At 47.2% G+C, this 71,905-nt stretch overlaps 1 protein-coding gene and 1 long non-coding RNA gene across 2 annotated transcripts; one reads left to right on the top strand and one right to left on the bottom strand.

Moving 5' to 3' along the window:
- Positions 1-23,948: 23,948 nt before the first annotated feature.
- Positions 23,949-28,929, bottom strand: LOC123616727 (uncharacterized). Its single transcript, XR_006724749.2, has 3 exons — positions 24,887-28,929; positions 24,595-24,772; positions 23,949-24,233 (listed from the first exon to the last, which is right to left on the bottom strand). It is a non-coding gene; the product is annotated as an uncharacterized LOC123616727 (long non-coding RNA).
- Positions 28,930-29,160: 231 nt separating this feature from the next.
- GYPC (glycophorin C (Gerbich blood group)) lies at positions 29,161-62,797 on the top strand. The gene is made up of 3 exons (XM_074363466.1): positions 29,161-29,566; positions 60,481-60,552; positions 62,098-62,797. Exons 1-3 carry the CDS (start codon positions 29,530-29,532, stop codon positions 62,292-62,294), a joined length of 306 nt encoding a protein of 101 aa, XP_074219567.1. The 5' UTR covers positions 29,161-29,529; the 3' UTR covers positions 62,295-62,797.
- The last annotated feature ends 9,108 nt before the right edge of the window (positions 62,798-71,905 follow it).

The following is a 71,905-nucleotide window of genomic DNA, read 5'->3' as shown; positions in this document are numbered from 1 at the left end:
CAGTGGAACCTGAGTTGGGGAACACAATCAGCCATGTATATATGTGATCTTACATAATCCTCGCAATGCCTGTAACAGACAGTGTTTATATCCTAACCTGTGGATTAGGGGTCTGACTCTCGAAGATTAAGGAATCACCTGAGATCACTCTCTTTATGTGTAGGGAGCTTAGAATTTGAATCCAATTCTTGTTCTGTTCCCAAATGCATGCTTTTTTCCCCCAGGATGGAACTAAAGGTCCTTGACTTTGTTTAATGTCTAAACTATTAAATTTTGTTTTGCTTGACTATTCCCCTTCATTCCTGCATTTTATTATTTCTCTGATTAAACTTATTCTTTGTGCTTCCACAGACATTGCTGTGATCTGAGCTGTGCACGGCTGCCGTGGATCAGATCTCATGCGCAGCAGTTTCTGAAAATTCCAGCTAAGTTTGAGGAGTTCACAGGATTGAAATCTAAGCTGGGATCCCCCAAAGCCAGGAAGCGCAATGGGGATCCAGGGCAGCCAGTCCCACAGCAAGATTTCACTGCCCCGTAGGAGGAGAGAGGCGGCTCTCTCACCTTCTCTGCCATGAACGCCAACAGGGATGTCCTTTACGGTCAGCTCCCCACACGCTGGTCCCATCAGTCTGGGGCAGCTTGTGAGAACAGCACCAGAGTTGCTATTTCTTGAAAGAAAAATAAAAACCTTGTTTCAGCAACCCCGTCAGGAAATCATTGGGCACACTCACAAACAGAATGCCTACTGCCATTAAACGAAGTTAGATCAAGCAGTTCCTGGCCCAAAGTGAGGACCCAAATCACTAGCTTCTCTGTGCTGAGAACTATTTTAGAAGCCCCGTAAAATTTAAGTCCCCAGTGACCTTCAGTGTAAGCACCGTCATCCCCATTTCACATACGATGAGACTGAAGCTCAAACCCATGTTCAGCACGATGACTCACAATGGATCCATCTACTTTGTGCACCTAAATAAAGGGTGTGTGGACCCGAGTCATGCACTGCTGGAGACCCAAAGTAGTACAAGGAAAGGTCTTCTCTACTCTTCAAGACCTGGCAGTCACACCAAGGAGAGAAGCAACACACTTCCAAAGAAAAGCTGCAGTTCAAGGTCATGAGCCATGCATGTCGCACCATGCTGGAACACTCTCCTGATCAGACAACACCTCCTCCAGGAAGCACCATGGATTGCGGCAGTTAACAACTATTCTAATGTGCATTTCTGTCCACCTCCCCCCATCCCAGTTCCAGACACATTTCTGTCTTTGCATACAGCATCCAATCAGGAGATAATTCGCTTATTTGCCTGTCTTCCAAAAAACTCTGAACTCACGGAGGGCAGGCACTGTGCCTATGTTTTCTGTGTTCTCCTAAGATCCAGCAAAAAGTAGATGCCAGAAGAAAAGGCATTTATTGGTTTGGGGTTTAGAGAGTAAGAGGTTTTCCAGATCAGATGCAGGCTGGGAGTTCCTTGCAGAGGGAAAGAGTGTGACATAGTTAAAACAAAAACAAATTAACAAACAAAAATCTCATTGGGGTCATTGGGATCCTGTTGTCTCCTTGTCCCTCACATCTGTCACTCAGCTTTGTCTGTATTTAAATACTAATTCACAGTGGTGTGTGGATACAATTTCTTTAATATTAAAAAGGGTTCAGAAATTACAGGAAAAGGTGCAGTAGCCTCTGAGCCAAGGGATCTGAGTTGAATATTGGTTCCTTCACTAACACATTCCAGGAGAGCAAGGAGGCCCTGGCACCTCTCCTGAGCCTCGACTTCTCCATCCATAACATGACAGGATTGAGCTAGCTGAAACTGGGACCCTTCTACCGTTCAAATTCAGTTGACCTGAGAACAGCATGGAGGCCAGCAAGCCCTCCACAGCTGGCAAAGGATGCTGTGAAGCCTGGACCTCACAGAAAACAAGAGCCTTTTAAATAATGCCTGCAGAGAGAAATGGAGGCATCAGCAACCTCCCTCACCCGCCTCCAAGTTGTAATTCCTCCTCATTGTCACCAAAATCCTAAGTTCTGCAGGGATTTCATTTAACTTTATGGCCTGGCTCCTCCAGCCTTCCGAGTCCGATAAGCAGGTTTGACAGCACTGGGGACAACACAGCGATGATTTGCAGGTGGGAGCAGTGTATAAACCAGCCAGTTCCACAGTGCAGGTGGGTGGAGGGAATCAATTTACCTCTAGAGATGAGGGCCAGACCTCCTTCCAAGTGACATGAGCAGGTGGGTGTGGTTGAGGCCCGCCAGATGGGGATGGATGCTGCGTTCATATGGACAGGCATATGGACAGGCTCCAGGTTCTCACCAGGCACAGAGAAGGACAGCAGCATCCAGGAAGAACCATGGACCAGTTCCTCCATGGGAGGGCCCCACGGTGCCCGAGCCCAAGAGCAGAGAAGGGTAGGGCAGTTAGGGTGGCGTGGGGGGTGGTCAGTGATGACCATCATGTGTGGAAAGAGGCTTCCACTTCCTTGGGCAAGTTACTTGACTTCCTGGAGCCCAGTTTCCCACCAAGTAGGAGGGGACAGTAGTAGCAATCACCAGGGCTGTCATCAGTGTGATATTGTTACCAAGTCCAAACTCGTTCTGCTTGCTGCACAGCAGGCCAATGAATCAGTAGACAAGGTGTTAGGACAAGGAATGATGACTTTATTCAAAAAGCAAGAAGACTGAGAAGATGGGGGACTAATGTCCTGGAGAACCATCTTCCTCAAGTCAGAATTCAGGCTCCTTTTAAACTAAAAAGGGGAGAGGGTGTGGTTGGTTGTTGCAAACTTCTTGGTGTAGGAATTCTTTCTTCTTGGAATCCTTTGTTCTTGTAGCTGTCCACGTGGGTCAGGTCATGATGTTCCTGTAAACCTTCAGCAAGACAAATGTTACTCTGTGTTCTGCAACTCTTTATGTCTCTGTGACTGGAAATATGTTATACACTTAAAGATCGGAGCCTTGAGAATGCTCTCTCCTGTATATTTCAGGGTCTAGGCAACATACTTTTACAAAAGATGTAGAACCAACATGACTGAGCACAGGAAACAAAGCACAGGGTCAGATGCTGTGCTGGAACAGATCTCATATGCAGTCAGATGCATCCCTCTCTTTTACACTATTCATGTGGAAGGGCAGTGCTACACCCAACACAGTAGCAGTGCACATGAGACAGCATCCTCAGCCCAGCCAGGCCTTGGGCCCCAGTTTCAGGCCCAGATCCCAGACATTTGACCAGCAGAGGAGGCCTCCTGGTTGAGCTGTGTGTTCATCTTGCCTGTGAGTTTCCTGTGGGCAAACATCATGTATGTCTTATTTTGCCTTGTACCTCCAGTGTAGAGCAAAGGGCCTGACCGGGAAGGCCCAGGGCACATTTGAAGGGGCTGGGGGTGCCCATGGCACCAGGGGTTCCCAGAAGCACTGCAGACCGGGAGTGGGAAGGAGGCGCCCAGATCCCCTAAGTGACCCAGCCCACAGAGGCTCTCAAGTGATTCAGTGCCGACCTGCCCTGCACCCATCAAGCAGGATTCTAGAGGGGAGTTAATCAGTGGGTCAAGGTTAAACTCATAGAAGGCCAACTCCAACTGGCCAGGTGGGTTTGAAATGCAAATTGTGGGACAGAGGAAAGAGGATATTCTGAGGGTGTTACAGACGCAGGCAGCATGACTGGAGTGCAGCGGAGTGGCTGTTGTGTGGAGAATGGTCAGAGGGACTTGAAGACCCTAAATTCCACCTGGGGCTGCACTCTGGGTCAAGCAAATAGTCACTGACCCCCTGCCCACCAGGCATTGTTCTAAGCACTTTGCACGCATTAACTCATTTCATCCCCACAGCAGCCAGGAGGTAGATGCTCTTGAGAACCATGTCACAGACAAAGATGTCAGCACAGAGAAGGTGAGAAACCTGCTTGGGGTGCATAGCTCGTAAACAGAGAGGAGCGATTTGATCACAGAGCTCCTCCACTGCTGCACTACTGGCATTTGGGGCCAGATCGTTCCTGGTTGCAGGGCTGTGTTTCGTGTTACAGGATGTTCAGCAGCATCCCTGGCCTCCACCTACTGGATGCCAGTAGCACCCCTTTCCCAGCTGCGACAGCCAAAATGTCACCAGACACCATCAGATGTCCCATGAGGTGCAGAATGGCCCCCAGTGGAGAACCACTGTCCTAGAAAGTGGCCGAGATCAGCAAAGCAACAGGTGATTTCAATGTCCACTTTATCACATGCTGAGATGGAAACTGGAATATGAGGTGGGGGAGGACCTCACTGAGAGAGCACAGGGTGAGGACACAGAACTCAATCCAGCAGTCAGCTGGAGCAGGGAGCCAACCTGGGGCTGAGGAGGAACCAGCGGGGGTAAGGGAGAGTTTGGAGGTGTCCTGGACAGAAGGGAAAGGTTGGGAGGGTGGTATTTGAGAGCATCTCATAGATACAGTTATCCAGAGATGCCCAGACCCCATGCCCATTGGGTCAGATGCCTCAGGGTGGGGTCCTGGAATTTCCATGTTAAGGGGCATCCCAGGTAATCTGTGTGCATCCAGCCAGTCCTGAGGTTTGGGAATCGCACACATTTGTTACGGCTGATGCTTAAAGTGTGAGCAGGGGCTTTGGGGAGCCTCAGAGGACTCTGCGAGTGGACACTCAGTAGGATCAGGATGGAGGGGCCCTGCGCTGTGGATGGGGCCCTGACCTACTCCTGTTACCCCTGTGCAACAGGCTGCTCCTTACCTGAAACCTAGCTAAACCTGGGCTCACTCCTCTGACCAGGCAGCTTTATCACAGCCTTTGCATGGTGTAGGAAAAAAAGCATAGATTTTGGAGTGAGACAGAACTGAGTTGGAATCCACTATTTAAAGTTTATCACCGTTGGCCTTTTCGAGACTCAGTTTTCTCATCTGTAATATAAAGCATAATACATGCTGCTTTTTTGGTGATTCTGCAATTTGAGATAGAGCCCATTGAAAATGTGAAAGAAAAGGCAGTATTTGAGGCAGCTTTGAAAATGACACCAGCAGGTTTACTTTCCAATGTAAACCCATTTGGGAGATGAAGAAGCAGAATCGAGGAGTTGATGGGAGACAGAACTGATCTTGAAGATGAAGGATGTGGAGGTCGGGAAGGTAGCGACACTGACACCATTGAACAGGTGCCCAGACAGGGCGCTGCTGGAAGACCTGGAGCACATGCTAGTCGATGCCTGCTGCAGCCTCTCTCAACAGAGATGACTTTACACCCCAGGGGACAGCTGCCAATCCCTGGAGATAGTTTAGTTGTCACAATTCAGGGCAAGAGGGGTGTGCTCCTGGCATTTAGTGAGTAGACACCAGAGACACTGCTAAACATTCTACAGAGGAACCCGCCCCCACACACACACTGCCCCACTGCCCACAAGAAAGAATTATGCAGTCCAAATGTCAATAATGTCAAGATGGAGAAAATCTGGCTTGCAAAGTATCCTTGTTTTCTAGATGGGGAAACTGAGGCTCAGAGATTAGTAGGTGTAGGAAGCAGGATTAAATCTGAGGTCAATGTGACCTCACAGCTTCATAGGCACTGTTTTAGCACAGGGGATTCCCTGCATGCAACAAAAAGATGTTTACATGTCCTTTTCCAGCACTTTCTCAAGCTGTGAAATTAACCACACACTGAAGGAAAACACAAATGAACAAATGGGCACATGGACACACACAGTATTTAAAGTTAAGAAGCACTGGTTACACAGCTCTGTTATCAAATGGCCAAGTGGCATTAGTCAAATCACTTAGCTTCTCTAAACTGCACTTTCCTCATTTAAAGAAAACGAATCACAGTGAGGTTATAATTACTGAGAACTACTTAGTGTTGCCACGCTTGTCTGCAATTTCTCCAGCCAGTTAATCAATGTGAAAATGTATGAGTCCAATCTAAATTTTTGATCTGCATTCTGAGAAGGAACCACACCTTAACCCAAAGCAATGAAAGGTAAATGATGGCATTTCAGGAAATACAGCAAAATGGCAATAGAGATATTGTTGAGTGGAAGATATCCTGTATATTTTTCCTGAAACCACTTCATCCATCCCTGGGTCAACTGGAAACCAGCCAGAGGACAACGCTGATGCAGTTGAAGAAAGCAGAGTTTCCCAAGACAGAGGTAAACCTCAGGACCTAGACCTTGGTCAGTAGTCAGCTTCACTTCTGCACCTGCTCCAGAGGCAACACACTGTAACAGGGCATCTTACTCTGTGGATTCTTCTCTTTCTGATATGGAGGCCAATGCTACCAGGCCAAAGAATTCGGGCTTACTTAGATAGGCAACAGAAGTCTCTTGAGGTCTTGTGTGTGGAGGGCTGACATCATCACTTTGTTTTAGAATGAAATTATTTAGAACCTATTTGAGGCACATAACACAAACCCCCTTCTATCTGTGGTGGGACATTTAGAAGAATTGGGGAAGGCTATAAGCAGACAGATGGGGGCCTACCCAAAGAGCAAACTTCATTTTCAGAATTGTGTGAAGAGGAAGTTGGCTTCTTCAGTCATTTGTAAGTTTCCCATCACCAGCGAGGTTCAAACAGAAGGTAGAGGGTTTTTCACCTTGTATCTACTAGCTCCTGCCCTCCCTTCTTGTGCACTAACTGAATTGTAGCTGTAGATATGGCCATCTGGCCAGTGACCACTTTTCTCAGGCCCCCTTGTAGCTGGATGTGGGCATATGATTGGGACCCACCAACAGAAGGTGGGTGTTTGCCACTTGATGGCAAGTGCCCTCTCCTGACTTTGCCCCCCTTCCTGTGAGCAGGAACCTGAAGGCACCAAGACCCAGATCACCATGAGGATAATAGTGGTGGAATAAAGAGGGAAGACCTAAACGGTTGTTTCAATAGATGCAGAAAAAATTGACCAAATTCAACTTCCATTCCTGAGAAAAACTCAAAAACTATGAAGAGAACTTCTAACTTTAATCAAGAACTTCTAAAAACCAATAGCCAACATCATACTCAGTTGTGAAGGGCTCCATGCTTTCTGTCTAATGTCAGGATGAAGCAAAGATATTAGTTCCCATCTTAACACTTTAACACTTTGCTGGAGCTCCTAGCCAGTGCAATAAGGCAATAAAAAGAAATAAGAGCCATATAACTGGAAAGAAAAAAGTTAAACTGCCCTTATTTACAGACAACATAACTGTTTATGTAGAAAACCCCAATGAAACCACAAAATAAAAGCTATAACACATTTGCATCTGTCAGAAATGAATTTGAGAGTGATGCAAGATAAAAGCTCATATGCAAAAAGAATTTTCTATAATTAACAATAAACAAAGAAAAAATTTAAACTTCATTTACAACAGCATCAAAATTATTTAAATACTTAAAGATAAAAGATGTTTAAGACCTCTCCACTCAAAACTGCAGAACAATCTTGAGAGATATTAAATACTCACTAAATAAATGGAGAGATGTACCATGTTAATGGATGAAAAGTTTCAATATTTTAATTTAATTCCTCTCAAATCAATCTACAGATTTAAAACCACCCCCCAAAAATTCTAACAAACGCTTTGAAGAGATTGGTTGGCTGATTCTAAAACATATGAAAATGCAAAGAACCTAGAATATCCAAAGCAATATTGTAAAAGAAGAAAAGATTCAGAGCATTAGCATTTCTTGATGTCAAGACTTTCTATTAAAAAAAAAAAAAACCAACAACAACAATGTTCAAGAAAGCATGGTGTCTCCATAGGGACTGAGGGCTAAGTGAATTAAACAGAATAAAGGACCAGGAATAAACCCCTATTTATAAGGACATCTGATTTTCTAAAACACTGTGAAAAAACTAGTACTGTAATACGTTATTAGTAGAAGTGTAAAATGTTCAACCAATTTGGGAAAACTTTCAACAATTTCTTACAAAACTAAATATATTCCTACACTACAACCCACCAATGTCAATTTTAGTTATACCAATTCCTATGATTTGGGTAAGATAGTTCAGAGCAGCTTTATTCATATTTACAAAAACTGGAAAACACATATCCATTGATAGAAGAATAGAAACATAAAATGTGGCATATTCATATAGTGTATTATTATTCATGTGTAAAAATGAATGAGCTACTGCTATACAAAATGACACAGGTAAATCTCATGGCATTATACTGTGTGAAAGAATTTTTACACAAAAAAGGACATGTATTATTTTAGTCATAAGAATTCTAGAATAGAAAAATCTAATCTATATGAGAGAAAGTCAGAGCAGTGGTTTCCTCTGGAAGGCTGGAGATGAGGGTAAATGTGAAAGGATCACAGGAAATTTTCATGATAATGGTCTATGTCTCAGTAGGTGTTTGAGCTACACAGACTATATGGGTAGACATTTATCAAAGCTCAGAGAATATACCATACACTGAAATTATGTGCAGCTCATTGTATATACATTGTCTATCAAAAGAAAAATAAGTTTGGGATTAGCAGATACACAATACTATATATAAAATAGACAAACAATAAGTACCTACTGTACAGCACAGGGAACTATATTCAGTTTCTTGTAATAAGCTATAGTAGAAAAGAATCTGACTATACATATATATACGTGTGTGTGTGTGTATATATATGTATATATGGATTGCTTTGCTGTACAACTTAAACTAACATTGTAAATCAACTACACATCAATAAAAAATAAGAATTTAAAAATAAAATAAAAATATCAGATAAAATATTTAACTCTAATGATATGCATGCTGAAGTATTTAGGATGAAGTGTATTCTTGTCTGCAATTTACTTTGAAGTGTATCAAAAAACTAAAACAGAATGATGAATGGATCAAAGAATGGATACATGATTACATTTTGATAAAGCAAGTATAGTAAAATATTAAGGGTAGCTCCGTTCTATATGGTAGATGTACAGGTGTTTACTGTAAAGTATTTCAATATTTGTTTCAATATTGTCATTAAAACTTTTGTTACAAAATCATGCCTGTGCAACTTCAATGCCCCTCCTTCTCAATATTTCCTAGAATAAGGAAAGTTTTCTATGGTGGATTGCTATTATTATTATTATTATTATTATTATTATTATTATTATTATTATTATTATTACTTTGCCTAACCCTCTGCTTATTCCTTTTACTAACAGGTGGTCATATACTTCAAGGAAAATGAGGTCCCTTTCCAGAGACAGAGAGTGACATTTTATTAATCTGGTCCAGTCTATAAGGTTCCATTCTTCTTATCACTAATTAGGTAAGAGCTTCTAGACAAAGGTATACAAAGAAAAGCCTTTTTTAGGGGTTCTAGGAAAATGTTCCATATTCCAAAAGGGGAACTGGGGAAGGAGCATTGTTTTTTCTGGTCTGTGAACATTGATGCTTGACCTGAGAGTCTTGGAGCTGCTGCCATCTTTCAACCATGAGGGGACAAGCTTAAGGTCAAAGGCCAACACCCTGAAAAGGTAGAGTAGATAGAAGAACACAAGCTGGGTTTATGATGACATCAACCAGCCCAGACCCACCTTTCCTTGGGATTGCTAATAAGGAATGCACGGGGATTGACAGGAGCTGCATGACTTGTCTTGCCATGAGGCGATAAGCAAGAAAACAAAAAGCAAATATGCAAAGGATAGTGGAGCAAAGAGATAAAAGAGCTTGGCTTTTCCATATCACTATCGAGATGCTTACACTCCCACCTGACTACCACCAGACCTCTTGTTAAATAAACAATAAACCTCTGTATGACTTAATTGTGTATTATGTTACTTGCAGCTGAGAGCATTTTGAGTATATCCAGACTTGAGAACACAAAAACACGCTTAAAGCCATGAGAAAATGGTGTACAAGTTTATCAGTTGAAGCTATCTTGTCTGCTGTAATTCTGCAGTGACTTCATAACAGTTTGTAGTCACCTGGAGTCATAAGGAAAAATTTTACAAGGTGAGGAATCTGACTGAGGATCTGAGGAAGGAGTAGAATCTCACAGTTGGGAGAAGTCAGCAATGAGGAAAGGCCCAAATAGAGGTCAAGATATCAGGATTCAGGTCAAGTGACCAGTTGAAATCCCTGCCTCACCTTCTCTTCAGAGACAACTCAAAGTGGTTTCTCAGGGTAGAGGAAATCTCCCCACTAAGTATCTGAAGGAAGAAAATGCTCTTACTAAACAAAATGACCACATAGAATGATAACAACTCACTTTGAATAGTGTCAGGGAGGTTGCTATAGTCTCTAAGTAATTGGGAAAACCCAACAAAAATACCTTACTGAATAAAGAAACTTACTAGCTTATAAAACAGGAAGTCCATTGATAGGATAAGTTTCAGGATGAATTGGCCATCTCAGGTGTCTGCAAGAAGTCAAAAATTTTCCCATTTTTCTATTCTCTATTCTTGGTGTATTGATTTTCTCATCAGGCAGGATCCCCCTCATGATTTCAAGGTGGCTGCAGGGTGGCCCTGGTGTTCAGTCATTTCTCTTCCCCTCCCTCCTCTTGAGTCATCACAACTGTGTCAGTCTCCCTTTCAGCATGCAAGTTCCGCCTGCTGCCCAATTTTCCCGGTGAAATGTGGCAGAACAGCATTTCTAGGTTCCCTATTGCCAGTTCTGCATTGCTCATTCTCTCATGGTCCCAACAGATTTCCTGAAGAGGAGCTCCAACTGGGAGACATTGGATGTTGTGGCCAGTAGACTGCTCAGGGCTGAGGAAAGAATCGGTGAACTTGAAGATATGTTAGAGGAACTTCTCAAACTGATATGCAAATAGAATGGGAAAAAAAGGAAGCAGAATATCAAGAACTGTGAGACAATCACAAAAGGTAGGGATACCAGAAGCAGAAGGAAGAGAGAGGAGCAGAAGAAATGTTTGCATTAATCCTGGCACAGAATCTTCTAAAATTAATGACAGGCAGCAAACCACAGATTTGGGAATCTCAGAGAACATAAAGCAGAAAAAAATTCACAAAACCCAAACATAAAACATACCTAGGCCATCATGTTCCAACTGGAGAAAACCAAGACAAAGAGAAAAATTTTAAATAAGCCAGGGTGGGAGAGTTGGAAGGAAACATATTGCCTTCAGAGGGTCAAGAATAAGAATTACATCAGAATCCTCTTCAGAAACCAGGCAAGCAAGAGGATGGAGTGAAATGTTTAAAGCACTGAAAGAAAAAAACCTATCAACCTAGACTTCTGAATCCAGTGAAATTATCCTTCAAACATGAAGAAGAAATGAACATTATTTTAGAAAAACAAAAACTGAGACAGTATGTCACCATACTGTATGGCATACCAAGGCAGTATGTCACTGCCTTGCAAAAAACGTTAAAAGAAGTCCTTTGGAAAGAAGGAAAATTGCAAAGATCTTAAGTGTGGGATCTATATATAGGAAGGAAGAGTTTCAGAGAAGGAGTAAAGGAGGTAAATAAAAATAAAATATTTTATTTTTCTGATTCTTAATTGACTTAATAGAAAGCTGTTTGTTTAAAGTAATAGCAACAATGTATTGGGTTATATAGCTTATAGATAAGTGAAATAAATGGCAGAAATATAGAGGAAAGGAGAGAAGAACTGGGAATATTCTGTCATAAGTTACCTGTACTAACCAGGAAACAGATTAGTATTATTTGAAAAATGGACCTGAACTAGTTGTAAATCTAATTACAAACCTTAGGGGAACCACTTTAAAAGTTTTTGAGAAGTTTAATTGATACTGTAAGAGAAGAAAATGATGGAACAATATAAAATGTTCAATTAAAACCAGAGAAGGCAGAAAAAAAGTACAAGGCAAAAATAAGAACAGAGAACAAGGGCAACAAATAGAAAACAGTCACAAATATAGTAGGTATTTATTGAACTGGATCAGTAATCACCTTAAATATGAATGGCCTAAATATACAAATTAAAAAACACAGACTTTCAGAGAGGATTCTTTTTAAAAACTCAATTATATGTCATCTATACAAAACATACTTTAAATATAAAGACATAGATAGATTAAAAGTAAAGGGATAGAGACAGACATACTAATCTAACGCTAATCAAATGAATGCTACAGTAGCTATATTAGTTTCAGATAAAGCAGACTTCAGGACAGAAAGTTATTATGGATAAAGAGAAGCATCACAGAATGATTAAAAGCTTAATTCTCCAAGAATACATAAAAATCTTTAACAGATATACACCTGATTACAGAGCATCAAACTACGGAGGCAAAAACTGATAAAACTGCAAAGAGAAAATTCACTATTATAGTTTAAGATCTCAATATCTCTCCAACACTGACAAATCTAACAGGCAGAAAATCAATAAGCACATAGTTGAATTGAACAGCACCATGAATCTACCGTATCTAATAGACATTCATACAATACTTCATCCAACAACAGCAAAATATACATGCTTCTAAAGCTCAAGTGGAATATTCATCAAGGTAGATCACATTTGGGGACATAAAACATAGACTTTAACAAATTTAAAAGAATAAGAAATCATACGATGTCTGCTCTCAGACCATAATGGAGTTAAACTAGAAACTGATCATAATAGCTGGAAAATCTCACAGTACTTGGAGTTTAAAGAACATACTTCTAAATAACACATGGGTTAAAAAAGAAGTCCCAAGAGACTGAATATTGTTAAATATTTTGAAATAAATGAAAATGAAAATATAGCTTATCAAAATTTGTGGAAAGCAATGCTTAGAAGGAAATTTATAGTATTCGATGTATATATTGGAAAAGAAGCTATACCTCAAATCAAAAAGCTAACCTTTCACATTAGAAAAATAGATTTTAAAAAAGAGCAACGTAAACCTAAAGCAAGGAAAAGAAAGTAAATACTAAAATTAGGGCAGAAACCAATAGAATGGAAAATAGGAAATACTAGAGAAAAACCAAAGAAATCAAAATCTGTTTTTTCAATAAAACTGATAAAACTTTAACCAGGATAACTAATTAAAAAAAAGAGAGAATACCTAAATTGGTCATATTTAGCATATTTAATATTTATGAAAGAGGGACTATCACTACTGATCCCATGGATATTAAAAGGATAATAAAGAAAATTGTGAACATCTGTGTTCCCACAAATTTGACAGCTTGTACGAAATGAACCAATTCCTTGAAAGATATAACCTACCCATACTCAGGAAAGAAAATATATATAATCTTAATTACCCTATATCTATCAAATAAATTGAATAAATAATTAATAAACTTCCAAAAAAGGAAGTATCAGGCCCAGGTGGTTTCCCTGGTGAGTTCTACCAAACATTTAAAGATTATCTTCCAGAAAATATCTTCTACAATATATTCCAGGAAATAGAAGATATGGGGTCATCATTACTCTAATGTTGAAACCAGATACAGACCTTGCAAGAAATGAAAAATTCAGGCCAATATCTCTCATGAACAAAGAAATCCTCAACAGAATATTAACAAATCAAATTTAACAATGTATAAACAAAATTATACACCACAGCTAAGTAGGTTTTATTTTAAGTATGGAAAAATGGTTCAACATTCAAAAAAATATCAAATATAATCCATCATATTAATAGGATAAAGTAGAAAAATCATGATTATATCAATAGAAGCAGGAAAAGATTTTTTAAAAATCCAACACCCTTTCATGATGGGGAAAAATAATCTCTCAGCATACTTAGAGGGACCTTCTTCAACTTCATAAAGAACATCTACCAAAAAACTACTCATAACATTATTTTTAATGTTGAGAAGCTAGAGGCTTTCCCCTTGAGAATGGGAAAAAGATAGAAAAGAGGGAAAAAGATTTCCCTCTCCCTACTTGTATTAAATAATGTACTGGTAGCTAATGCAATAAGACAAGAAAATTAAATGAAAGGTATACAGATTGAGAAGAAATAAAACTGTCTTTGCAGATGACATGATTATTTACGTAGAAAATCTCAAAAATCAACCAAAAACTCTCGAAACTAAGTGAAGATAGTAAGTTTTCAGATACAGAGTTAATATACAAGTCAATTATTTTCCTGTATATCAGCATTGAACAATTGGAATTTGAAATAAAAAACACAATACTATTTATATTCGCCTCTGAAATTGAAATGTTTAGATATAAATGTTACACACACACAGACACACACACACAGAATCTATATGAGGAAACCTACAAAACTCCGATGAGACAAATTAAAGAAAATCTACATGGAGAGGCTTAGTATTATTAGGATATTACTTCTTCCCAACTTGATCCATAAATTCAGTGCAATCCCAATAAAAATCCCAGCAAGTTATTTTGTAGATATTGACCAACTGATCCTAAAGTTTCTTTGGAGAGACAGAAGACCCAGAATAGCCAACACAATACTGAAGGAAAAGAGCAAAGCTGGAGAACTGATATTACCCAACTTCAAATAGTGTCTATTGGTGAAAAGTAGACAAACTGATCAATGGAACAGAATAAGGAGCCCAGAAATAGAGCCACATAAATATGGTCATTGATCTTTGATGAAAAACAAAAGACAATTAGTTGGAGAAAAGAGAGTCTATTCAACAAGTAGTGCTGAAACTACTGGACATCCAAATACAAAAAAAAAAAAAAAAAAATCTAGGTTCAGACCTTACCTCTTTCATTTAAAAAGTAAAAATGGATCATAAGCCTATTTAAAATATACCAAATGTATTTAAAATATACAAAATGTATTTAAAACAGAAAACCATTAAACTTCTAGATGATAAGATAGAAGAAATTCATAGTTTCCTTGTTTTGGCAATGAGATTTTAGATACAACACTAGTCATGACTCATGAAAGAAAAAACTGCTAAGTTGGACTTCACTAAAATGAAAAACTTATGCTCTGGGGCACTTATTAAAAAATAATAAAATAATACCATTTGCAGCAACATGGATGGAACTGGAGATTGTCATTCTAAGTGAAGTAAGCCAGAAAGAGAAAGAAAAATACCATATGATATGACTCATATATGGAATCTAAAAAAAAAAAAAAGACAGACAAACTTACTTATGAAACAGAAACAGACTCAGAGACATAGAAAACAAACTTGTGATTACTGGCAGAGTAGGTAAAGGGGGTCGGAAGGGATAAATTGGGAGTTCAAGATTTGTGGATACTAACTAGTATATATACAATAGCTAAACAAGTTCATACTGTATAGCACAGGGAACTATATTAAATATCTTCTAGTAACTTATGGTGAAAAAGAATATGAAAATGAATATATGTGTGTTCATGTATGACTGAAGTATTGTGCTGTGCACTAGAAATTGACACAACATTGTAAACTGACTATACTTCAATAAAAAAATACATATAGATGCTAAAAAATAAAACTTACAGTCTGTGAAACACACTGTGAAAATAGCAAAAAGATAAACCACAGATTGGGAGAAAATCTTTGCAAAACATGTCTGATAAAGGACTTGTATCCAAAATACAAAGAACTCTTAAAACTCAACAATCATAAAACAAACAACCCAATTAAAAAATGAGCAAAGCATGTGACGATATCTCATCAATGAAACTCTGCAGGTATCACATTTGTATATGAAAATATGCTCAACATCCTATATTATTAATGAATTGTAACTTAAAACAATGATGAAATACCACTACACAACCTTTTAAGACATTGTTTTGAAACAACAATGAAATATCACTTTTAGTGAAATAATCAAACAATCTTTTAAGATTGCTAAAATTAAAAAAAAAAAACTTGACAGTAACAAATGCTGGTAAAAAAAATAATGGAGCAAAGGAATTCTCATCCTCTTCTGCTGGAAATGTAAAATCCTATAGCCAGTTTAGAAGACAGTTTAGCCAGTTTAGCAGTTTCTTACAGAACTAAACATAGCCTTACCATATAATCTCACTCTCCTAGTACTGACCATTTGAGTTTGAAAACTCATACCCACACAAACTCTGCACACAAGTGTTTATAGCATCGTATTCTTAACTGCCAAAATCAAGAAGTAACTAAGATACTCTTCAATAGGTGCATGGATACCCAGGTACATCCATACAATGGAGTATTACTCAACAAGAAAAAGGAATGCGCTCTCAAGCCACAAAAAGACATGGTGGGGGCTTAAGTGCATTTTGCCAAGAGAAGGAAGCCAATTGGAAAAGGCTACCTGCTGTATGATTCCAACCATATGACATCCTGGAAAAGAGAAAACTACAGAGACAAAAAATTACCAATAGTTGCCAGGAATTCATGGGTGATGATTAGGTGGACAACAGGATTTTTAGGGCAGTGAAACTATTCTGTATGATAATGTAATGGTGGGCAGAACATTATTCATTTGTCAAAACCCATAGAACTGTAAAACACAGAGTGAAACTTTATGTAAACTATGGACTTCATTAATTAAAATGCATCAATATTGGTTCACTGAGTGTATCAAACGTACCACACTAATGCAAGAGGTGAATAATAGGGGAGACTGTGTGTGTAGGGGAAGTGTTTCCAGAACTCCCTCTACTATCTGTTTAACTTCTCTGTAAATCTGTAACTGCTTTAAAAAATAAAGTCTATTAATTTTTAAATGACTTTTTAAAATTGAAGTACAGTCAGTTAAAATATGTCAATCTTTGATGTACAGCACAATGTCCCAGTCATACACATACATGCATATATTCGAAAAATCACTTTTTCTTATCTCACATTATAAAATTTATGTCCAAATAAGCGAATTTTTTTCCTTTAAAAGAGTTGCCTGTGAAGCTCGACACTTATACTCATGTTCCCATGAGCTGCTGTCAGACTAAATGGGGCATCTTGTCACTTCTGGTGTTTACACGTCTCCTGGGAGGCTTTTTCTTTACAGAGCAGCAGCCAGTTTTTCTGAATCAATACTAACAAATAGCATGGATAATCACATACATTTGCTTTTTTAATAAAGAAAAAGAGGCTTGATTTTCTTAGGTGACTTAGATATAAATTAAATCTACAGAAAATCTGCGAAGTTGAGATGACATGGAAAATCATTTCCAAGAAGAGCCTGGAATACATGTCACTGGAATGTGGTTCTAGCCTCTACACTTGGATTTTCCCCTAAATAGTAGCTTTATATTAACTTCTGCTAATCATTTCAAATGTACGCAGACAAAAAGAAAATCTAGTTTAACCCCACTGCCAATGAAAAAAAAAAAGGCAGTTTTCAGTCTACTCATTGCTCAGTTGAAGGTAACATGTTCTTTTTCTCTAGTGGCCTTTAGGATTATCTTTTGTTCTTACTAGTCTTCCTGTGATGTATGTAGAAATAGGTTTATTTAGTGCATTTATTTTGTTTAAGATTTATAGCACTTCTTGAAATTGTGACTTGCTGTCTTTTGTTATCTGGGGAAAATTATCAGCCATGATTTTTAAAGTACATCTTCTATACTATTTAATTTTCTTATCTCTCTAGGACTCCAGTTATAATTCTGTTATATATTTTCACCATGCTCCATATCTCATATTCTTTTTGTGGTTTTGCATCTTTTTTTTCTGTCCATGCCTCAGACTATTCATTTTCTACTGGCCTAATTTCCAGCTTACTAACTCTATTGTAATTTTATCCAATTGGCTGTGAAACCCATCTGTTGAGTTCTTTAATATAGGTTACTATATTTTTATTTGTAATGTTCATTTAGTCTTTTTTTATGGTTTCCTGATAAAAATCGCCATTTCAGCTGATTCCTTGAACATTGTTATTGATTTCATGTCTAACAAACCCAATACCTGAATTTTCTGTGGGTCTATTTCTGTCTGACTTTCTATCTTAAAAATGTTTAAGTGGATTATGACTAACATACAGTAAAGTGCAAAAATCTTAAGTGTACATCTCTTTGGGTGCTTACATATGTAAACTTTCCTGTAACCCCCACCATATCAAGATATAATAGTTGTTAACAATATATAAAGAGTTCTAACAAATCAATAAGACTAGAATCACCACAAAGGAAAAATAGACAAAGGATCTAAACAGACAATTCATAAAGAGAACACAAATAGGCTACACAAGAGTAGATCTGAAAGACGTGCAGCCTTGCTTTTAATCAAGAAAATGCAAATTAAAACAGCAATAGGATGCTATGTTACAAATTAATACACCATTGATCTATGGTGGTGAAACTGGGACTTTCATATTCTAAGGACATGGGGATGAAAAATGTTAACTGGTAGGTATCTCTCTGGATTCCAAATTTATTCTTTGCTTCAGCAATTCCATTCTTAAGACTGTGTCATTCAGAATGTTTTGTAAAGGCACACAAAAAAATTAGCTAATAATAACATCAACATTTTTGAGAGCTATTTGCCAGATTCCCTTAGTGCTTTCCATGTATTAACTCATATAGTTCTCAAAATAACACAGAGGCAATAGATCTATCTCAGTCTGGATGGGAGTTGAAGTAGGAAACTAAAGCTAAAAAAAGGAATACACTGCTTGCTTTTGCCTCAAACAGTAGGTAAAAGAGGCAAATATTTTTAAAAGAATGGCTAAAGGGAGGAGACCAGGCATAGATCAGAAAGCTTTGCCCTGGGGGAGGGTATAGCTCAGTGATAGAATGCATGCTTAGTATGCACAAGGTGCTGGATTCAAGCCCCAGTACCGCCACTGAAAAACCAAATAAATAAACCTAATTACCTCCCTGTGCAAAAAAATATTTTTTTAATTCAAAAAAAGAAAAAAAAAAAAAAAAGAAAGCATTGCCCAGGTGAGTCAAGGGTCATTAACATGGAACCAGGTAGATAAAACCAGGTGGGCTGTGCTCATCGATCTAATATTTGATAACTGTGGGAGAGGATTTCACCATGTTCATGCCAAAGGTCTTCAGTCACTTGCCATTTTGAGTGCTCCAATGTGCCAGCTGCCCTGGGGCTGAGGGAAGGACAACAAGGCTTCGTTTCTAGGGGTCTGGACATGGTGTGGAAACTCTGTCCATCCTGCTCTGGCCTCGCAAAGATGGAGCCCTGCTCAGTTGTCTAGGCAGCCTCTACACCACGTTGTGGGAACTTCCTGTCTAGTGTTTCTCTCTGCTCTTATCCCTGCTTTTCTCAACAACTCCTCAGAGTCATCTCTGTAGCCTCCACCCCCAGTATGGTGTCTGACACACCATGGACAACCAGGGGATGGCTGCAGAATAAATGAAGTGTTGACTCCGTAGATGAACAGGAGACTGGGTGGGGAGATGCGTGAATGGCAGGCTCTGGTATTAACCCTTTCCTCATTATACGCAGAGGAGAGGGTTGCACTAGCTGATGTCTAGAGCTCGCTGTTCTGCAAGTGCTCCTATGCTCTCATCTAGCTTATTTCCATCCTTTAAGAGTCTAGTTTTGTGGAACTTACTTCTACTCCATCAGCTTCACCAGGACTGAGAAAACGATCACTAAAATGGTGCTGTTTACTTCAGCTGTGCTTTTTCTCAGTTCTAAGCAGACAGATCATTTGTACTCATTGTTTTGTGTTTCTGAGAAAACTAGCATGACCAGCTTCAGAGGTAAACGTCAGAGTAGCTGTCCATTGTCATATTAATTTCTATCTGTAAAGAGAATCTCATTTGTGTTCATTATTTTTTATTATTGCCAAATACAATGAAGTCCTGGTATGTTTCTGACTGCCATCATTGCCAGCAATTCCAAGTAATCCTACACAGCTACATCAAGGCATTGAGGTGGCATAGTAAGAGCTAGTTAGATTTCTAGAAGCATGGCTCAGAGCAAAGAAAAGGCAGCTGCCCGAAGCATTCCAGCCTCTGCTGGGATGTGACTGAGGTCATGTTCACTCACACACCATTGGCCAAAAAACCTCACAGCCATGCCCAGTATGCATAGGTCAGGGCAACACCCTGCTTGTGCTGGGGAAGGGATAACAGTGCAGGCTATCCTGGGGTCATTCAGAAGTTAACTCTCAAGGCCCCTGCGCCTCCTCACAGCCCCTTCCCTGGGTGCTGCCTGCTTTTTATGTGTCAGTGGCTTTTATCACCCAATGAGTAATGACAATTAAAAAAAGGAGTCATCATTTACTGAAAACCTAAAGTCCCTGCCACTTTATATAGATGGATTGTTTTCAGTTCTCACCACAGGTCTGTCAGGTAGGAGTTGTTAGGCCCACAGGACAGACAAGAAAGCTACAGATCAAAGGAGAAAATATCTAGTCCAGTGTCATGAAGTCCGTGACAGAGATGGAGGTCAAGTCCTGTTCCAGCATCTCATTTATGTCCACGAGTCCCTTCCAGCTTCTAAGGATACTCAGCTTCACTGGTCATCTTATCTGAGTGACTGATTGATTGATTGATTGATGCCAATTGAGACCACAATGGAACACTCCTACCCACCAAACTGAATAGCTAAATTTGAAAGACTCAAAATACAAGTGTTTAGAAGATGTAGACTGTCAAGAACTCTACATAGTGATGGTGGCAATAGAAATTGGCACTTTGGAAAGCAATCCTCTTAAGTAGAGGTGACACATGGAGATGGAGATGGAGATGATGTAGATACAGATATAGGTACAATCCTGACTTGAGAGGAAAGCCAGGCTCCTGAAAGACCAAGAACATAAAGGTAGCATTTAACAAAACGTTACACAATACAGGGAATTTTGCTGGTGGAATTGTGAGGCTTGAGAGAATCTGGAAGAATGGACAATAGAGCCCATTAAAGATTAAGAGCTGGGATTCCTTAAAAAGCTAAAAATGATCCAGCACTCCCACTCCTGGACATCTATTCAGAGAAAACTATAATTTGAAGAGACACATGCACCCCAATGCTCACAGCAGCCCTATTTACAATAGCCAAGACATGGAAGCAACCTAAATGTCCATCGACAGATGACTGGATAAGGGAGATGTGGTAGATACATACAATGGAATACTACTCAGCCATAAAAAAGAATGAAATAATGCCATTTGCAGCAACATGGATGGACCTAGTGATTATCACAGTAAGTGAAGTAAGTCAGAAAGAGAAAGACAAATATCATAGGATATCACTTACATGTGGAATCTTAAAAAAAAAAAAAGGACACAAATAAACTTAGTTAGAAAATACACCCACAGACATAGAAAACAAACTTATGGTTATCAAAGGGGAAAGAGGTTGGGGGGATAAATTGGGAGTTTGGAATTAGCAGATATAAACTACTATATACAAAACAGATAAACAACAAAGCTCTGCTGTAGAGCACAGGGAACTACATTCAATACCTTGTAGTAACCCAAAATGGAAAAGAATATGAAAAAGAATATATGTATATGTATAACTAAATCACTTTGTTGTACACCAGAAACTAACAGAACGTTGTAAATCGACTACACTTCAATTAAATAAATAAATAAATAAATAAATAAATAAATAAATAAATAAATAAATAAAAATAACATACTCAAATATTATTACAAAAAAAAAGCTGGATGGGATGAAGAGCCCGGGAAGCTTGACCCCTGGGTGGACTCAGGTAAGCAGGCGTGACAGTGGTATTAGTCTGGATGGTACACTGGGAGAAGGTGGGTTACCATTTCTACTCAGAGCCTCAGTTGGAATTGCTCAGGGGGCAGGGAGACTCAGGACCAGTCCTTCAAGGAGATCACAGAGACTGAGACCCCTCCCTTGTCACACACTCCTTAAATCATGCAGCATGGAGGCTGGAGGCTGAGCTAAGCCTTGCCTCCTTGGTCTCCGTGTGCATTCTCTAGCAACAAGTTCAGGGCTTCGAACTGCTGCAAAGTTTCATCTGGCTAAATCAAGCCCATCCTCTCAGCCCGCTGAAGTATTTTTATGATATTCTAGATTTTCCCAAGTGCTCTTCAAAAAGCAAAAGGAAAAGGAAAACATAGTTCAGATGGTAAGAGGGCTCTTGTTTTAAAAGGGGCAACCCTCTCCCACCACACGCGCCCCCACCCACAGGCCTGCTCTCAAGAGACTCTTTTTGCCAGCTCTGGTGGGAGGTCTGCAGGGGGTTCTTCATTTTCCTAGAGAATACGCTAATTATCTGAGTTTTTGACTTGCCAACTTCAGACAATGTGAATTGATACCTCACGCCAGGTTCTTTTCATGCACCCCTGTCCCAGATCCATTCTCCCCTGCTCGTGCCCAGAGGAAGGAGACGGCTGGTAAGGCGCCACAAGTGGGGTGTCCACATAGGTCAGGCCAAGGAAGGCCCCCATATGGGGCAGGTGGAGAGAGACGTGGGGTGACCACATAGGGCTGGATACCTCTGAAGCAACCAGGGATGGCTGGCCCCCCACACGAGGCCCCTGTCCAGGCCCCTCTCCCACAATGTTGCAGAAACTCAGCCTCTGTTCCCCACTTGCCGAATTGAGACTCGAGGACAGAGTTTTGGATGAAGTGGAAAAGGCAGCTTTGTTTCTTTGCCAGGCCAAGGAGGTCACAGTGGGCTAAGCCTCTAAGACTGTGAGCCTGCTGGGGAGGGAAGGCAGAGAGTTTAATAGTAAAAGTTCAAGAATTCAAGGGGTGGAGCTAGTGTCCATAGAGGTCACACACAAGGTAACAAACTGTTGCAAAGTTGTTCCTGTTTTTGCAGATGCAGTGGTCCCCTTCTCTCTGCTGGGTATGAAGTTCACCTCTGGCTTCGGGACTCTCTTAATATTCTTGTACCTGGAACAAAGGATGCCTAGGCAGGGGCCCCATGGAAAAGAGCTGTAAAGAAGAACTTGTGCAGTTTAAAGTTGGGTGGATGAATGCTTTTTCCCCACCACCCACTGTCTCTGAAGCTTTTAAGAATCTTCTCTTCATCACTGGTGCTCTGAAATGATATAATGTAGAGATATGTGCATTTTTTTTGAAATTCAGCCCTTCCAGCTGAAAGACCTATATTTTTTAGCTCTGAACTACTTCCCCCTCCTCCTTTGTCTCCTTCATGTAATTGATGTGTAACCTTCCTCCCTTCCATGTTCTATGTTCTCTCTTTGAGAAATTCATACTAGTTGGACCTCCGACATCATCTCTCATCTTTTCTCTTTTGTTCTGCTCTGAGTCCTTAGCTTGAACTCTCAACCCGTATACTGAATTTTTACTTCGGCCATTGTGCTGTCAATTTTGGAGAATTCTTTGTGATGATTTGCTTTCCCTTTTTCAGAGCACACTGCTCTTACTGAGTGGTTTTAATTTTTTCCCAAATCTCTGAGTATATTAACATTCTGCCTCGTTCCTTCATTTTAAGTTCTTTCCTTATTTGTATCTGTTTCTTTAACTGAGATTAGTTGTGTTTTTTTTTCTTTTTGTTCAACTTGGACTTCTTCTTCCATGTTCTGGTTGTTGTATACAACCTGGCTGTCATATGTAATTGTCTACCAACATTTCAAAATGAACGACCAGGCTGATTCTTCCAAAAGTTATTAAGAACTTCCTCTTCTGTTGTCTGAATCCATCTGTTTCCTGATCACCCTTTTTTGAGGGGAGGAAAAATCTGGCCGGAAAGCCTATGTTTCTGAATTATATGCTCTCTGCTTTAGGGGGTGTGGAGGAGGAGCTATGGGCCCCCAAATCCCCCAAAAAGGAGGGTTTTACTGAAAAAAGCTCCTTCCCACACTAGCAGCCTTGGTTCACTTACACCTTAAGTTTCTTAATTTTCTTAAATACATCCACACATTTTTAGCCCAGGCGCAGACTTTTGTGGAGGAACTGACAGTTTGCACCCAAAGGTCAGGAGGAGGGAGGAGTTGCCTCCACCCGAAACAGACCTTCAACAAACCTCTTTGTCTCTATCCCCACTTCCAACCTGCCAGCTCTGAGCCCAGCCCCTGTGTCTCTGAAGGCTAATGTACCCCCATTGCCCACCCCGCCACGGCCACCCTGAAGTCCATCTCCCTCCTTCCTCCCCTCAACATGCTTCACACCCCATCCACCTTCCCAGAATTCTTGAAATCTCATACACCCTGAAGGGTCCCCTGAAAAGCCCTTCACTTTGGAAGAAAACCTCTTTGATTATCCCTTTAATATGATTGTGATGGGCCATTGCAAGTGAGAGGTACAAGATACGATGTTCCTTGTCATGAGCCATCTGCCTGGAGAAACTTACAAAGGGGAGAAAGTGATGAGCAGGTGCCCACGTCCCCGCGGCCTCGCTGTGACCGTTCCCATCCGGAGGTGGACGGGTTACATCTCGCTGCGATCCTGGGCCACTGACGTCAGTGTGTGTGCATTTCCCAGGATATGTTCAAATGTTTTCTGCTGTGCTGTGAAGCCTCTGTCTTACTCATCTGGAGCCAGCGCCAGCCCCTTCGGAGCACATCAGTGGAGGCATCGACCGCATTTTGCACCTGAGAAGATTTGGAGACAGAGTCACTTAGCAAAGTGGCCAGTGGTAAGCCATAAATGAGAATCCATGTCTGCCACCTTCCCAGTCCTGTATTTTCCTTACTTATGACACTGCCCTGGGGATCAAATGAGATGAAATATGGAGGGTTCCCAGCAAAAGTTCGGCAAATATAATTACCATTCCAGTTCCCCCTTTCCAGACACAGACCTACACGCCCAGAATTCCTCCCTCTTCTTGGCCCAGGACAAGCCTCAACAGAAGGTCAAAAGAGGAAGCTGCCTCCTCCCTTTGGGGGCCTGAGAGCTTAGCTGGGAGCAGATGGAGAAGCAATGTTTTAGCTGAGTTTCATACCAACAACTTACACCCAGAGGGAAAGGGCTGTGACCCAAACAGGGCTCCTTGCAAGCTGGTAATTCACTCTTGAATTGCTGGAGGATTCTCATTTCCCTGTGTTCTGATGGAAACCACTGGAAACTCAGCCAGCAACTTCCTGCCTCTCTCCTTGCATCTCAGGGTCTCCAGGATGAATAGTCTGTGAGGCTGAGCAGCAACACCAGGGAATCATCAGGGACACCGGGTGGAGCAGGAAGGGTGCTGGGGAGAGTGAGCTTACAGCACATTCCCCCAGCAGCAGAGCTTTGGGGTTGGACAGACCTGGTTCCAGGTCCAGCCATCACTGAGTGGCTGTGTGAGCATGAGTGGTTTCTTCACGTCTCTGGTCCCCAGTTTCCTCTTCTGTCAAAAGAAGAAGATGGAAAAGGGAAAACAAACAAAAACAAAGCACCACCTGCTTGGCGAGGACACTTGTGACATTAGCAATAACCACATGTGGGAAGTCAGGCTCGGAACATCCTAGGTCCAATCCTGTGTCTGTTAGGAAGTATTTTCCTGGAAAATCACACCTCCCCTAAAGTGTGGGGATCACGCAGACTGACCTACAGGCTGGGTTCTTTTCCCTGACTCCTCTGTTCTGAGATTCAAGCCAGCTTCCCCCAACACACATACTTCTCTGTGCTCTTTCTCTTTCTTTCTTTCTTTTTCCTTCTTTCTTTCTTTCCTTTTCTTTTATTTTTTTGTTTTTGTTTTTGTTGCCAGCCAGAAGCTCCAAGCTTCCCTCAACCCTAACAGCCCATGACAGGTTGGCTTTAGAGCTGTTACCAAGGCATAAGATTGTGCCCAAAGTCACTTCCTGCTGGGCTTCTGTGCTGTTCCTCTTCTCTTAGAGGTATGGTTTGGAAGCTTCCAGAGGCAGGCCACATGGATGCTTAGAGATCTATCCTTGAAGGAGGTGAGTCAGGGCCATGGGCTGTAGCTCGGAGTCTCACAACCTCACCAACCTGAGGCATCCTCTTCTCTGCCTGGCAAGCTGAGAACCAGCCTTTGCCAAAGTCTAGAGCAAAGGGGGATGGCAGCTCAGTGAAAGCAAGCCTTAAAATCTGCTCACCTAAGGGTTCTCCCCTGAAAGACCTGTGTGCTGCTGGGGGAGCAGAGAGTTTCCTGGCGGGAGCTGCAGACTCTGCCATGTTAGTTTCTCTGCTTCTCCCCACGCTCATCACTCCTCACTCGTGACAGTGTCAATGAACCAAACCCCTGTTTCTCCTCTCCACTCCTCTTAAATTATGCAGAGCCACAGTTTGGATTTCCTAAAAGCCACCAGGCTGCCCATCAGATAAGTTGAACTGTTTCTCTGCCAATGGGAAAGAACCAAGAAAAAAAAAAAAAAAAGCCCCAGGAGAAAATGTTTGCAATCTACACGAAAAGGTATTGTTGCCTTTTGTGGGTAAAGAGTTCAAATACATCAGTAAGAAAAACATGAACCTCTTCCCTGAACAGCATGAGCAAAATTTTCACCTACAAAAACCATGTAATTTATAAATACTCATAGGGTGTCATACTCAACCTCACTAGTAATCAAGAGAATGCAAACTCCAATAACTCCATGTTTCTCAGCTACAGAACCTACAGAATGAATTAAAATCTCATGCTTAATTCTGGGATGAGCACTGGCACTCTTGATTGAGGAGAATACAAACCGTTACAGTGACAAATCATGAATGTATCAAAAGCCTTAAACACACCCCTAACCTTTGATCCAGTAATGCCATTTGTTGGAATATAAGCTAAGGGAAGAAAATATATGAAATGCAGGTATTTGTGTTCACACGGTTTAGCACAGCAGTGTTCAGCAAAGAAAAGAACAACAGTAATTAAAACAAATTAAAATGCTTTTATAGGAAAAAATGGTTGTGACATAAAGTTTGGTAATGACAACTCAGCACTCAAAATCACATATTCAGGAAAATCTCAGTAGTATAAAACAAAGGTCCACAAGTGCGTTAAAAAGACTAGAAATAAATATGCCTTCATGTGCTAGAGATTATGAGCCATTGTTGGTTTTTTTTTTCTCCATTTAAATTTTTTTTGCACAAAGAGCATCTATTTCTTTAATGAAGGACAAACTTTTAATTAGAAATTTTAAAGGACTCTAGTAAAACCTGTCCACCACTGCCTGTAAGAACTCACAGCCTGAAGACAGTGACCCCAGCAGGGGACCTCCAAGCCCCTTCCCAAGAAGGTGGCCAGCACTGAGTGTTAGTTTGGGGAGGTGAGAAAGCCAGCAGGGACACACCTCCTGTGGGCAGATCCTGCCCTAAATAGTGCCAGGAGGGAAGGGAAAACTCTCATCCATCACACCCTATCACCCCCTGGAGGGCTTAGCGCTGATACGAGCCATGTCCTACATGCATTACAGAGCATTGAAGAGCTTTCTTAACCCTGGTTCCACTGCCTTGAACTAGTTCTTGTCACTGCTCCCAGCCTCAGTTTTCTCGCCTTTAAAATGGGCCCTTGGCAATATCCTCTTTGAGGGTATTTATGGGAATGAAGTGGGATAAGAGCTGTTTTATTGTTACAAGACATAGCTCAGTTCTTTCTGCTTCAATAATAAACATTCAACACGTGAAAACATGTTAATAATGCATTTCTGTGATTCAGTGTCAGACTCTTGCCATGTCATTTAATTTTTCACATAAGTATTTTTAAAAATTTTAAAACAGCTTTCATTTCTTTAAAATTAAACACTTCTGTGGTTAAATCTCCTAACATATATCAAATGTTTCCCTGCTAGCTAAACTATTCACTATTAAATACTATTCACCTTCTTTTCAGAATAGCCTGGGGTCATTACTATAAACCCAGCGTGTGTGTGAGGGGACAAGGGACCAATATCTTTAACTCCTATGTGCTGAGTAAGACACTGCATTATCCCATGAGTGATTAACAGGCTAATGTATTACTCACAACAACCAGACTCTGCAGATCGCTTCAATTTCATAGATGAGAAAAAGTGAAGCTCAGAGACATTGAGCACAATGCTGGAAGTTCCCTAACAGAAGGCAGTAAAGACTCAAATTCAGATGGAGTCCCAAAGCCTTAGCTCGGTCAGACCACAGTGCAGACACATCCTCTACTTGATGGACCTGAGATGTTTTGGTTCCATAACAAACACTGCTTTGCTCTTGTACCTGAACTTCATAGTTTGTCGGGCTTTCTACCTTTGTTGTTTAGCTGTTGAGTTAGTTCATTTTTGGCTTCTTCTCTATGAGGAATTCTTGTTACTCTTTGGTGCTTTTAATCTGTCCTACCCAGAGAAATCAGTTAAGGAAGACTCTTATACTTACGTGTAACGGCCAGTTGGCTATAAGTGAGCCTCTGAGAAGTCCTCCCCTAAGTGAGGAGCAGTGACCTAGGGACTTGTTCTTCCGCTCTTCCTGCCAGGCCCTCAGCTGCATTTCAGGTCACTGGCATTGTTTATTTATGATCTCTGAACCCAGGAGATACTATTATCCAACATGGACCTACCTGTATGACCAAACAAAATGTTAAACTGTTACACTCATCATTGCTAGCTTCTTTAAGTACCTTTCCTCTGCCACTTATTTTATAAACATTGTCTTTCTAAAACTCCGGGAAGAAAGTGGGTTTGTCTCTGTTTCGAAGATGAGGAAATGAGACACAGAAGTTTCCACAACTGACCAGAGACATTTCCTTCACATTAGCGTGTACATGTTGAGCATGGAAATGTGGCTAAAGATCTAGCAGCATTATCTAACAAAAGAGAACGAGGAATATTTTCACACTATGTCAAGCAGGCAGCTCTAACAAAGATACCTGGAGTGGTCCAGCCTGGGCGGGGCTTCCCCATCGCACACCTCCAGGGGGCAGCCTCCCTGGTGTGTTCAACCTGGATGGTACCCTCAAATGCACACAGCTGGAATGGTGCCCTGGGACTGCGGCAGAGTGACCTTACTGAGAAAAGGTGGGGCCGGGAGCAGGATAGGGCAGGGCGGGGCTGGGGTGTCACAGGGCAGTGCATGGAGGACCACAGGCAAACAGCACCGGAAAGTCCCACAGAAAGGTTCAGACATCAGACGTTAGAAGTACAGGTGTTTCCTGAGGCTGGGATTTAAAACCAGAGTGACATGATCTCAAGCTCTCTACGGTAAATGGGGGATTTAATGCTACGTATAACGTGACATTCTTCAGGGATGTGGAGAAAGAGCATTTAACTAACCAGAGTGTCTAAATCCATACTGAGTCTTTAAATTGCCTAAGTAAAGTAACTTCTCCACGAACTCCCTTATGTCTGGAAGCCCCAAGCAAAGGGATCCAAGTAAATTCCATGACCTTCGTCCAGCAATTTTTTTCTAAGACCCTTTCCCCAGCGCGAGCCCACAGATTGGGACAGCGCCCCTAAAAAGAGAGGCAAGCTGGGAACACTTTGCAGGTCACAAAAGCCCCGCAGCTCTGAGAGGCCTCGCAACTATCAGCCAAGACGCAGACGCAGGGCTGGCCCTGTTTGGTCACCGTCCCTGAGGGTCCCCGGAAGGCCATGATGTCACATCGGGGAGTTTTTCAGTCCGCAAACAGGGTAATTCTCAGCCTCTGTATCTGGCAGCTGCAGATGGAAACAGAAACCTAGTTAGAAAAATGTGACGCTCGCGCAGAAAGTTGGAGCGCAGCTGAGTTCAGAGAGTTCAGAAGTGGGCGGGTGTGTGTGTTGAAAAAAAAAAAAAAAACAGAGGGTGGAAACCCCACCAGCCGAGTCTGCAGGAAAAACTAAATGAAGTCTGCCTATCTCCGGGCCGGAGCCCCTCCCCTCGGGCCCGCCGCACGAGAGTGACACAGGTGCCACTTCCTCCCGGCTGTGGAGGGTCGGAGCGGGCGACCGCGACCCTCGCCACCGTCCCGCCGGTTCCCGCGGCCTCTCTCCGGGCCGCGCCCCGCACCGGCCGGCGATGAGCAGCCACCAGGTCACGCCGCCGCCCCACCACGGTGAGTACCCGCGGGGGGACGGGGCGCGGGGGCCGAGCTGCCGCCAAGAAGCCCTGGGGTCCCGACCGGCGCCCGGACACCAGCCGCGTCCCCGGGCATCGTGGGGTCCCGGGACATCGCCGGGTCGCGGGCATCGCGGGGTCCCGCTCCGGGGCCCCGATCTTGTCGCGCAGGCTCTGCGCGCCCGGGGCCTGGAGAGGCCGCCGGCCACCTCCGCCCCCGCGGCCCAGCACTCGCCCGCCTCGGCTTCTTTGTGTGGTGGTCTGGTCGGGAAGCGCCTGGGGCCAGAACTCTGCCCCTGAGGGAATAAACAGGCCTCCGGGGAGCGAGGGCAAGAGCGCTAAGCCGCAGCCCTAGGGAGCCTCCCAGGTTGTTTTCCGAACTCCCCGGGCGGGACGATTCTGAGAAACTCGGAGTTAACTCTGCCAGCTCCCAAGGCAGCCAGCCACCGCAGATGCTGGTGTAATTCTTCAGCGCCTGCTTGCTTGCTTTCTCAAACAGGCACATGCTTTCTTGCTGACGGGAAATGGCCCTGAGAGTTTTGGTGAGGATGTTGGGAAACTGCGCTGGGCCTCCCCCGCCATGGGGCGTTTGCAATTAACAAACTAAAATTTTATTTAAAAAAAAAAAAAAAAAGGAATGTTGTTCCCTCCTGTCCCCAGCCTGGCCTGGTCTGATCATTACGAAGTGTCAGAGAGGAGGCATTCCGAGTCTCCAGCATAATCAGGCTAAGTAATTAATGCAGGATGATGGTGTGGGTATGGGAGAGGCCAGGTGGTTGTGTGGCCTTCCGTCGCAAACTTGAGCATGGGTGACTGTGGCTGGGTCTGTGCTTGTGTACCGTGTGCCTCGGGGTGTCCCTGGCCACGTGTGTGCTGGTGAGGCCGCCCAGTGCCGTCTGGGTGTACACAGACAAGGGACGGGGGAGTGAAGGCCTCGCGGCCTGCGTTGGGACCTATGTGTCACTTGTTAGCCAAGGACCTGGGGCAAGCCAACCTCTCAGCTCCAGTTTCATCGTCCGCAAAATGGGAACAGTGCGGCAGTTTTTCTCTTGGGATTGTGAGAACTCAGTGCATGTAAATGGCTCAGCATGGAGAGGAACACACATCGAGCACTCAATACGTGTCTAGCATCCTTATTTTCATCTTAAACGAGGTGGTGGATGCGTGAGGTCCTGTGCATTAGTGTTTAGGTGTGCATATGTGTCTGTGAGTGTGCGTCAGATGCTAGTGAGCGTGCCTGCGTGTGTGTGTGTGTGTGTGTGTGTTTGATGTGTCAGGGCCAGGGTGGAGGGGACTGAGCCACTGTCATCATTCCAAGTCAGACACAGAGGAAGTGCAGCTTTCTAACCCTGCCTCCGCTCCCCACCCACCTCACACACATATCCTCCCACAGCAGTTCCCTAGGATTCAAGTTTCAGGCCTTGACCGATGGCTGCAAATATTTCCCATCCGGAACTGATGGCGATGCAGCCTTGACTCGCATGCCGGTCCAGATTACGCCTGGATTTACTTTATGGAGGGATCTCTGCTGTGGGAGAACCAGGGGCACTGTTTCTCATTGCGAACTCAGGCAGGATGTGTCTGTATCCTGTCTCGGTTTACACCACTGCTTCTCAGAACCAGAGGTTAGAGTGGAGAGGACCCGCTGCTCCCACCTGCCCAGGCTGGGCTCAGCCAACTCTCATAAGCCCAAAGGCTTCATGGGACGAAGGAGTCATGTGCAGAAATCCACTGCTGGTCCTTCTCTGGAAGGGGTCAGTGCTCAGTAGGGAGATAGCCAGGTTTGGCAGCTTTATATAGAATTTGCCGCCTCTGGCAAAAGCAGAAAGGATGGCATTAAGTGCCAAATGAAATTCCATCTCGGTCATTGCTCAAGCCCTCCCGATATCCGATATCCGTAGCTGCGGGAGTCACATGGCGCTGGCTCAGCCAGCGGCTGGACCTTTCCAAGGGTGCCCATAGTTGGGCGGTTATTTCTGGGAACTCGCAGGGCCCCCTGGGAAACAGAGAGGTGTGGGGTCAGAGGCATTTTGTGTTTGCAGGGGGAGCAGACCCGCCCATCCCAGTGAGGAGGGAGAGACCCTTCACCAGCAGTGAGAGGCTGGCAAGTCCACTCGGTGTGCCTCTCTGGGTGGCAGGCCTATAGCATATCAGACGCCCCTCAGAGCCCCTGACCGAAAGGCTGCCCGGGGACTGAGCCAGCACAATCTGCACACAGATCACAAGCTGGAAACAAAACAAATTTGAACAATGAATGAAGAGTTAACAATAAAAAAGAAAAGGGCACTTTCTTCCCACCTCAAGGGCAGTAACCTTATTGATTTATGAGGATCCTTCCAGGGGTATTACATGTATATATACTATATATAATATTATAATACATATGTATGTTATATATACTATATATAATATATATAACATAATATATGTATGGTATGTATAATATATAACATAATATGTATTATATGTTATATGCATAATATGTACAATTATTTTTTATTTTACAAAATGAAACATTCTACTTCATCTTTTTTTATAAGAATGTTTATTACAGCTTATACGTTATTACCATATATAGGTTCGCCTTTCTTGGGGGCCGCATAGTCTAAACTGTATGAATATATGAATGAATTGGTTATTTTATTTAACCGATTCGTCCATGAATGGACATGTAGGTTGTGTACAGTCTGATTTTTTTTTTTTTGACCAGACACAGTGCTGCAGTAGCAGCCCTTGTCAACAGGGTTTTCATGCATATGTTTGTCTACTTTTAGGATAAACTCCCCCCAGAATTCAATTTCTGGGACAAAGGGTATGTACCTTTAAAATGTTGGTAGGTCCTGAAGACTTGCCTTGTGAAAGGTCACATGAATGCCTGCCGCTCACCAGTAGCCCCTGAAAGCTGCTGTTTTCCCACATCCTCATTCACACTGTGTAGTTTTTATCTTGACCAGTCTGGTGAGTAAAACACGTCGTCACTTTTGAGTGTGCCTCCATCACTGGCTTTGGGGAGCCTCAGTCTTCTCGTCTGTAAGTGGGAGTAGTAACAGCTACTTCACAGGAGTCATGTGATGAAGAGGAGCAGGCGGGCCTGGCCCGGTGCCCAGGGTAGCGGTGTCTGTGGCCCTGGCTGTTAACAGAACTTATCAAAGCCAGCCTGGCCTGCAGGTGCTGGGAATCCCCGCAGTCTCCCTTGCAGACGGCTGCTGATTTTGCTGTTGATAATGCACCGATGAGAGCGGCGGTACCTACACACCAAGCTCACTCCCCACAACCTCATCTCACACCCACACTCTTACCTGTTTGCAGATGAAACGCTGGAGGCTGGGGGATGACCAACCCCAGGGCCCCCAGCTTCTGAGGACACAGCTGGGCTGTGGACACAGGCTTTCAGGCCCCAGAGCCAACAGAGGCCACCCTGAGGGGGACATTAGGGCCCAGGTGTGCAGGGCGGGGCCTTGTGCAGCCTGCACACCCACCATGAGAACCATGCTCAGGAAGTCACAGCTGTGGCTTTGCATTCAGAGCGACTGCGTGCAACACAGACCCTCAGAACCTGCCAGCCAGCCCTCAGCTTCTCAGCCAAGCCTGTGGTCCAGCCTCAGTCCACAGCTGTCCACATCACCCCCTGCTCTTGGTCAGGCCTGGGCCGCCCTGGGCAAGCTGCTGGCCCCGCCCTGCCCCCCACAGCCAGCTCGGCTGACCGCCAGGGCCCCCGTCGTGCCTGGGCGCCCCTGCCTCACCAGCTTTGCCTCACAGCTGCCCACTTCAGACCCCTGGGGTCTCTGGGCACCCCCACCCCAAACACACACCTCCCTGGGCCCACCCGACACTAATGCGCTGCCCACCAAGGCCCTGCGGACACCTCGCAACCCCAACAGATTTCTGGGTCTGTCACCTCTGGGAAATCGGACTCCCAGGAAGCTCTGTGACCCCCTACCTGCCCCCCACCACTCGGGGCCCAGCACAGAGAGGTGCTCTGCCAGCCACTTGGACATGAACGGGTGACTGCGCTGACCACCCAGCCCCAGCGTGCTCAGGCCTGGGTCACTCCAGAGGCCGAAAGCACCTTTTAAAAGTCACCCGCCCCAGAGCTCGTAGTCCAGAACTGGGAGGTCAGTAAATAATAAATTGAAATGGACAGAAAGTCAAACCAAAATAAATTCTAAGAACATGCTGACAAGCCGCAGCCGTCACCACCTCGCTCTCCGTGATGCGTGCTTCATCCTCCCCCTGCCTTCCCCCACCCTCCCTACCTGATCTTTGCTTAAGGTTTCCTTCAGATCATCGTGTCATCTGAAATTCTATGGGAACACTGGCTCCTGCCCTTAGAAATATTATAAATTTTCATTTTTGTACATTTTTCCAGAACAAATGTTAGAGTGCAGAATCTTAGCCGATGGCAGATACTGACAAGGGCCAATTTTCTCCTGTCCAGTGAGAGCCGGATTCCATGACATGAGGCTCTGTCCCAGGTGGGGCCTTACACGACTCCGCCCATCCTGGTTCGAGCCACCTCAGAGCCTGTGCCCTGTGCCTGCCAGTCACAGACAGCAGCCGACTCTGCCACTGGCCTGCCCTACCCGGGGAACGGTGTCCCAACAGCACTGGCTGCCCACCTGCCTGGCTCTGAGGCCCTGCCCCTCCTCCAGGCCCCACATCATCTCCACCTCTCGTGACTGACTCCTCAAGGTTGACAAACTGCTGGAGATTTGGTGTGGACAACTCTGGGAGTTCAAAGCTCCCAGGGGGACCTAGTTGTCCTGGGGGATCCCCCCACAATCTTGTGAGATCCACCTCCCGGTGTTTGACCAGGTTCCCACAGGTTTGATATCCTTTCCAGCAGGAACTGTTTTGAAAGACACCAGTGCACCTTAACAAGGCTGGGCCTCAGGGGTACTAGTTAACCAGAGCCTGACACACTGCAATTCTATCAGAGTCTGACTGACCCAGGGGAAGGGAAACACCCAACTCCGCCCCCCTCTAGCCATCCTGTCCCACCCCGGAGGAGAGAAAAACCCTGAGGACCACAGTCCAGGGGGATGGCCTCGGACAGACATCGCAGGACCAGAGGGCACATCCCCACCCCTCCCCCGCTCCCCCACATCACGACCTGTGATTCAGCCTTACAGCTTCTATGCCAAGAAGAATTACAAGACACACCAGAAGGCAAGAAATACAACTGGAAGAGACAGAACGAGCATCAGACATGGCAGAGATGTTGGAATTATCAGACTGGGAATTTAAAATAACTGTGATTAATAGCTCTTTGTGACACTTTTATTATATTCTCCGCTGTATCTGTTCCCCTTGCGGACTCATCCTATAAGTTAAAGGCACACGTCTCTTCTATTATTGCCAAAACCTTGTGGCCAGCATACTCTTCGGGGTTCAGTGGACACCCTCATGACCCCTGCCAGGCCCCGAGGGAAGGAGGCTGGAGCTTGGGGGGCATTTGTGAGGGACAAGCCCCGGGCAGGGATGCCCCATTATCCCAGTGTACCCACCACACCCTGATGGAGGCGTCTTGTCCCCACTTTGAGTATCACAGACGGACGGGCCCATCACTTGCAGGGGCACAGCTGGGACCCCCTGCCCCTTCTCCTTCACACGCCACACACTTCTATGACAGTCCAAGTATGCAGCTGGCCCTGGGCCCCAGGACAGCTGGTCCTCCCCCGGGACCCTAGAGGGAGCGTGTTCACATTTCACCAGCAGCTTTGGGCAGTGCATTCCCATCAGTGTCAGAAAGTGAAGGAAAGGGTAGTTTGCCAGGTCAAAACCAGGTAAAGCCACGTTTCCTGCCTGCCTTTTGTGTTGGGTCCCAGTCTGGGACCTCTGTGTCCGCAGGGCAGCAAAGTCCACTTCCCTTGAGATGCTGGCCAAGTGCCCTCAGTAGAACCACATGCACAGCCTGCAGTGAGTAGGGGCCTCGAACTCAGGTTCCTCTGCTATACTCTTTTTTTTTTTTGCTGTACTTTTTTTAATCCATTTTTTTTAACTGAAGCATAGTGAATTTATAGTGTTGTGTGAGTTTCAGGCGTATAGCATAGTGATTACATGTATATATATTTCACATATTATGTATACTTATATATATTTATTATATATAAATATATTTTTATACATTTTGGGTTATTTTCATATATATTTCAGATTATTATATATGTAATATATTTTCTATATATTATTTATATTATTTTTATTTACTTATTTATTTAAATATATTTTAAATATATTTTATGTATTTATTTATATTTTATATATATTGTATATTCAGATTATTTATATATATATTTCAGATTATTTTCCACTATAGGTTACGACAAGATATTGAATATAGTTCCCTGTACTATATAGTAGGACCTTGTTGTTTAACTAATTTATAAATAATAGTATCTACAACTCCCTAACTCCTGATTTATCCTTCCCCACTCCCCCACCCCCAGTAACCATAAGATTGTTTTCTATGTCTGTGAGTCTCTTTCTGTTTTGTGAGTTCATGTGTATCGTTTTTTTAGATTTCACCTATAAGTGATATTATATGACATTTGTCTTTCTCTGTCTTACTTCACTTAGCATGATGTGATGATCTCTAGGTCCATCCATGTTGCTACAAATGACATTATTTCATTCTTTTTTTAAATTGAAGTATAGTTGATTTACAACTAAAAATAGACTTACCATATGATCCAGCAATCCCACTGCTGGGCTTATGTCCAGAGAAGACTCTAATTGAAAAAGATACATACACCCCAATGTTCACAGCAGCATATTTACAATAGCCAAGACATGGAAACAACCTAAATGTCCATCGACAGATGACTGGATAAAGATGACATGGTGTATTTAGACAGTGGAATACTGCTCAGCCTCTGCTGTACTGTTTTAAGCTATTTATACTTTGCATCAATTTGCTAGTGACAGGAGGTTAGAATGCCAGCTTTAGAGTTCGGGATTTGGGTTTGAGTGGACAGGCTTGAACATGGCCCTCTGTGTCTCAGCTCATCAGCAGAGCTAGTACAGTGCCGGGTGCACATTAATCAAGTATGCAGTGGTGGCCCGCCCTGCTGGGAGCGGGTGGCTTGTGACCCCTTGCCTTTCACTCAGATCCAGTGCCGAGCGCTTGCCAGTGTCCTCAGCTAGTCCTGGCTACCTGCCCTGCCCAGCTCCCTCCATGTTCCCCGCTCCCGTCCCTGTTTGCTCACTTGCCACTGAAAATAGGTCCCCAGGACAGGATGCACCATCTGCCCAGTCCTAGGACCACGGCAGGGCCCTCAGTCCCAGCCTTTGCAGTAGTTCTGGGACGCTGTTCCCTGCTGAGCCAGGACCCCTGCCTTCAAGCTGTCTGCTCCGTGGAGGTGAGGTGGTTAGAGGGGAGTGTTCGTGCAGGCCTGGCCCTGTCCTCTGCCACCAGCTGTGACTCTGAGCAAAACTTCTACCCTCTGCCGCTCAGTCTCCTTCCCTTGTGCCCAAGGAAGAGCATCTTTGCTCCCCCGCCTCAGCTGAACACTTAGCATTGGAGGTCTCAGCTGTCTTGTTCTCCATGGGAAAGAGAAGTCTCCTTAAAAACACTCACAAATGAATGAACAGATGGATATGAAGGTCCACCTCGTGTAGACATGCCCTGTCTACACAGAGTGCTGTGATCGCATGCTCACCCACATGCTCTCCCAGTCCTGAGTCAGGCTTGTCCACTCGGTGGCCCGCAGTGGCCTTTTGGCTTGGCTCAGCCCGCTGACCTGTCCCCATCCAGGGCTCCTGTACCCCTGACCTGTGTATGCACGCTGCCCCCCAAACCTGGGCACACCTTCCAGCATCTTCGCTCCCCAGCAGCTCTCTCTTTCCGTCAATGCTGCCACTGCAGCGTGAGCCTCCCTGGGGTGCTCCTTAAAGTGTGGGCTCCCCTCCCTCCTGGGAAAGCCCCTTTCTCACCCCTTTGTGCTTGAACTCCAGCGAGGAAGCTGGCCTTCCCTCCTTCGGTCCTGCCTGGGGTCTGACACTGAGTGGCCCTCCTGCAGCTCCTGCCAGAGTGCTCATCTCAGTGGATCAATTTCAGCATCAGCTGAAAGTCCCGTGTAGTCATTTTTTTTAAACTTTACAATCTCTTTTTTTTTTTCCTTTCCTACACATTGTATAAATGATCCTCACCCACTCCCCTCTTATGATGACTGTCTCCCTGACTCAGAGCCTAGAAAGTCAGCTGCCCCTGCAGGAGCTATCTCATTTCACCCTCCAGCAGCCCTCCGGCAAGTATTTTTATCTCCATTTTGCATGTGATGAGAGGGAAACTCTAGAGGCAGCGTGACTTGCCCGGAGCCGCGGCCGGCCCGACCTCTCTCCCTCCCACTCAGGCGTGGCAGGTGTTTCTGGCGGGGCTCAGCCGGGGCCCACATGCACAGTAGGCCTGGCACTTAGAACTTTAGAAATCCACAGAAAGGTTTGTTTCTTTTAAAATCAGAAGGAAAAGAATGAACCTTGAAGACTACACATGGCATTTGTGTATCTATGCCATTATAAAGTAGTGTGGCTAATATTTGGTGGTGGGGTGGGGGCAGGGAGGGACCCTTGAAGACAGAGCACCCAGGTACACGAAGTCCGCACTGCGGCCCTGGCTCAGCTCATCCAGGCTCGGAGCCAGGTGCCCACTGGTCTTTGCACCTCCACTGCCCCTGCCCAGCTCTGCCCTGACCCTCGTCAGCACGGCTTCAGCCTCACTGATCCTTACTCCCCCCGGCAGTCCTGCCCACCCCGGTAGGGCCCTGGGCTGGGGGCTGCAGTGGCCGCCTCTGTACGTGCTCTTTACCTGTGCCCTGGGGAGATCGAGAGACTCAAAAGTAAATGCTTGGTTCCCAGGACTCACTCCCTCTCTCTCTCTTTCTCTTATTCTTTTGGCTTTTTAAGCCATGCAATTAGGCTGTTCGTCACTTAAAACTATAAAAGTAAATTTTCTTTGCTCTGTTTCATAGTTCCGGAAGCAATTCACGTTGATCATAGAATTACATGTACCAGACTGATAAGAAGGCTACAGGAAGATTCTCTCTAGAGCAGAGGGACTTTCAGATGCCCATGGGACAGCCAGGCGACAGCTAGAAGGCAGTTCGGAAAGAGGCCTGGACAGAAAGAAAGCTGGAGGACCTCAGGGTAAAGAGGCCGCACAGTGAGGGTCCCAGAGGGGAGCCACAAAGAGCCTGCTGGAGTTGCATGATTGCTCTGGACTGTGGATCTTAGCATCGGTCCAGGGGTGGGGTGGTGAGTGAACTTGGCCGCACCCGGAGCACGTACACATGGTACCTTGTTCAACTAGATGTTCCAAGGGTATAGATATATTAATCCCAGTTTAGAAATATGGAGACTAGTGTTCAAAGAGGTTATTTCCCCCAGAGCCCCACCGCGCATCACTGGCCCAGTCCAGCCTGGCCAGCGCGGTAGACCGCGCTGCTGGGAGCAAGTGGCCTGTGACCCCTTGCCTTTTGCTCAGCTCCAGGCAGCCCTGAGGTCCATTCTCTTGCCTTAGAAGGAAAGGTCTTTCTTTGTCCACCCGACCCCGGGCCACTTGTGCTGGCTCCGCCCCAACTCCGCCGGCCCCCACCTGGCAGCCCAGCAGCTGCTAACGACACTCGCATAGGAGCCCACAAGGGCTGGGTTGTGACCACGCAAGTCCTGCCAGCCAAGGCCAACCCCCACACAGTTCCCATGTTTCCCCAGGGAAGGAGTGGGCAGCTGCCTCTCAAGGTCACTGCAAGGGCAGCAGGAGGGAATAATGCCCCCACCAAATGCTGGCCAGTTCCTGGAATGCCTGGACCACAGAACCCACCCTGGGCGGGCAGCTCTGTCTTTCACTGGAATTTCACAAGCCATGGGACCATTCCTGCATTGTGTGCTGTTCTCTGCTAGGCACTTGCAAATGTTTCCTTTCTTCATTCAGGAGACACTGCTCTCCTGCTCCGATAGGTAAATAAAGCGGAGCTCAAAGAAGTTAGGTTGAGTTCACAAAGCCAGATGTATCCATGGATGCAGGTCTCTGATTCCTCAGGGTGAGCACTGTCTTTGCCTGAGAAACTCATTCATCGGGTTCGAAAGTGGGGGCAGGATCAGGTGATGTTGAGGATCTGAGGCTGGGCCTGCAGGGTCACCAAAAGGAATGATGGCCACCCCTCCCCAAATCTCCAAAATAAGTAGCTTCCTACCTGGGGTTCCCCCACCCCAAAAAACACACACATAAAAAATGATGTCACTGCTATAAACCTCCACTGCAGTTATTTTCAGGAGAAGCAGCAATTCTACAAAAGAAATTCTTAGAGTCTGGAAATCTGAAAGACATAAAAGCCCATCCATGGCAGTGGATCTGGGGATAAGAAGACACCTGGTGACCCCACTTCAGGGCCCCCTTGTGTTGGTCACTTTCGAGTCATCACCGGACACTGAGGGCATGACATAACCCAGCTTGCAGCCTCCAGCTGGGGCCTTCCAGGACGGTCGCTTGATGTCCGGTCACTCTTTGTTGTCAGCGATGGTGCTTTGAGGCATGGGTCTCAGAGAAGCCTTCCCTAAGAGACACTTCCATCACATGAAGCCGTGATACCCTCTCACCATGATTAAATCTTTGCTTACGGCCAGACCTCAGTGCACACCCAGCTGTCAATCACTTTAACAACTAATTCCACGAGAAAGGCTCTTGTCAAACTTTGATACCCAGGAAGAGAGGTGGAAAAGTTAGAAAGGGAGCTAGATGGATAACTCCATTGTGAAGGCAATTTATCCACAAATGTTTATTAACCACTATATACATCCCTGGTTCATCAATAGAAACTCACAGGGTTACGATGTGTGCATCCTGTCATCTGTCCCAGGGATTCAGGAGGAGACAGAAAATCTAAGATACAATCCCTGCCCTCAAAGCATTGTTGGGCTTCTTGGGGCAGCAGGACCCACATCATGACAGGGATAAAAAACATCCAGTCCTCCTGGTGAGAAATTTCTTATCACACGAATTCAGGTTTCAGATCGAATTGTCCACGTCTTCTGGTGATTCTTCATCGAACTAACCAAGTGGCTATCTAGATATTTAATATGTTTTTATTGAAGTGCTGTCAGTTTACAATGTTGGGTCAACTTCTGGTGTACAGCACGATACTTGAGTCACATAGGAACGTACATACATTTGTTCTTATATTCTTCTTCACTGTAGTTTACTACAAGATACTGAATGTGGTTCCCTGTGCTGCACAGTAGAAACTTGTTGTTTATCTATTTATATATATATATATTAGTTAGTATCTGCAAATCTCAAACTCCCAATTTCTCCTGTCCCACCCCCTTCCCCCTCTGTTAACCATAAATTTTTCTATGTCTCTGAGTCTGTTTCTGTTTTGTAAATAAGTTGGTCTTTTTTTTTTTAGATTCTACATATAAGTGGTATCATGTGATATTTTTCTTTCTCTGTCTGGCTTACCTCACTTAGAATGACAATCTCCAGGTTCATCTATGTTGCTGCAAATGGCATTATTCTGTTTTCTGGCTGAGTAGTATTCCACTGTATAAATATAGCACAGCTTCTTTATCCAGTGATCGGTCCATGGACATTTAGGTTGTTTCCATGTCTTGGCTATTGTAAGTAGTGCTTCTGTGAACACTGGGGTGCATGTGTCTTTTTGAATTAAGGTTCCCTCTGGATATACGCCCAGGAGTGGGATTTGCTGGATATTATTAGATATTTAAAGAACAGCTTAAAGTAACAAGACTTTTCAAATATAAATTGAAATCTAAAATTAGCTAAACTAGCTAATATTGACAGCTGATATTAAATTATGGGGACTTTCTACTTGACTAGTTGTAGGTTTATCATGTTGAATTGAGACCTTGGGCTGGAAGAAGTTGTCAGTGATCAATGTTGACTGTTGAGAATGTTCTAAGTAAAGATAAGTCCAAGGTTGTAAAAATACAAAAAAGAGGGCAAGTGCGCAGGGTACCTGCCATCAGCAGGGATGGTCAGGCCTGTCATGCAGAGGAAATGTTGTTTAGAAGTGTTCGTTCATCAGAGCCCTCATCCCTCACTGCAAGGTGGGTCTGTGGTGAGCACCTCCATCAACACGGCTGTGGGTGGCAGGACTGTGATTTGAAACCATGTGCTCCAACCCCTGGGCCTTCTTTGAAGCCCTGCCCACCACCACCATTTGTGTTGGAAGTGGGGAGTTTCAAATGGAGAATACCATTTTCTTTCACACGAGTGAAAGAAAGTCGGTTCCAATGGGCTTTACAACTGCATTTCTTTCTATCCGGCTGGATAATTACCCCCAGGTCATTCCCTATTTAAGACTCTTGGAGCTTCTGAAAAGACCTTCTGGAACAGACTATTTTTAAACAACTCATCTGAGTGACATGATGTGGGTTGCTCCCTGAGAAGACGGGCAATGCTCGAGAAAGTCAGACCGCATCTTTGAGGCCGCAGCAGTCAAAGGCAGGTGAAGTCCATGGTTTTCCTTCAAAGTTCAGACGCCCCGCGATGGCCTCGAAGGCACCATTGTCTGAGTGCCCGCCCTCCTTGCCCTGGGGCTGTGGGAACAGAGGCCTGACTGTCTGTGCAGATAAAAGGCTGACCTCTCACTGCCCTGCCTTCTGCCCATGGGTCGCCTTTGAGCTTTCTTGAGTGGGCCCCCCCCAAGGAGAACTGAGCAGAGGGTGGGCCTTCTCCTTTGCCTCAGTTCCTGATGCCTCCTGGGCCAATGAGCTCCACTCAGGGACCCTCCTACCCCAGCAGGACGCTGCCCAGACCTCCCTGGAGCAAGCCCTACCCACTTGAATAGGCCATTTGTCCTGTTCTGGGACCTGACACTCCAGGGCTCAGGGCTCCCTGAAGAGTCCTTCTGTGACAGGACCTCGCCAGTCAGTGTGGTGGGCCAGAGATGGTACACACAGCCCAGTCGGAGAGGCCTGGGCCACAGCCCTCACCAGCAGAGACGGCCTTGACCCTTGTCGAGGTTGAAGTCAGGGGCAGGACCGCTGCCGCCCCCATGCCACCTCGCCAGCATGTCTTAACCCCACCACTAACCAATGCGGGGGAACTTGGGACAGTGGCTTCACCCTCTTGGGCCTCCAATAGCCTGGGGCCCCTGCCCTCTCAACCTCACGGGGTGTTCAGGATACAGGGAGCCCTGGGTGTGGCCGGACCCTGGCATCTGTCCACAGTGGCCACGGCCGTGCACGCGGCCCGCATTCTGACAGCTGAGCATCATACGGTTGAAAGACAGGCTTCAAGCGTGACAGACCTGGCTTCATGGTGCAGCTCAGCCACTCGATGGCTCGGTCCCCGTGGGCACCTTGAATGAGAAGATGTAGATAAAGGCGCAGACCTCGTCTGGGGCAAGCTCAACACACTTATTAGCCTGAGAGGGAGGAGAGAGACTCAGAGACCCGGAGACTCAAGCCAGGTGCCTGCAAACCAAGGCCCACAGGCTGAATCCACTTTGCTGCCTATTTTTATAAATAAAGTTTTATTGGAGCACAACTGCACCCATTTATGTACAGGGTCCCATGGGGGCTTTCAAGTGACAATGGTAGAGTTGTCCAGAGACCCAGTGGCCCAACAAAGCCTAAGCTATTTACTTTGTGGTGCTTTATCCAAAAAAATTTTGTCAGCCACTGTCTTAAACCAATAGGAGTGTCTCCAATGGCTCAACCTCTAGGCCTCGAGGCCACCGGGCCCCAGTGCACCTCTCTCTGGGGGACACCGCAGCCTCGTGGGTGGACTAGAAGCCTGGACCAAAGACCTTCAGCCAAGGGCAGGGACCAGGCTGCAGCCAGGAGGCCCACGGGGACCAGACCGCTCACCTGGGCACACAGGGGGCATCTCATCCCACAACCTGGCTGCCCACGTGATCTCCACCTTCTCTTGCCCTCTCGTCACCCGCTCTGTGAACACAGGCAGCCGGGCTGTGCTGCTGGCCTGCAGAAAACCCTTGTCTCAACTAGGCAGACATAGGAAACAGGCCCTCCCTGGACTAGCCAGCTCCCTGCACCCCTACCTTCAGAAAGCAGGGCTTCACACCAGGGCCCAGGCAGAGGGGGGCTGTCTGTCGACGTGGCAAATGCTGGGCCGGAAGTGTTGTCCTGGACTGCCTGGGGCCTCTCCCCACCCCTGGAGGTTATCGTATCACCTCCTTTTTCAGGTTGGACTTGGAGACTTGGGGCAAGTGGGAAGTGTGTCCACAATGCACCAGCTGTACAGTGGTGGATCCTGAGCTCAGTCATAGTCTCCCCAAGTCTACACCCACATCCTTTGCCTCTGCCATCTGTTTCCTCCAGCTCTGAGGCCGGGAGTCACAGTCCATGAATGTGTTTTAAGCACCAGCTGTATGGCAGTCCCTGGTCGAGGCCCTGGGGACAGGACAGTGAACAAACCAGCAGTAATCCCAGAAGGGAGCCTACGTTCTTGTAGGGACAGACAGATGGACATAAGACACATGGGAATAATGCTCAGGATATCAGAAGGTGCTAAGTGCCAGAGATACTGTGGGGGTGCCGTTTTGAAGAGTGTGGTTGGAGAGGTCTTCACTGGGAAGGTGGGGTTTAAGAAAAGGAAGCCAGGGAGCAAGATGTAGGGATATGTGAGAGAAGGCATAAGAGGCAGCGGACACAACATGTGCAAAGGCCCTGGGGTGAGAGGAGGCCTGACCTGAAGCAGAAACTGTCAGGAAAGCAGTGTGGTGGGAAGCGGAGGGTGGGAAGCAGTCACCAGGAGATGGAGTCAGACAGGTATGGTGGCAGGGGGTGATGGGAGTATCTCCCCACAGCTGCTGTAGCAGCTGGATTCTAGCATCCTCTTGAGTCTTGGGGCCTCAAAGCCTCCTGGCAGGATGCTTCTGCCCTGACAACAGAGCCCTCGGTGTCTCAGCTAATGCTCTAGCTAGGGACTGAGCAAGCTGGAGTGCAGTGGCAGCTGAGAGATAGGGAAGAGGCCAGCAGGGGAGTCCTAAGGAACGCCTGAGGTACCAGGGGAGTGGGGTGGGGCTTCACCAAGTGCCCTGTTTGCTCTCAGCTGCAATGAAAGATGCCCTTAGTTGCAAGCACACGCATGCATGCACACATGGAGGGGACCTGACTGCCTGATCACAGCATCCTCAGGGAGCCGGCCTCTCTGAATTCAGCTCAGATCGGGGACGCACCCACAAAGTGCAGAGCTTGGCCCCATGGTCACGGCTGGCTTGGCTGTGACTGTGAGCAAAGGCCTTATATTTCTTCCTGCTTTTTTTTTTTTTCCCTCCTTTTATTCACGCTGATGGAAACGGCTCCTTCAGCCAGGCCCGCCTCTGATAAGGCTCCAGGCAGTTTGGAGAAAGCAGAGCTGAGCCTCTTATCAGGCCGAGGCATAGGGTCTGATGCCGGCACTGGGCGGGCCTGGTGCTGATGAATTGGGCCCGGGCCACGCTCACCAGCTGCTTTCTCAACCCGTTCCCTGGGCCCCACCATCAGAAGTTGGGGCAGGGAGATCCGGGAAGCCTCTTGATTTTCTTAAACACCAGTGTAGGCTTCCAGGGCCACCACAACAGAATCTGATGAACTGCCAATAGGGAGAAAGTTCTGGCCAGGAGGCCAATAGGGGAGAGGACCCCAGGGGGCCTTAGGGCTCGGAACAGGGCACATGGGGATGAAACGTGTGGTTGGAGCCCTCTCAGAACTCCTGGGGGGCAAGCACCGCTGTTCCCATTGTCTGGATGAGACACTGAGGCTGGGACAGGGAAGATGTTAAGGTATTTGATCTGCTGTGGAGCGATCAGGCCTGCAGGAGGTTTGCCCCAAAGCTCAGGCTGCCTAATCCCTCCTGGGGGTTCTGATCTGAAGATCAAAGAGCTCACCCCCAACACACACCCCATTTGAAGACAGAAATTCTACCCTCAAATGTTAACTTCTTTTCCTTTAAGATCGGGTCACTGTTAAACTTCCTGTCTTTAGGGTAGAATGGATGACGTTTTCCTACTGTTTCTTTTTCGGGGTTTTGTTTTTTTTTTTTGGTTTTGGGGTTTTTTTTTTTGCTTTTTTATTGCAGTACAGTTGATTTACAATGTTGTGTTAGTTTCTGGTGTATGGCTTAGTGATTCAGTTATACATATATATACATATTCTTTTTCATTATAGGTTATTACAAGGTATTCAGTGTAGTTCCCTGTGCTATATTGTTTATCTATTTTATATACTGTAGTGTGTATCTGCCAATTCCAAACTTCCAGTGTACCCCTCCCCCCACCTTTCCCCTTTGGTAACCATAAGTTTGTTTTCTATGTCTGTGAAAATCTATTTCTGTTCTGTAAATAAGTTCATTTGTGTCATTTTTTTTAGATTCCACGTGTAAGTGATGTCACATATTTGTCTTTCTCTGTCTGACTTACTTCACTTAGCATGATCATCTCTAGGTCCATCCATAGCTGATTTTTTTTGATAAGTGACTTGGCCTCTCTGACCTTTGTTGTCCCGTCTATAAAATGGGCTCACCCCTGCCTCACAGAGCCCTGTGTCCAGTGCCTTGCCAGGAGCACGCAGGGCTCCACAGATGGAGGGCATGTCGCCACCACCGCCCAGCAGGGCCCATCACCAGGCTTCGCCGAGGCAGGGCCAGACCAGTGGTGGGATCAGCAGTAGACCCTCGGACTGGGGCCTGGGTTTGAATCCTGGCTCTGTCCTTGGTGATGGATGCTATCTCTGAACTTCAGTCTTTTCATTCATAAAGCAGGGCTATAAATGCCTGCTGACAAGGTTGTTTGGGGGAGTTGAGCTAATGAGAGGTCCTGCTGATTTGTGGCCGTCCCAGGAGAGCGGGTTTTGAATGAACAGCATCTTGACTGTAAGATGTTATGCGTGAAGACCCAGCGCAGAGCAGACCCATAAAGAGCAGCTGATGGGAGCCCAGCTGACCTCTTGGCTGCCCCCTGCTCCAGGCCATCATGCCCATGGATGTGTATAAGGCCCAGGTTCCCTACAAGCAGCCTTCCATTCAGGGCAGGTCAGGCAGGGCCACCTGGCACCCTGGCCCAGTGGCAGGAGCCTTCCCTGGAAGGTGCAGCCACCAGGGGGCACAAAGGAGTGTGGCCTGCCTTGAGATGGCCTGCAGGAGCCCCAAGGCGGTGCCGTCAGAACAGACCTTGTGGGAGGGGTTGGAGACACAGCCAGGAGGAGCAGTTCCTGACTCTCAAGTCCCAAAGCAGGACCACATGGATAGTCTGCCCTGAGATGGAGACTGAGCTGGAGGCCTGAGATTATAGCTGACATGTCAAGAAATGAGCCTTCCCCAGAGGCTGAAGGCCAGAAAAGGGTGGAATGAGGGGTAGGAGAGGAGGGCCAGCCAGGGTGCTGATCACATGATCTGGTGTCTGGGGAAGGAATGATCCATTGTGGGGTGGAAGAGGGGGTTCCTCCTGGAATCAGTCAGAGCATCACTGGAGATCATCAGACCCAAAGGACTGGTGTGTGTAAGTGTTCTCTGCAACGTGGGGAGGTAAATGCAAGAGTTGGTCTTGTCACCTAGTGCCTTGTAGGTACTCAGTTCCATTGGTTTAGAAATCACCGCAAACCCTGGCCTCCATCACTGCTGGTCTGGATGATTTTTTCCTGCTGCACTTCACTGGGCTACTGGGAGGAGACCTCACCCAGTGAGATTTGATGACCAACCACCAAATGCTAGCCACCTCTCAAAATTCCAGGACACCAAGAGGAAGACGCCACAGCCTTCCCTGCACCCCCAAGTTATTTTGATGTGTTTGATGGTCTGTTCATAGAAATGGGGGTTGCCTCCTCCTGGAAGGTCCGAACAGATGCCCTCCATGGATGGAGTTGGACCAGTGTGGGTTGATGTGAGGATATTCACCAGGTAGACCAGGTTGAGTGGACTTTTCAGACAGAGGGCATAGCATGAGGCAGAACCTGGAAGTGTGAAATAGAGCTCATGTGACCCAAGGGGCTCACATGTAAATACGTGAGATGACAGTGTGGGAATTCAGGCTGGCTGGTGTGCATGGCTCTGGGCTCAGGCTCGGGACATTCCAGGGTTCTCCTCTGAGTGTATCCCCACTGGGAAACTCACAGTGTGGCTGGTGAGTCAACAAAGAACCAGTCTGTGGAGTTGGCATGCAATATTCGGGATCTACTTATACAAAAAAAAAAAAAAAGGTGTTGTTATTTATCCAAAAGTCAAATTTAACTGGCATCCTACGTTTTACCTGGCAATGCTAGGAAGATGAGACCTGGGCATGGATGTTTTTGGAAGGGTCCCACGAGATTCTAATGTACGGCCAGAGTTAAGAACCATGAGCAAAAGACCCCTGCTGCTGTGAGCAAGCCCACTGTCTCAAGTCCCAGGCAAGGTCCCAGGCAAGGTCCCAAACTGCAGAGACTTCTGAGTAGGAGGAGTATTCTCAGTCTTAAAAAACACCTTCAGGAAGCTTTCAAGATTCCCTTCTTCCTCATCCTTTCCATCCATCTCACGGATGCCTCTCACAGTAGTTAAAAACCTATTTTTTTATGTAAACTTGAAAATCTGAAGCCCATCTTAATTTTTAAGTCTTTAAATAATGTAATTGCGGGAATGAGTCAATAACTGGATATATTTAAATACAAAACAATAAATCCTTATTCATAACACTCTTACCAGCCCAACACACTGATGTCTCCTCCATTAACTTGTTACCACACTCCTTCCAGAAGCCCAAACTCTGTAACCCTCAAGACTCCCATCTGTGTCAGGTGTGCCTTTCTGGAGCCCCCACCTCACAACCATACCTCCCTCTCCATGTCCACTACTCTCAGCCCTATTGATCTCTTGTTGAATCATGCTGATCCTCTCCTTGTAGCTCCCAAGTGCTCTTTTAAACTTGGACGAGAGAAAGCTCTCCTTCTAACCATCCCTGTACCTCTTGAAAATTTCTACAGATTCCCTTTTTTCTATAATCTCTCACCTGCTCATTGCTTACAAGAGAAAACCTAACCTTTAAGACTCTTCATTGCTCATTACTCACCAAAAAGATGAATAGCGAAGTTTATGAATGATATTGAATGTGGTAGTGATGGTAGAAGAAGTAATAAGACAAGGAAAAGGATGAAACGGAATTAAACTCGACGTGTACTGAATTTAGTCTTTCATATTTTCCTTTCCTTCTCCTATTCCCAATAGTTATTTAAAAGGAGTAAAATTAAAAATTGCATTTGTTTCAATGTAAAATCACCCATACTGAAAAAGATAAAATTATTTGAAATCGGTATTGTCTTAGACCATCTGGCTTATCTGGGACTCCCTCCCTAATCCTGATCACTCAAACAGATCCAACCCTATAACTGGCTAATGTCTTTTTTGGTAACTGTTTTTGCTCTTTTACCTGGTTTGCTTAAGAAATTAGCACACCAGTCCAACAGAATTGTAAATTGTGTTTGTGCCTAGCCTTCTCCACCTAAGATGTGTTAGATTTCAAATCCAGTTCCAGGGTGCTAAGATCTCTGATGAGGAAAGATGGGCAACACATCCTGTTTACATCAGCTGCATTAAAACAGCAAGAGGGTGCAATTCACCGTTCCTGTTGGTCATTAGACGCTGATCAGTTGTCAGACTTTAAACAGACCATGTACAAAATTCTGAAGTAAAACAAAGTCTAAGTCTGTAGGCTTTCTTTGATTAGTCTCCAGGGTGTTTATCACTTTCTATGAAAGAAACATTTAATTTAGATGGCAGCTGATTTGTGTCATGGGATTTCAACTGACAGGAGGAAGAGTTATGTGTGTGTTTATGGCTTCTTTGCTTTTGAAAGATTAATGTTGGCAAGTTATAAATCACAAGACCTTAAGGGGAGAGAGGTGCTGGGAAGACGGAGCGGGACTGTGCCAGGGTGATAGATTAAGACATATTATAGAGTCTCTTCGTCAGCCAGGAAAGCAGTGGGAGGATGGGACGGTGCGGGGGGAGGGGGCGGCAGGAACAGTGACGAGAAACACCTTTTCCTCCCCAAGCAGAGATAGCACAGGGGGCAGGCAACTTCCAGCTCCATTGTCTGATGCAAAATGAGGAGGTGCTTTGGTCCCCAAGGACAAAAGAGGGTTAACAGCATAGAGGGAAGTATTCAAAAAGCCTAATTATTCCAGGAGGTAACTAAGCACCTGCTGCTGCTCTGCCGGTCACAGGAACTGGTCCCCTGCACCTGCCCCCAGAGACCTGCACCCAGAGGCCGTGTGTGTGTGTGTGTGTGTGTGTGTGTGTGTGTGAGAGAGAGAGAGAGAGGGAGAGAGAGAGAGGGAGAGAGAGGGAGAGAGCTGTTCTCAAATAAATGGGGATGATAAGAAAAGCCATCATGCATTGCCCACCGCCTCCCTTCCGGGAGCCAGGCAGGTGCACCATTCTCTACAGATGGGTGAGCTGAGAGCTGGAGATGGTCACATGGAGCAGGGACTCCCAGGAGCCAGAACTCATGGCCATGTCTCTGTGGCGTTACTGCCCAGGCTCCCTTCGCCTGCATCAGGACGCCCCCTTAATGCAGCTTCAGACGATCTTTGTAAAGAGAGGTTTGTTAACGTGCACCCATCCTTTGCTTTACCACCACCCCAAGCAATCCGCTCCCCATGTTTAGATCAGAATGCACCCCTCTTTCCCAGCACCCTTTTTAAACATTATTCCAGCAGGAAAATAAATCACGTTTATCACTCACAATATCAGTGGACATGTATTATGTACAGACCCATCCCGAGACCACATATGTATCATCTGAAGTCATCCTCACAACCATCCCCGGAGCTGCTCATGGCCCCATTGCACACGTACGAATAAGGAGGCTCCCCACGCCCTGCCCAGGGTGGGGAGAAGGCAGCGTCTTCTGCTGCGGCCGCTTCCGCAGCTTCAGAGGAGGAAACGGAGGAGGAGAAACGCAAGCTTCCTGCTTCTGTGTTTTCCCATCCTTCGAGAATCCTTCACTACATCTTCTCCTTTTCAATCCGTAAACTGACAGTCTTGCCTTCTCTGAGTCACTGTGGCCTCCCTTGGCATGTCCTGCATGGAGGTGCTGGGGTCTGTCTGCAGAATGCCTGCACGGCATACCCTCATCTGGCAGACCCCACCTGAGGCTTTGACCGAGACCCCAGGGCAGCACAAGTCCCCAGTACCTCCCTCACCACGCCGCTCACGTTCCAGACACAACACAGAGCTCTGCCCATCCTGCCTGCCAAACCCTGTGAAGGGAGGAGAAAACCATTTTCTCACTCCTGTTCCACCAACTCATGAATCTTCTGGAAACCCAGTAACAAAGCGTGGCTAACTGAATCATCATTATGTACACATGCAGCCCAATTGAGGACATTTAGTCATGTAATTAGGTACCTAATTACGCTGAAAATGCAATTATATGATTTTTTTTAAGTGAATTAAGTCCTCAGAGAAGTGATAAGGATTCGTGCTTGTGACCCAGCTGGAGCTCAGGGACTATGGAGGGGACGTCCGTGTGACCGTGGGCTGCATGGAGGCTGAGTGGTCTGTACCTGAATCATGTATGTGGGCACACGCGTGTATATGCGCACGCGCACGCACACACACACACACACACACACAGGATGCTGGCTTCACCTCTGTGTCCCCGGGACTCTACAAGGGGCTGCAGCAAACCAGGAACTTAATAAATGACGCCCATTAATATCACTGGAAGCGCCTTGTACATCTGTGGAGGGGCTGTTTAATAGCGACTTGGAGACACTTCAGAGGGTTATTTATTTAACACGTGAGAGGCAGGTGTGTAGAAAAACTAATGACGAAAGACACAGTTGGGACGCGTCAGAGGATGCTTTATGCAGCATCACTTACTCATCCACCCAGCGCTGTGTCAGATGTTCAGGTATAAAATACCACCGTCACCCTCTAGTAGCTCAAAACTTCGTGCAGAGACAGACAACCGCAAAGCATTTTAATGGTGATTTGAACAAGTTGTTCGGCAAACGGCAGCCTGAGCGCTAAATCCAGCCTGTGGACTGTTTTGGTACAGTGAACTAGCTAAGAGTGGTTCTCACGTTTTTAAAGGGTTGTAAAAAAGTAGACAAACAAACCAACCAAGAAAACAAAGAAGAATATGCAACTGAGGCCTTATGTGGGCTGCAAAGCCTAAAATATTTAGGAGAAAGGTTGCTAGCCCTGCAGGAACAGAGGGAAGCACGCGCAAGCCCTGGGCAGAAAGCATGGAGGGCTTCTCAGAGGAGGTGATGGGACGTGACACCAAGGATGCCTGGACGCTAGGCTTCCGGTCGTCCCCGTGCCCAGACTCCTCATCTCCCTGACATCTCAGCCCATGGTGACCACAGGCGCACCACCCAGCCCCCACCCCAGCCCCGCTGAGCTTGTCTCCCCTCTCCTACAGCGGGCACCTGGCACCCCAGGGACACTGCTGATCCTCTCAGGTGGTGGCCTTTTCCCTTCTGCTCTTGTGCCACTGGGCGCAGAGGAGAGACGGGAGCCACCTGGAGACACTGTTGTCCCTTCCTCCTGGGCCGTCATCTGCCTGCTGTCTCAAGCACCACCTCCACCCACATCCCAGCGCCAACCACACACACACCTGTCTTACTTCACTTCCCCTTCGCATCTGCTCCTGCTCCTGCTTCCGTAACCAGAACGGGATGCTCTCGGTACCTCCAGAGTCTTCATTTCAACTGTCCTCTCTGACAGCCCCCTGCATGGCTAGTCCGTGGCCCTGTTGACTCCACATCTCCACTCCAGCAACTCGTCAGCCCCAAGGGTGCCTCTGATCCAGTACCTGACCGCTCCCCGCTACCCACCACCCACCCGCCTCCTGCATTTCCTCACTTCTTCCCCCTGTGCATCTTGGCATCCACGCCCAATCATTGTAGTCCCTAGAAAGCACATTCAAACTCCATCTCTTCTCACCTCTCCCCCTGAAATCCAAGTCACTGTCCTCTCTTCTCTGGACCAGCCATGGCCCTCAGTGGTCCCCCTCCTCCACACAGCAGCCAGAGCAGACCCTTCAGCATGTCGCTCAATTCACATCACTATTCTGCTCCAAATCCTTCCATGGCTCCCGTCCACCTCAGAGGAAGGGCCAAAGCTCGTCCAGTGCTCCCATTGCCCTGCACGATCCAGCCTGTCAATTCTCTGACTATCCTCTACAGCTCATCCGTGCTCACCTCACTCCAGCCACATCAGCCTTCTGACTGTTCCTTTTTCCTTCCGGGCAGGCAATGCAGGAAAGACACCACTTTTTTTTTTTTTTGGAGGGGGATGGATGCAATTAGGTTTGTTAGTTTGTTTTTTTGTTTGTTTATTATTATTTTAAATGGAGCTACTGGGGATTGAACCCTGGACCTCATGCATGCTAGCACAAGGTGGGGGACACAAGTATTCAGTCTAGCACTGCCCACAAGTTGCCTCCTCTGGGGGGCCTCCGTGATCACCCCCCCCCCGATCACCCTCTCCCCCCTTCTCCCTTCTTTATGTCTTCAGGATTCATCATCCCTTAGCCTTATATCCTTACATCCGCATTTTAACTCCCTGTTGCCTGCTCCCTCAGTAAGAATGGGAACCCGGGGGCCAGTCTTTACCCCGTTCACTGTTAGAGCCTCAAGCTGTAAAACAGAGAATGCAGTAGGCCCGCAGTGAACCTTCTTTGAAAGGATGATTCTGGAATGAACTTTGGAGTCAGACAGATCTGTTTCCAGTCTCTCCTGTAACTGTCATGTGACCTCGGGCAAGTTACAGTTTCCCCTACTGTCAAGTAACAGGCTTTATAACACCCACCTCGGTGGTTCTGAGAAATTGCAATCATCCGTGAAATTAGAAAATGATCCCCCAAAACGGTGGCAGTTACATCATTATCCAGGTCAGGAAAGGAAGGTTTCAAGTGGAGTCACTGACCAAGTGGAGCCCGGGGTGGGCAGGGGGCCTGCCTGGCCTCAGGGTATGAACACGACAGCAAACCAAGGCCACACAGGCTGGCCAGGGGGCGATCCTGCTTTCACAGGGTCTGGGGAGGTGACAGTCTCTTCAGATGAAGCCTCAGAGCAGCCAGATGTCCAGTTTCCCCTGCCCCAGGAGAGGCTTTATAACCTTGGCCTCTGCGCTTCCCTAAGCTGGAGGGGTCAGGTCCTTGGTCCCGACACTCCTGCCACGCCTGAAGTCAGAACTGGGGAGAGTTTCCTGGCCTGTTTCCTGGGGGAGACGCCAGCCGCTGCTTACCGGCCGCCTTCCTGCCTGCCATCCACGTGCTTGACCCTATGCTGGAACATAGCAGTCACCAGCCTGAGATGCTCACAGTCCCGCCGCGGAGGGCCGGGGACCGTGCCCTAGAGAAACACCTGCGTCAGCCCAGGGGTTCACTGCCAGGGCTGCAATCACCACGGGAGGCCGGCCGTGTGTGCGCTCGGCTGCCTGGGTGGGTATGTGAAAACTCTGTTAGAAAAGCAAGACCCCCACAACCTAACCCCCACCCATAGCCACCCAAAGCCACCATCTCAGGAAATATATTTCCTTTCATTCCTTTTTTTAAGAATTCTTTTTGAACGTTTAATGTAATTTATCTTTACAGAGCCCTGTTCCTTTCCACTCAGTCGTACTGTAAGCATTGCCTCCTGTCACTGAGAATTCTCATGCGTCACTTCAGGAACTGCAAACAGCCTGTTCTGTGGGTGCGTCGTCATTTACACAACCAATTTCTCAAAGCGCAACATTCACATGGTCCTCTCTTTTAGTCTTCCCTTTTAAACGAAATTGCAATGCACTTTGCTGAGCTTGAGTTCCTGTTTCTGTTCCAGATTATTTCTCTAGGATTCATCCTAGGGTGAAGCATTTGCCAAATAGCATACCAGAGAATTAAAGGGGCCTTTTTTTTTTTTAACTGAAGTATAGTCTGCTACAATGTGTCAGTTTCTGGTGTACACCACAATGTCCCAGTCTTGCATATACATACATATATTCGTTTTCAGATTCTTTTTCATTAAAGGTTATTACAAGATGTGGAATATAGCTCCCTGTGCTGTAAAGAAGAAATTTGTTTTTTATCTATTTTATATGTAGTGGTTAACATTTGCAAATCTCAGACTCCCAAATTTATCCTTTCCCATCCCCTTTCTCCTGGTAGCCATAAGATTGTTTACTATGTCCATGAGTCTATTTCTGTTTTGTAGATGAGTTCTTTAGTAGCCTAGTTTTTCTTTTCTTTCTTTTTTAGATTTCACATATGAGCAATATCATATGGTATTTTTCTTTCTCTTTCTGGCTTACTTCACTTTGAATGACAATCTCCAGGCCCATCCATGTTGCGGCAAATGGCATTATTTTGTTCTTTTTTATGGCTGAATAGTATTCCATTGTATTAATATACTACATCTTCTTTATCCAGTCATCTGTTGATGGCCATTTAGGTTGCTTCCATGTCTTGGCTACTGTAAATAGTGCTGCTATGAACATTGTGGTGCATGAATCTTTTCAAATTAAAGTTCCCTCTGGATATATGCCCAGGAGTGGGATTGCTGAGAAAACGGGCAGCATCTGGGTAGAAGCGGGGAGGGGAAAATGTGGCCGGATCATTCTGGGGGATTTCCGAGCAATACCATTGCATTGCACAGCACTTTGGCCACCCTGGGACTGGGGAGGTGGTTCAGAAGGTGACACACAGGGACTATGAGGGCAATCATTTTGACCTTAAGACTGGCTGGCACATTCTGACCACAGGGGTCAGATTCACACTGATCTCGCCTGGCCGGGTGCTTTGTCCTGAAAATTTGGTATGCCAGCCCAGGTCGGTGGTCACGTGCTCCCTGCAAGGATAGGAAGGGTGACCGTGCTGGAGAATGCAGACAGGGAATCCCCTCCCCCAGCACCCAACCTGACACGCGATGACATGGCATCCCCGCCACCAGGAAGCCTTTCCTGAGAACCCACAAAGCCACCCTTTCTGAATTTAGTCTTAGACGTGGTTGTCATCTGCTACATTGTGCGCTCCTTGAAGGCAGGGGCCTGGCCTTTACTAGCGAGCACTTCTGGAAGGTAGGAGGTGCTAGAGAAAGTTTGCCAAAGGAAAGAATGAATAAACAAAACCGTGATCTTCCCCACTGTCGTGGAATCTGGGAGCCCTGGAGCTGAGTCTGAATGCGGAGTTCCCCCGACACCAGCCCCGAGCACGTCTTTAGTGCTCATTTGGACACGTGCTCACACAGAGGGTTGGCGGTCTAACTTTTCACCTAAATGCATTGCATCTACTTAATCAAGCCACACCCCTTTCAGCCTAGGGCCAGGCAGGTCCTCAGTGCTCAGCCAGCGTCCACTGGCTTGCAAGTGAGATGGACAGTGGTTAACAAACGATTCGTTTCTTTTTGGGGGGCCCGTATATTCTGAGACCAATTCTTTCCCAGTGGTAGCTTGAAAGCTACACCCTTCCAGGGTGTGATAACCACTAGCCATCAAAGGGAAGCAGACATCTCTGACCCTTCTCCTACCCAAAAGGCAAGTTAGTAAACGTCCACTGTCGACGGATTTCTGCATCAGGACTTTGAAGCCAGAGTCTAGAGCAGGAAGAAGAAACTCCAGTGTGAGCCAAGGAGAACCGTGACCACACAGAGGGTTCCTGTTCTCTGCAAACCCAACTCAGACTCACGCAAAGCCATCCCCACCCCCCAAGAGACCCTGGTAAAGTGACGTTTCTGACGCGATCTGTGGGCTCCCTGAAATAGAATGCACTTGGTGTACACAGCACGGAGCAGATCATCCAGCAGCAGATGTGGCGGCCACTGCCTTGCCGGCATCCACAGCGTTGTCATGGTGCCGCCTCTCCAAGGACTTCATAACAAACCTGCGTTTCCCTTTGTGATTCTGTGGCTAAAATAATCTTCCTCCTCCCAGAGTCCTCTGCATCTTGCCTGAATTATTCCCCTTTGCTGGACCAGGAAAGCAATGGGAAACAGGAAGTGGGGTGCTCCCTCCAGGACCCCTGAGGCAGGAGGAAAAACCGTTAGAGTTGGATGGGGAAGTGTGAGAACAAAGCCTCGCAGAGAAGATGACAGCTTCCTGGCACAGCATCATCTGAAAACGCAAGAGAAGTCAGGCTCTCGTGGCGACAGCGGGGTGGACTTGTGTCCCTGGGGCCAGCGCCTGCCCACCACTCCCTGTCGGCATCTGAGAAACACCACCGGACCCTCAAGGATCCAGCTGTTGCTGGAGTTCTGTGCCCTGTTAACTGGGCCCAAGAGGCCGGCTGGAGCAGAGAGTGTTCCCTGTAGGGAGGGCCAGCCCCTCTGCACCCTGCAACACCCCCAACCACAGGGCCACCACCTTTGACCGGGGACAGGCGACTGGCCACCTAGCAGACCTGCAGAATCAGCAGGAGGTTGGCTGCACCCAGGTGCAGATGCCACAGAGCAAGGCCATTCCCAACCATGGCGACTGGTCGCAGGGTTAGAACGCAGGCTCTGCCCTTTCTGGCCATGAGATTTTGACGACTTCCTTGATCTCTCTGGGCATGCATTTATTACTTGTAACTTAAAAAGGGGGAGAAACCTCCCTTTTGCTGCTTTGCTGTAGAGTTAAATGAGAAAGAGTAAGTGACAAGGTCCCCCAGTGCCTGCCGCCTCTAAGTCCTCCTCCTGCCCCCTCCTCCAGCTGCGGCTGAGCCCCCAGGACCTCCCAGGATATTATTCCCACACCTGGAATATGAGAGCATCACCCACCTCCCTGATCCCTACCCTCCCATCACTCCGCAGGAGGTGATGACTTCCCGAATTGGGAGCGGGAACAGCCCCTCCCTTTCCTCTCCCTCCCTGCATCCACCAGCTCACAGGAAGCATCTGTGGTCCCTGCACCTGGCCTTGTGGCTGTAGTCCTGACCTGGTGGCAAGGCCTGCAGTGGGGTGGCCACGTAGGGGGATCAGAAGCCCCAGGTTGTCAGCCCTTGAGCCTTCTGCTGCCATCGCCCACATCAGCTCTCAAAAGATCAAAACCCAGGTTTTAGACAGTGTCGCAGATGTAAGCAGGCATCTGGGGAGAAAGCAGAACCAGAGAGAAATGAGCACTGCTGGGTGGGCTGAGCTCTCTGCCTGGAACGCTTGTACTCTTATCTGTGCAGCAAACTCCTATGCACCCTTCAAGGGCCAATCCTCATACACCCTCCCTGGGAAGCCTTCTCTTACACCAGCAGTTCTCAACCCTGAGTGTGCATCAGAGTCACCTGTAGGCCCAAACCCACCAGCTACTGGGCCCCAGCCCTGGCGATTCTGATACAGGAGGTCTGGGGTGGAGCCCCAGAGTGTGCATTTCTAACAGGCTCCCAGGAAACACTGTGGTTCCAGGGACCACACTTTGAGAACCATTGTCTTCCAACATCCCAACCTTCCCCGACATGCCCAAGCTTCTCCTCTGTGCCAGTTCTGACCTGGGTGGTGGTTCTGGCCATGCTGAAGGCTCCCTACCCTGGAGTCAGTTACATGATGCGACCTGAACAAATTCAGCTCCACACATCTGGAAGGGGCAGGACATAGACCTTCCCCGTCCACCATGCCCCTTGGTGGACTTGAACTTAAGGGAAGCCTGTGCTGGGAGGCTCAGTTGGTGAAGCCTTGGGGGTCTCAGGTCCCACTTGCCCCTCTGCCTGGCTGGCCTGACAGGACTGCTTGCAGGGCTCCAGGTGTGTCAGTTTGGGGATAGGGTCCCTACACACAAGCCAAGAAACTCACCCCAAGTGATTTGTGTCCAATGCCTCCGGTACCGACCCAGCTCGCCCAGGTTCCCCACTGGGCAGGGCCCTGCAGGGCTACGAGCGCCGGCTCCAGGCTCCCCAGGCTGGGACAAAAGAGACTCCTGACCCTCACGTTAGCTGTCCAACGCTGGGAAACCAACAGCACTTTTCTGCGACTCAGCTTCCAAATCTGGAAAAAGGGACTCTTAATAACTGCTACCGAATGGACTGTCGCAGGGACTCCTTGAGTCAAAAATACATTAAGTGCTAAGAACAGTACCTGGCATGGGGTAAGCGATTACTAACTGTTCTTAAAGGAAGACATAGCTGTCCCTTCTCAGCCCGGCTGCGTGGGACAGGCTGACTTCTTAGGAAATGCTGTCTTCCCCTGGAAGATTCCTGGCAGCAGTCCTAGGGCTCCTGCGACCATCCACGCCGGCGTAAACCAGATGCTGCTCCGTCTTACAGAGCTGTGAGGCACTCAGTGATGGCGTGACGTTCAGAACGCCGGTCTCTGGATGCACTCATTCGCATGCGCGCATTACTCCCGCAACCACGCGTACAGTCAGTGTTTACTGAGTACCTACTGTGTGCAAGGTACCCGGTCACAGGCTGCACTTCACCCCCCTGAACTGCAGAGTCCAGCACCCCTGACCCCCTCCTGCTGCTCCTGCCAGAGCCTCCTTCCCCCTGACCTGATGCCTGGGGGGTCCTGCTCTGTCTCTTGAGACTTGAGACCTTGTTTCCTCCTGTCACCCACCTCCAGGCTCTGTGCAGGCTGCGTAGCCCCCAGCCCAGTTCCCTTCCTCCTGGCCTCAAGCTTGGGGCCCCTGCTTCCTCTCCTCAAGGTCCTTCCTCGCTTGACAGCCAGCTTCTTATCAGAAAGAGGCATCTGGCAGGTGCTCTGGGGAGAATGACCTCATCGCAGGATAATTAAAGTGATTATCTGAGCGGAAATGACTATTATGAGGCAGCCTTCTCTGTTTTAATATGCGTGGCCGCCGAAATGGGGACGTGAGATTTCCATGTTAACATGAATATTTCCATGTTCTAATCAATCGTTCCTCTCACACCAACCCCCAGGGAAGAGAGGAGACGTTCTGTGCAGTTTCCTGCTCTCTTGGACATCCTAGCCTTCTGACCAGACCACTGAGCTGTGGAAAAATGCACTTAGTAACTTGGATAGCTCCACAGGGCAGCCCTTCCCACAGAAGAAGGATGCAGAGGCCTGTGGAGGGTCTCAGGGAGGGGTCTTTGGACAGGAGCCCTACTGGGAGGGGTGTCGTCCAGGGAGAAGAGAGAAAGTACCCCTAGAGGTGAGAGCACAGGGTTAAGACCCAGCCTTGAGCTCGGCCACTGGGCCAGCCATGTGACTGTGGGCACGTCACGCTGTGAGCCTCCATGTCCTACCTGCGAAATGGTCTAATGCTGCCAGGCACCTTGTGGGATTGTTGTGAAGGCTACTTGATACACTAGATGGAAGCAACTAAACCAACACCCGACACCTGCAGACACTCCACAGATGATCTGTTTTTACCATCAATGTGAGAAAAGCTGAGGCCCAAAGAGGACGGTGACACTGTACTAAACACAGCTGTGCCCACCACAGTCAGGGCCCCCCAACAGGTGTCTAGTGAGCATCTTCAGGTGCAGGTAGGGCTGTTGGTCAGGGATGCAGCAGGGATGTAGCAGGGATGCAGCAGGGATGCAGCAGGGATACAGGAGGGATGCAGCAGGGATGCAGCAAGGATACAGGAGGGATGCAGCAGGGATGCAGGAAGGATGCAGCAGGGATACAGGAGGGATGCAGCAGGGATGTAGTAGGGATACAAGAGGGATGTAGTAGGGATACAAGAGGGATGCAGCAGGGATGCAGGAGGGATACAAGAGGGATGCAGCAGGGATGCAGGAAGGATGCAGCAGGGATACAGGAGGGATGCAGCAGGGATACAGGAGGCATGCAGCAGAGATCTCTCTTGCAGTCATGGTCCTGGAGATGCCATAATGGTGTCTGACAGCCTTGGGGATTCACGTGATGCTCTCCACCAATGGTCAGTGGCCAAGCAGAGCCTGGCCTGCTCTGTGCGCCCTGGCCAGAGGGCTGTCTGTGCACCAGGCTGTTTCCTGTCTACCCTGGGCCGGTGCACCGAGCTGCTCTCAAGTGATCAGAGGTGCAAGCTCTGCTGAGACACTTCGCGGTATGAGCAGCTGTCCTCTCTCCCCTCAGGCTCTCCTGCCCCGTTCACAGAGCCCAACCCCGGGCTAGCCTCCAGTGAGACGGACATCGCCATCATTGCAGGTACACTGTCCTGGGGCCCCTTGAGCAGCCAGGAGGGTCAGAGGAAATGCTCAGGGGAGAATCCGCTAGGGCCCGTACTCTCCTTCCTTCAAAGGTGGTTTTAATGTGGACTGGAGGACTCTGGCTCTGTAAGAAAATGTCCATCACGGTGTCCTGGTGGGTAAGAAGCCAAGGCACCCACATCCAGGCCTGTCAGGGCCCTAGACCCACAGGGATCGGGGGCTGGGGGGAGAGCCGCTCAGGTGCAAGAGGGGAGGGTTGAGGTCGGGGCAGGGGAGCTGACCCAGTCTCCCTGACTTCTATTCTGTCCCCCTCCTCCATGTTACTCCTGCCCTACGTCTCACGCCCCTGTTCCTCCAGCCTTAAGGAAATCTGCCCCTGCCCTAGTCTTGCTTCGAACCCTGTCCTGGGGCCCACTGATCACGGCTGTGACCCCAAACTGTGTTTCAGGAACTAAGTCTGGGGATGTCACCTGCTGCTTCCTTCAGAGAGCCACACTTCTCACTAGCTCATTAACAGCCCGGAGAGATTTACAATTAAACATAGATTTTAAAAAGCAGTCAGTCACAAACTCCTGTTTGGTTCTACTTCATCTGACATTCTTCAGATCGCTGGACTGCTGAACCTTCTTTTCCTCAGACCAGATTATTATCATGCAGACAGAAGTGTTCCCCTGACACAGGAAGTTTAGGAGACTGTCCCACAAAGCTGGGACTTGAGGACAGTTGCCACCTCTACGTGTTCTCCACAGCCTCTCCCCAAGTGAACCAACTTTCTAAGTCAAGGCTGTGGGTTTGTTCTATGGCTTCAAAGAAAACACCTGAATTTTAACCCCCCCCACGATGAGAGTCCTACCGAGACTCTTCCATCCCCTCACCCTGCACTCCATCACTCCAAGGCCCTGAGCGACCTGGTTCTGCTGACTGCCTGCCCTGCAGACCCCACCTCCCAGGAGCGCGGGGAGCTCAGGCCGGGGCTCACACAGCCGCACTTCACCTGGTCTCTCCAGCACTGCGGACAGCGCTCGCTTCCTCCCCCTGCGAAGTGCCCACAGGGCAGCCGACTCAGCCCAGTCTTCCCAGCGGCCCTTTCCCCGTTTTAGCTCTTCAAGTCCCCTGCCTCCCCCAGGAGACCCCTCAGCTGGGATGGTCCTGGTTTTAAAAGTGAAAGTTCCCATCCCGCTCACCCCTCACTTTTAGGCAAGCCCATGAGCTGCACCTTGTGGATTGTGCTTGTAGGTCTGCCTTCTGTGGTGGACCACGAGGGCCTGGGAGCAGGAGTCAGTTCTGGGGTGCTCTTCCAGCCTGTCTGGGGCAGCTGAGTCAAGGGAGGGAGGGAAGGCAGGAGAGGGGAGAGAGGGGAACCTGGACAGGCCCGGGTGAGGGGTGGGCACACACTGGGCAGGAGAAGAGGAAGGCAGAGAGGAGCCAGCCTGTCCAGGCTTGCTGGCTTCTCCGCCCTGGCACAGCCCTGGGGGCCCGACCCCTGGCCCGTCCTGGCGCCTGCCCCGCACAGAGCCCCCCGCTTGCTCCCTCCCTCCTGCAGGAGTGATCGCGGCCGTGGCCTTCGTGCTGATCTGCCTCCTCCTCCTCATGCTGCACTACCTGTACCGGCACCAGGGCACCTACCACACCAACGAGGCCAAGGGCACCGAGTTTGCCGAGAGCGCAGACGCGGCCCTGCAGGACGACCCCTCCCTCCAGGACCACGGTGACAGCAGCAAGAAGGAGTACTTCATCTGAGGGACTTGACCAGGACTCACGTCCCCCGGTGTCTCCTCCTCCTCCGACCCCATCACCCGCCCCACCTGCAGCACCAGGCAGCCCGCGGGCACCCACCGCACCCCAAGACATGCACCTCGCCTGGGACATCGGGTGCCACCCAGGGGGTTGGGGAGGGAGGGAGGGAAGGAGGAATGAGCCGGAAGGGCCTCTTCCGGGAACCCAAGGATGTTCTGGCCACCCTGGAGGCCAGTCCTGGCTCTGCGGGGGGAGGAGGTCTGGGTCCTCCCAGGCAGCACATGTGGTCACCTGCATGTGTGAAAGTCCTCGCTGGGTGTGAGCTGTGGGGGGCCAAGGGGCAGGGGGGTGAGGAAGTGAGTCATCAGGACGCCAACTGGGGATAATGGCATCAAGTGTCCATCCTTGTCATCTGGGAGACAGCAGGTGCTGAAGCTAAAAGGCACCTTTGTCTCCCCCTGATGGGACTCTGAGTGATTGGAAATAAATCTGAAATGTAATGGAGACTTCAGAGTCAGCGGCATTTCTGTGATCATCTGGGGAAGATAAAAGCCACCAGGATTTACTCCCCACCCACCTATGCACCCCAAAGCGATTTTGTGACCACGTGCCCAGTGCTAAGACGGCCACCACCAGCTCCACTGTGCAGTGTTCAGACAGCCAGACGGCTCCTGGGAGGGAGAGAGGGACCAGTAACGAGCATGCGTCTTCCTACACAAGGACAGCCTCAGGAAAAAAATGTACAGGTGCCGGGTCCCTCTAGAAACAGATAGTCCCAACCCCCTGGGCACTGGCCACTGGCTGAAGTGTTGATTACCAAATGCCTGGTATTAGAAAGAATGGATCTGTTAAAAGTATGAGTGAACTCCGTCAGAAAAGGGTTCCCAAGCCCAGTTCCAACTTGGGTGTGGAGGCATCGCCACATCAACAAGCAATTAAACCCAATTCTGACCCTATGTACCCAGAGGTGGGATCAGATTCCACAGGTAAAGGGCTCAGTCCCATGGGACCACCCTCCACTTCGAACATCAGGGGCAGCCCAGGTTATCACATATGCTTCTGACTGACCAGCTACAACCTGGAGGTCCCAAAGACCCCCTTCCTGGGTTCGATTAATTTGCTAGTGTTACTGAACTCAGGTTCGCCTGCTTGCTGCTCAAAAGCTAATAATTCAAGAGGCAAGTGCTAGTAGAAAGGAAAAATGGTTTAATCAGACAAGCCAACAATCTGAGGAGAAGTTGGACTCACATCCAGAGACCAACCCCAAGATTCTGCTCAGTTGTGACAGTTTTTAAAGGGAAAAAGGGGGAGAATCTGAGTGAATCATCGGGGCAGAAGGTCGGGTTCTGCATCATCTCCATTGTGTGCAGACTGGCTGACTCTCTCTTCAGAGGTTCTCCTGCCCACGCGATCTGCTTGCAGGACTGCTAAGGGGCCACTGGGGGTCAAGAGCTAGTCATTCTTTAACTGCTTGATTCTTCGTTCTCCCTTCTTTTTATCAAGGAAAATAATCAACACTTTAGGTGAGGTATGGTGTGCGTTCAGGAGACATAAGTCAGGAGGTAGTTTCAATTGCCTAATGATCTTGTTCCTATAATTAGGTCCTTTCGAGGTTAGGGGGGAAAAGGAAAGGGGCAAAACAGCTGCTTTCTCTAGAAGGGCTCAGAGAACCCAAGAGACCCGACTGACTCACTAGATCACCGATTTATTATAAAAAGACAGTAAAGGAAAGGGATCGACAGCCAGAGGAAGGTAGGCACAGGGCGAGGTCCTGGACAGCGGGCCCAGCACTGCGGCACACAGAAGTGTTCCGGTTCCCTCTGCAAGGAAGCTGTCTGAAAAAGTGCCAAAAGCTGTCCTTTCGAATTTCTGTGGAGGCTTCAGTACATAGTCATGACTGGCGAAATGATTGGTCGATGGTGACTGACATAACCTACAAACCCTCCCTGGAAATCAGGATGCGGAACTGAAAGTTACAAACCCTTGATCCTGTTTGGTTCTCCCAGCAACCAGCCTCTAACCTTAGGTGCTTCCAAAAGTCTTTTCATTCAAATAAAAAAAGACACATTTATGATTCTCAACACTTAGAATATTCCAAGGGTTTTGGGAGTCATGCGTCAGGAACTGTGGACTGAAGACCCAATATATAGGAGAAATATATTTTGGTCATCTGAGTGATCAAATGTATGTTTCTTACAAATCACACATCAGATTGCACCATCCTTCCCATGGGGACAGTTAGTGACTATGGCCATAGAGGTGGGAGTGCAGACTACAGAGCCCCACTCCCTGGATTTGGGCCCCAGTCCCCCGTTTCCTGGTCTTGTGACCTTGGGCAACTCACTTGACCTCTCTGACCTCTGACCTCAGTGTCTTGGTCCCTCAAGTGGACATGGCTCAATGGTACCAACTCACAGGGTCCATGGCAGAAACACACATGTCAAGGACTCAGCCCTGTCTTCCACTGTTGATAACCATCCTCTTTCGAAACCATCCGCTTTCGAAAACTCCCAGCAGCTCAGCAATCTCCCATTTGGAGACCAGCAGCTCCAAGATTAAAAACTGAATCCCCGGCTCCCAGGAACCCCCAGGACTCAAGGTTCTGGAGGCTGTGACATCTCCACCAGGGCATCGGCAAAAGGGTCTCCATGACTCTCCCTAGGGGAACAACAGGACCCACGTTCAGGCAGGAGTGACCACCAGCTCAGGGAGCTGGACATCACAAAGCTGTGATGGGGGGAGAGAAACAGAGGGAAGGAAAGACACTGGAGGTGGAAGAGACTTATTCAGAAGCTGAGGCCTTCCCCTGGGTGACCCACTCTTGCTGGTCCTCCGTGTTCTCATCCAGAAAATAAAGGGTTTGGCTGCGCCCGTGTTCCCAGATGCTGTAGAACACCAGCCTGGCAAAATGATGATAAATAGCACAAACAAAAATGATGTCCCATGTGCAAGTAAGTTTGGAAAATGGCTTCCTCAGGGAAGTGAAACCAGTCCAAGTGTTCCCAGCATCTGGAGAGCCCCACCGTGTGCACGGCGGGCAGGGGGACTCGGGCAGCCCTTCCCAAATGCATTCAGCTGGAGTCCCCATTTCTTCCCAAAACACCTGTGACAGACAGACATGTGGGTCCAGAGCTCCTTGGACCACATTTGGGAGACACAAAATGACTTCTCACATTCCTTTCTGTTGTGCTGTCACTTCAGGTTGTTGAGAATATGTGAGCCTATGGCCCCGCCTTCAAGGAACGTGAACCCAGGTCACTGTCCAGGGACACAGAGGGAAACACCCAGAACCCACACACAGACATGCTGTCCTTTAAAAAAGGCTCCAGGGAGCACAGCCAGTTACAATGGGTCAATTTCTGCACAATGTCCCAGTCATGCATATACATACATATATTCGTTTTCAAATTATTTTTCATTAAAGGTTATTACAAGATATTGAATATAGTCATTGACATATTGTAACTGACTGTACTTCAATAAAAAATAAATTTGTTTTTTAAATTTGGATGTTTACCAGTGATTAAAAAAAAAAAAAAAAGGCTGCAAGGAGAGGATGAGCCCCTGGGCCTCCCTGAGGGCGGTGCCCGTTGTGGAGGAGAGATGTGGCCAGCCCTCCTTACCCTCCTCCTCCGTCGGCTTCTCCCTGCCTCTGCAGATCCAGGACCATCTGTACTGACTGAGGTCTCAGAACTGGCCCATGGGAGCTGGGCTCCAGCCCCTCCCTCCCTCCCTTACCTCCCCTCGGCCATTTCTCCTGGCCCACCCAGTGTGCAGGAAAACTGTATGGAAGCACAGCCAGGCCCCCAGCCCCAGGTGGAGAAGACAAACGTGTAAGTATATATGGCCCTAAAGTGTTACAGATGCTGTGAAAAAAATGACACGGGGGTAGGGTATAACTCTGTGGTAGAACGTTTGCTTAGCATGCACAAGGTCCTGGGTTCAATCCCCAGTACTTCCATTTCAAGAAAAAAAAGAAAGAAAAAATTAAGAAAAAATAGAAGTGATACAGATAATGTGGAACCCAAGCAGGGAGGGGCCAGTCCCACCTGAGGGTGGCAGGGGCTTAGGAAAGGCTTCAGAGGGGAAGGGAGGCTCGGGTCAGTAGCACAGGAGACGAGGGCTGGACCAGTGAGGGTCTTGGGCCCTAGGCTAAGAACTTTGGCCTTTGTCCCTTGGGCAATTGGGAGCCACTGAAGGAATAGGTCAGCCTCCATCATAAAGATGTGGCCATGATCCAGTTCAGTGGGACACGAGGTAACAGTGAGCAGTGTAAATGCACAGGGTCTGCATGCGGCCCAGGGGCTGACACATCCCTCGCCTGGAGCTCGCCCATCACTCCAGCTACCCCGCTGTGCAGTCTGGATGTCACATGACTCATCCCACCCTGCTCGGTGGGAAACACATCCCATCTACTCACTAGAAGAAAGGGCATCAGGTCAGGGCTTCGAGCCAACTGCTATGGAAATATTAGAGAATTTTCTTCAGTGGCAGGAACTCGTGATGGTTTTATCTTGTTTATGTTCCTTTGGAGGAGAGACTGTTCCATTGTTTGCCATTCCTTGCTGAGCATTTTTATCTCTGTGGCAATGGGGGTGATTTAGGGGCCAACAGGATTTTAACTGGCCCAGTGCCACCTTGGACCTATGGGCACATTAATGTTGGCAATTCATGTGTTACAGAGAGAGAGTCATTCTGGAATCAGACTGAGTTGAACAAAAATCTCCCCTCTGCACTAACTGTGACCCAGGAAGAGTTATTTAACTTCTCTGGTTCAGATCTAACAAACAAAATGGAGATTAAACTATCTGAATTTTAGGATATTTTGAATGTAAAATTCAAGAGGGAGATAAGCTTGTCGAGCACTGTGAAGTCTCTGAGATTGTCCCCGCTTTCAAGTGAACAAGTCAGCCTGTAACACTTCCAAGGGTGCGGACAGAAGGCGCAGGATGCCTCGGTCAGAGATCGAGGGTTTCAGAGATCACCCACAGCACAGAGAGGACATGAACCCCAGTCCTCTTTGTCCTCAGGTCCCACGGGGCAGTGTGGGTGGCCCCAGGCGGCTGCATGCCCACACAGCGGGTCAAGTTCCGGGAGGGGAGGGCTGCGCTCGGGAAAGCTGGGTCTCTTATAAGGGGCATGCCCGCCCTCGGCTTTGGAGGGAGGCACAATCCCCGTCTTCCAAGGCTGCTTGTTGGACACACATTCTTGAAAAAGGAAGTCCAGAAAAAAGGGCAGCCGGTGCCTCACTCATAAGATGTGAGGGATGCAGGAGACCCAAGAAGAACCGTCTCTGAACAAGGCGGGCGCTGCCAAACACAGTGCCTGGGACCGTGAGCACTCAGTCAACACCTGCACACACACGAAACCCGAGCACCGAGCCGAGTACCTGTGTGCCCACCTGCTCACCCGCAACTCAGAAAGCATCTTTGCTCCGTGAGGCACATGAGGGGGTTTCAAGCTAAAGACTTTTCTGCATCTGTTTGCTAGTGATTGAGCAAGACAGTTGCAGCTTTGATGGATTTTGTTGGTTTTCGATCACAGGAACAAATAAAGGTGGACACTGAGGGAAGTCCTAGTTCATGGGTGAATTCACAAATCAGAGCCCTGGTGCTGAGGTCGGACGGAAATGGCCAGCATCTGTGTCTGAGGTCGTCCCGTGATCGCGCGGTCTCTCTCACCCACAATATAGATCCCCAAGGATGCGGAAGGTAGGCAGACCTCCCCTCTGTAACTTCAAACCAAACACTTGGGCCAACTCTTATTTTCCAAATAGCTGAAATTCTTCTTTTTCTCTCTATGTCAAAAGGTTCTTGGGAAGACTTCTACTTCCATGCTCACAGTGAGATAAAGCCCCCTGGGGGGCCCTTCGATGCAGGGAAAGCACCCTTTCGTCCAGGGAAGGACCATTTAGCTCCCAGCTGTTGCTCATCAGACACTGTCCTCTAAAGGTGACCAGTGACGATGTTAGCACAAAATGATGGTCAGCGTCCAGGCAGTGACACCCCTTCGTTCATTCCACAAGCGTTCTCTCGGTTTTCACTACACGGCGGGCATTGACTCCGGAGATTTAGAAGTGAGCAAGGTGTCTGGAGGACACCCACCACGACAGTTGAATCGGCTCCGGTTGTGACGAGCCCACCGGGGAAGGTTCTCAAGAGCTCTGCAGGGGGCCAGGGAAGGCTTCCTGGAGGAGGAATTCTGAGCCTGGCTCTGAAGGTGTCACCCAGACACAGGGATGAGAGGTGCAGAAGAGCAGAGGTGAGTTCAGAAATTCCAAGGATCCTGCTGTTTTTGGAGCAAGAGACACACGTGGCAGTGACAGAGGATAAGGCTGGACCAGGTAACGAAGGGCCTGGCCGCCATACTCTGGAGCGCGGATGTTGCTCCAAAGGTGGTGGAAAGCCCTTGCGGGGACTGACAGGAGGGAACAGGGTGCAGATATGGTTGGATTTGCAAATCACTTTAGCAACCAGTGTGAAAGATGAGCTGGAGGTACACTCGGGGGAGAAAGACAGACTAGAAATTGTTGAGGCCTGACTGGGGAAAGGTACCTTATAGCAGATCCCTCAAGATGGAAGCCAACCCAGTTTTCACCCAGCTGTGCATCTACCTGACTCTGCACTGCCTGTGGGACACCGCAGGTACAGAGCCACAGCCTGCAGGAAAGAAGTTCCAAATACATCAGTTGGGTTTGTGGAAGAAGACTGTTCATCCACCTTTGTCACAAAAATCTGCCCAAAATGTACCAAGGTATTCAGCTTCCTAGAGACATATTTGCAGCTCCTCTTGGACAAAAGATACATGGCTAGAACCCCAAAGGGGAAATAAGAACAAAAGATTCAGAAGACTACTTCCTTTTGTTTGTTTGTTTTGTTTTTTAATGGCAGTACTGGGGATTGAACCCAAGACCTCGTGCATGCTAAGCGTGTGCTCTACCACTGAGCTACACCCACCCCTCCACCCAGAAAGGCTACTTCTTAAAGCCTGTCTATGTGGCATTGAAATTTCCATGGAAGGCATTCCACGCAAACTTTCAACCTCAAGTAAGTCAGAAAGTCCATAATTCAAGCAGTACAAAGCTCTCTGCCACACACATCCTTCTAGGCACAGCCTGGGGGAAGTAGAGGGAGTAGGGACGCTCTGCTGTCCCTTCCAGGTATGAGAGCCTGGAGATGGGAGAGCAGAACGGGGTACAGAGGCCTGCTTGTGTGGCGGGCAGGGTAGGGACAGGAGGGCAGAGAAGGGAGATGTTCCTCATTTCATCAGTTTGCAAAGGCTCAGCTCGGAGGCCCTTCTCAGGTAAGAACCCCACCCTGGCTCACGCAGGACTGCGGAACAGAAAAGAAGCCATGCCTGAAGTCAGGCATAATGACCAGACATGGTCCAGACCAGGTCACAGAAACCAGTAAGGATGCTTATGTCCACCCTTCTAATTTCTCTGGTAGAAGAAGAAATGGGGTCTGAGAGACTGCAGAGGGGGACAGGCTCCACACATGCTGCAAATACCAGCACCTGGGCACTACTGGGCACTTGTGACAGTCTTCCAGCTCCCTGTGTCCCTGGCAGGCGTGGCCAGCTGAGGACGATGCTCTCCCACCAAAGCCAGGCGGGGCTGCCCTGTCCTCCCCACCAGGCGCACACACTCCAGGGAACCTCTGCCAGACCCAGCCATGATCTGACAATGGAAGGGACCTATTGGGTCTTACAGCTGCTGGTCACTGGCTGGAGAGGAGGAGCTGGTTCCCGGGAGATGACACAGAGCAGAGCCGGGAGGCTCCTCCTGGTGAGGACAGAGCGGGTGGAAAGTCCTCCCCTCCCTTCTTCATGAAACTGTTAGAATTAGCCAACGCCCTGGGGCACAGAGGTGCTCAGAAAGATAAAGACTCTCCCACGGTCTCTTCCATACCCTGTTGAAATGGACCATCACGAAGATATTTTTGGTTGTTGCTACGGAAAAATACTTTTCCCCCCACAGACATGTCTGATTCCAAAAAAAAAAAAAAAAAGGCTGGAGAGTGTAAACAGCCAAGCTGAGTTGGAATTCTTGGCAGCTGATGGCAGCTACGCCTCCAGGGAAGGAGAAGGAAGTTCTCTAACTTGTTTATTCCACGCACTATTAATCACCTGTCATTAAAAAAGGGATTCTAAGAGGAAAACAATGTGCAGCTGTGTTACAAATCAAATATATACATACATTTACATATATGTGTGTGTATATATAAGTATAATTTAATGAATTAAGCACCTGACTTGGAAAGAATAATACATATATGTATATATATGCATGTATATATATATATATGTGTGTGTGTGTGTATATATATATGTATATGTATATGTGTGTGTATATATATACATACACACACACATATCACATTTTATCTGATTAATTCAGGTGGAGATTATCTAAAAGAAGCTTACCCACAGCCACTAAGATCCAGTGGACCCACACTGGTGAACACAGACCTGCCCATCACGTCTTTGGCAGCCCATTTGGTGGTGTACCAAGAATCTTGTAAATGTTCTCTTTCTTTGTCCCGGAAACTCTACCTCGAAAAGTCTATTCTGAGAAAAGGCCCTGAAATACAGACCAAGATTTCAGTAATTAAAAAAAAAAAAAAAAAGGTCCATAATAGCTCTATTTACAGTAAGGAAAATATAGGAGGGTTTAAGTGTTTATCATTAGGGGGCTGTGAAGAGAATTATGATGCAGACATGCAATTAGATATTCTGCAGCAATAAAATGGTGCTGCAGAGAATTTTTAATAAGCTGGGGAAACGCTGGTGATAGAACGCTGAGTGAAAATTTTTAAATACACAATATACCCAGGGCAGAGGCAGGCACATGAAAAAGGTACAGAGAAGACTGGAAGGACCACCTGAACGTTGGCAGTAACTACTCGGGGTGAAGACCAACGAGAGAAGTTTCAAAGGAAGCTCTTCTGAGACGCCTGGTCCTTTGGCCTGTGGATCTTCAATGGGGCCTCCTCCCTCTTTGCCCTCAGAATGGGTCCCTCACCCTGCTGTCTACCTCCTGTCAAATGGGTCCACGTGCGGCGTTGCAAGGCCCACTGGGTGTCTGGGAGTCGGCACACCATGAGTCTCCCTCCATCCCTGAGTTCTGCGAGATCTTGGCGCCTGGAGCAGGGCTTCTGCACCGACAGTAACAGGTAGAAGTCACTGTTTTCTGATATTTCCCTTTTATCGTGTACTTTTCCAAGTCTTCTACCAAAAATATGTAATCAGAAAAAAAAAGCACTATAAACAAAATGAACTTCATCCAAGGAGTAGCACTGTTGTAAACGCAGGCTATTTTCCAACCCACCCTCCCCGCTGAGCCCGGTGGCTGCGAATCCCTGTGTGAACTCCCCTAGTGAAGATTGTCTACCCATGAGGGGTCTTTAGTACCAAACGGAAACAGCCCCTGAGCATCACCCAAGCTACAAACGAGACCAGGCAAAAGTGACTTCATCCTATGCCTGGCTGCAGTGGTGGAAAAGCATACCATCCATGGGTGTGGGCTGGTGAGATGAGAGACAACCAGGGGGCCCAGGTTCTAGAAGACACAAGAGGTTACACAGCCCATCTTCCCACAAACAGGTGGGGAGACC

Source organism: Camelus bactrianus, chromosome 5, assembly GCF_048773025.1.
Source record: "Camelus bactrianus isolate YW-2024 breed Bactrian camel chromosome 5, ASM4877302v1, whole genome shotgun sequence".
Lineage (NCBI taxonomy): Eukaryota > Metazoa > Chordata > Mammalia > Artiodactyla > Camelidae > Camelus > Camelus bactrianus.
Note: the sequence above shows the minus strand (reverse complement) of the source record. Positions and strands in the feature narration are given on the sequence as shown.

Coding starts and splice junctions, on each gene's coding strand:
- GYPC (XM_074363466.1), top strand. CDS start 29,530: ATGAGCAGCCACCAGGTCACGCCGCCGCCCCACCACG. Junction 29,567..60,480: donor CACGCCGCCGCCCCACCACG/GTGAGTACCCGC, acceptor CTCTCCCCTCAG/GCTCTCCTGCCCCGTTCACA. Junction 60,553..62,097: donor GGACATCGCCATCATTGCAG/GTACACTGTCCT, acceptor TCCCTCCTGCAG/GAGTGATCGCGGCCGTGGCC.